Source organism: Cupressus sempervirens, chromosome 11, assembly GCF_028749045.1.
Source record: "Cupressus sempervirens isolate cs-2001-9-10 chromosome 11, ASM2874904v1, whole genome shotgun sequence".
Taxonomy (NCBI): Eukaryota; Viridiplantae; Streptophyta; class Pinopsida; order Cupressales; family Cupressaceae; genus Cupressus; species Cupressus sempervirens.
This window is the reverse complement of record NC_143128.1, coordinates 142,762,653-142,834,741: the sequence shown is the minus strand read 5'-3', so window position 1 is coordinate 142,834,741 and position 72,089 is coordinate 142,762,653. Positions and strand designations below refer to the sequence as shown.

Sequence of the window (72,089 nt, the reverse complement as noted above, 5' to 3'; positions counted from 1 at the left end):
TTCAAAATGAGGATTGATTGAGGGGGAAAGCTCTCTCCCTTTTAAAGATGTATGGACAGTAGAGATCAAGATGAAGATGGTGGATGATCAACGGTGGAATTCAAAACGAGGAGTGATCCATGTGCACACACAAGTCAACCAATAGAATATAAGTTGACTTGTCATATAAGACCAAAGTCACAAAGCCTTTTCTTTTAATTGCAAAATAGAAAAAGGACTTTATGTGTGCACTTTAAGTGGGTTAGAAGAATGGGGTCTTTTATTTAATTAAAAGGGGACATGTTCTTTTAATCAAATAATGAACTTAGGATAGCATAGTCAAACTATAGGTTATAAGCAAATAAATTGATTATTAGCAATTTGGCTTTGGTAAGTGATTAAATTAATTTAGCCAAAATGTTGAAAAGGGAGCTAATAGTCTAGATGACCATTTTTAGGTGATTACAGGCATCACTTATCACTCGGCACTTGATACTTGCTCGGCACCTGAAGTTCACTTGGCATCTATTGGATTTTTGGCTTGGCACATACTATAACTCAACATGTATAGTGTACTCGGCATCAATTTGAAATTGATTAAGTGTGTTGACACTCAATTGTCAAAACCAGTCTGAGACCAACATCATAGTTCCCTATTTCTTGGATTTTCCCTCCAACAACTTCCATAAATCCTTCTGATAAGGATAATATTCTATTTGCATCTTCCATAACTAAAAGTTATGCCCATTAAACTTGTCAACCTTCAGCTTACCCTTGTCTGCCATCGCTCTCACTCAACTGTGAGACTCCCACTCAACTATGAGACTTTCCTGCAGAGGATAACTGAAAAATAACCTTGCTTGGATACCACTTGTTAGGATTAACCTCAGATAGAAATAACAATTACATGAAAATATAAACAATATCATGAAATAATAAATCGCACAGAAGAGAACACAACACACCAAGATTTAACGTGATTCACCCAAACCCTGGGCTACGTCCACCAAACAAGAAGTTCAATATTATTATGATATAGTGATTACAACCTGATTACACTTTGTAATCCCTTACAGCTCAATACCACTACAAGAAGCAATTTTTGCATCACAAATTATAAAAGATACCTAACTCTAAGCACTTTTATACAAGTATCTTTGCCACTTTAGGTTATAATTAATTATTATATGTCGGCCCAAAATCTTGATAAAATAGGGCTTGAAACTCAAAGAATTATGAAGTATGTATAGTAATTTCTTGAACAATCACCACAAACTAATGAAGCTAAGTAAGAAGCATGAAGAAATCCAAAAACTGGAAAATCAACTTCAACAGCCTGAGGAAAGGATAGAAGATATTGATGAAAATATTGGGAAGACTTATGATGAAATAATTCTTATTGAGATGAACAGAGAAAGAATTGCAAAAGGATTCTCACTTCTCCAAGTAAACCTATCTTTGAAGATAACAACCCACATCTTTCAAGAAATTTGTCTATTCAAATTTGAATACATTAGAATTGCATCCTATGGGCTATGCACTCTTCTCAACATATCAAAGGGAGTCAAAGACTCATGGAAAAAGAACTTTGAGAGCCTAAAGACAAGTTTTGATGACTACAATTCACTTCTATCCACTAGAGTAAAGAGCTATACATCCAAGATTTTGACTTGTATATAAATTTTGACACCTTTGTCATTTATGTCAAAAGGGGAGTAATATAAGAAAATTTAATGATGTATGTAGAAAGGGGGAGCAGTAATCATGCAAAGTATTATAGTCAAAGAAGGAGTTAAAACATAATAGGAGATATAAGAAAAGATGGTTATAAAATATGATGATCAACAAACTTTTGAAGTTCAGTAAAAAAAAAAATTAGGCCAAGTTTTTGAAAAAATTTTATTCAACATTTTGGGACTTTGCTAATTTTTCCATATGTTTCCTTCAATATCAAAGGGGGATATTGTTGGAAATTTGGCTAAGTGGATCTGTTGGAGTTGTCATTTATGGCAACATATATCTAGTATTAAGAAGACAAATCTTGAAGATGAAGATTCACAAGTTAAACTTAGAAAATTATCTAAGTAGATCAACTAAGTTATTTGGAAGAGTAGAAACAAGTTTGATGTACACAATTGACAGAGGTATTATTGGCACATGTGCAGTTAGGAATGAATAGTACAAAGTGTCATGATGATGTGTGTAAGTGCATGAATCAGTACGGAAGAAGATATGATAGTTTTACTAGGTGCGATAGTATACAAACAAGAACAAAGCATAATAGAAAATGGGTAATTATGAGTTAAGGAATTAATATTTTTATGAAATAGTTTTCTTGAATAATTAGGGACAACATCCTAGATGTTATACCTAAGAGACAAAGAGTTTATTTTGTATTTTTCCAATAGTGTGAAACCTTGAAGGCCAACTGGACAATGTTTTGTTAATTACAAAGGTATAAAAGGAAACTTTGTAGAAGTTAAGTGTGCTTCCAAGGAAGACAGTGTGAACTTTATGTGATTCAAATTCTAATGTATGATTAGAGGATTACAAGTTATGTGATAACAAGAAAAGGAAAAGATAAGGTATTGAAGATATCAGCATTATAAAGAGGTTTTGTAATTATCTCGTGTTAAAGAACTTTATTGTATATTGCATGTTAGGGCAGTGGGCTCTTCTTGCATACATTTTGTATATGTATATATACCAACTCCTAACAAGGATGAGGCTTCTAATAAGGCCTAAGTCCTCTAACAAGGATTGATACAATATATGCATATAATAGACTCCTAATAGGTAATATCTTCAACCAGATACTTTTGATTAGTGGATCATTTTGTGCGTACCATCCCCATTGGAGTTTTCCCTTGGCCAGGGTTTTCCTAGTTAACAAATAATGGTGTTATGAGTTCTCTTATTGTGTGGTTATGTTTATTATTCAGCATAATTAGTTTGCTTTCATATGTAAGTTATAAAGCAATTTGTAATATTCAGTTTTGGACTAAAGTCTGTAGAATTTTAATTCATCCCCCCCTCTTAGTATTCCCTATTTCTAATAGGAACACCTATGGTGACAAGACATAAATTGTCCAACAATGATGATCTATTGAGGTGAATCAAACATTACATAGGTCAACGTTTATAAAATTGTAATATGGTGTACATAGCAGACCTGACATTGCATTAGCAGTTCGAATTGTTGCTAGATTCTCTACTAATCCTAGAGAAAATCATATGATGCTAGTAAAAATGATACTGAGATACCTAAAAGAAACAGAAGATTGTGGACTATGGTATAAGAAGAGTGAATCAATTGGATTGAAGGTTTGTATAGACACTGACTAGGCAAGAAATATTAATGATAAAAAAATTACAAGTGGAGGAGCTTTATTTTCAGGAAGAAGATTGATTTCAAGGACAACAAAGAAGCAAAAATATATTTCACAATCTACAGTAGAGCCTGAATATGTTGTAGTAGTGAATTGTTCAAACATTGTGTGTATCAAGCAAATGTTAAAAGGTATGAAGGAGGAGATCAATAAACATGTTATTTATTGTGATAACATCAGTGCTATAAACATATCAAAGAATATTGTGATGCACACAAAGACAAAATATTGGGATCAAGTATCGTTACTTGAGAGAGTTGGTACAAAACAAAGAAGTGAGATAAGAATATGTGAACACAAAAGAATAGATAGCTAACATATTCCAAAGGCACTACCTAAGGATGCTTTTGAGTATCTAAGAGGTAAGTTAAGGGTCATACCCCTACTTGAAGATAATTGAGTAGAGATGTTACATTGCATCCAATGTTTTCATCAGACTATCTTACAAATTGATACAAGAGATCACACTCTAGTAGTTGCCTAAAGGTGTAAAAAGGAAGACATTGAACTATGAGTAGGTGAAGTTGCAAGGAGTTATGAAAAAAGATGGTGAAATGACATTTCTATATCAGTCAAAATAGTGACATAAAGATGTATGTGAATGGTTGATGTCTTTGGCATTGTTTTCAAAGAGGGAGATATATGACAATTATCATTCATATATTGAAGAAGATAAAAGGGAGATATGTATGGAAGTTACCATTCCCATTAGTAAGAAGGAAAATGTATATGGAGTGATTGTTTTTAAAGAGAGTGAGAGTTTTTCAAATCAAGAGCATGAGTTAAGGTGTTGTCATCTAAAGATATGATAGGGAAAGAGTATGTGTTGAAATGATAGTGGGAGAATCCTCAGATTGTATGAATGAGAATTAGAATGAAACGAAGAAAGAGAGAAGAAACACAAAGGGAGCTGACTATACAAGATTGAAGATTTTGGATTGCATCGTAACTATTGGTGTTGTCATCAATCTCAAAGAGAGAAATTGTTAGAAACTACAATTAGAATAATTGTTATATTGTCATTGATGTCAAACCTACTCATGGGACATTGTCTAACCTATTCAACTGACATTTGCTAGTAGTGTAGAGTGTCATATATGTTGATTCATGAAGAGGATTTGAAAAGAAGAGATAGCAAGGTGAGCTAGTGATGTTGTTGAGAAAGAGAAGTTAAGTATCATGGAAATAAAATGGGTGCTTGATAAGTTAGTCATTAACAAGAAAATGTGGTGTTTAATCATTACATGAAGTGATGATGATAGTTGAAGTTTATGTATGAGTGAAATGACAAGTGTTGAGTTTAAGCATGATCGAGTATCAGTGTTGGTCGGTAAATGAAGCAAGCGAAGTGGAGGATTAAGGAACTTAAGAAGAAGTCAAACAAATAGTTTAAGTCGAGTGATAGTTATTGTCAAGTAAGTTGATGAAGGAAGGTTAGTAGCAACCAAGCATAGTAATGGTCAAGCAAGCTAGTAGATTCCAAGCAAGATAGAATAGTGTATGTTGAGCTACATAATAATAATCGAGTAGAAGAACATATTGATGTTTGAATGACGAAAAAAGTTACAGTTTGTGAAAGAATTAAATTTGAGACTAACATAGTTGGAATTTTAAATTAGTCAAAGCACGTGGAAGAGGAGGATTGATGAGCTAGTGTATTCAATGCACAACGAGAGTTTGTTATGCAATCAAAAGAAAGGATCTGATCATAAGTTTCTAGAAGGAGAAGAAGAACATAATGATGGAAAGATTCGATGAATCTAACCTAACCCTAAGGTATACAATGGTGTTTAAGTGGAAAAAGATCAAAATTGCTTATTTAAGGAAGCAAAAGATATGTTTTCTAAGGTTGGTTTGTTGTTGATTGATGATCTTAAGGATAAGATGTGAAGAGTAGAGCAGTAGAGGTCAAGTGTGAATGGTTTCGTAAAGTGTGATTGCTTGAAGGGATGCCAAGTAGATCATTGATGGAGATATGAATGAAGGTCAGTCAATGAACTAGCAAATGAGTGAATGGAGATCTGAATTTGCAAATCAGATCATGTAGGAAACAAGGGGTTAAACAATTGCATGAAAAGTTGATTTGTTGATGATATGCTATGTAGATTGAGCAATTTTATGAGATTGATTAAGTTGTTTAAAGCTGTTAAAAAATGAATTGGTACATCTGGACCTGAGGATAGTTGATTCACCCACACCCCCCCCCCCCCCCCCAGTTATTCCAAATCATTCTAACAGAAAGATGGATGAAATAATATGTGATATGTAGATTAAAGTAATATGAAATGACTAAATGCAAGGTTAAATAATGGATGATGTGATGGAGAATAAGTATAATGAGAAGATAGGTAATAAAAATGGGCAATAGGGATGAGATATCTCCCACCAATTTAAAGGGTTGATCTTCTTTAGGAAATAAAGAGAGTATAGGTAGGGATGTTGCATATATGTTTAATATAATAAGAAATATTAATAAAGTTAGGGGATAAAAAAATTAAACATGAGACTAATTATTTTACCGACTTGCATGTCCATCTATGCCAAAGTCTGGTAGCCAACATAACTTTGTAGTTGTGAAACTTGCAACAAGAAACCAAATATTGCAACACCATTGAAGATTTCCATGAAACATTATAGAGCATATTTCTATAGCTGATTCCACTTTCTATATTACCTATAGGTAATAAAAAAAATATTGGTCACCACAACAAATTGAAGCATAGTTATACAAGTGAGCAACATTAGGTGCTAGAATCACTGAAAGAGTAAAACTCCATAGAAGATCATGAGTTTCCCTTAAAATAAGAAGTACATAGGAAGAATGCAAAGGATCGTATTTTTCTCTCTTGATTTTCTTTCTCTTTTTCTCTTTTTTTCCTTTTTTCTTTTTTTTTTTTTGATAATGACAACTGAATTTTGGCATGCTAGTTTTCAATCAGTCACCACTCAATGGCCTTGTGAAAATAGTTTCCATCACTAAGAATGTATTTCAACTATGTCGAAAATTGGCTTTCTAATTGTAGTTGTCTAACAATACCTAAAGGTTTTTATTGTTAGAATTTATTGGTTTTTCTTTTTTTCTTTTTCCTTATGAAAAGCTGCATACAATGACCAAAGAAGATGAAATTTTCATATGGATGTTGAAGTGATACCATCCAAATCTAGGAGTTTGTTAGGAAGATCATCAATGAAAAGCATAGAAGAAACTAAAACATGATGTAGAACTTGAATGATAACCAAAAGTAGAAAACACACCTCATCAAGATTGACCATGAATATTTTCATAGCATGATTAGTAGAAGAATTCCTAATCCCATTCAACTCATGTCACCATATCCAAAAGGTGACTAAAGAAAATTGAAAGACATGTCAAAACACTTAGTTATAAGAATTACTTATGCTAAAGCAATCTCCCAAAAGTATGTCAATGTAGTGAAAAACAAAAGGTAGACTCTCAACTTCTCCAATGTGTATATAGGTACATGGACATGAATCCCCCCTTATTCTAAAGTGCTTTGATCTGTAATATAAATTTCCCTTGGCTCATTGTAGGAACTCCATATGTCTTCAAAATGTCTCTAGATGTGTGTCTTGAGAGGAATCAGCCAAGAGTATGGTACTCTGGTATTCATGACTACACTACATTTTATTACATCCTCCTCCAAGGATGGTGAAATTAATAATTTATGCCCATTAGTGGTGGGAACTTGACATAAAAATAAAAATAAAATATCTTGTAATATCTAAGAGTGTAGAACAACTAAATGTGATCTTCACCATCTAGTTAAAAAGGCTAACAAAATGTAGTTTTGAAGGTTTATGAGGAGAAGCATCATCAATTGGTGTAAAAGTGACAAGTAACCATCATAAGAAACTTGTACTATATTCTCAAGATCAAAAAGCTATAGTAATGTACAATATCATCCATTTAATAACTTTACCATTTTAATTAGAAAAATAAATGATAAATTTAATATATGAATAGCTATTTTAAAAAATAAAGATGAATGATAAGTTCTTGTATAAATATGAATTCAATGCTAGCTTACAGAAGAATGCATGGCTTGAAAAATCTCACACAAGCAATTTTAATGAAAAAATGAATGAAGACATTATTGATAATGAGGCAATGATTTCCTAATTTGAGGAATTAGCCCCCCAACTTAACTGTATACTACAAAAGCATGAAGGCATTAGTATTATCCAAGGAACCAAGAAATGCAATAGTATATTAATCAATACTTGGAGCTTGTATAATGAATGGTCAACTCAAGGCGATGCAGAGAATCAAGAATGAAAAAGATATGCACATTAATACCTTAATCATTGTCAATGAATAGGCATTATTTTGTAGCATATTAATATGGCCATTAATTCATTCAAACTCTTCTAGTGTTGGAGCCTCAAACTAAGTATCAATGGGCCTAAATTAATAAGTGTGTGAGGAATGCGTATTTTAATCAGAGGCCTCCAAACATCTACATAGATGAGTATAAAAATATTAAAAGATAGATCTTGTAATTTTAATTGCTATCTCACATAGTTCTTGAATAATCAATGCATTTAGTTGAGCATTTCCTATTGCATAAGTAGTTTCAACATAGATTAATGAGGTCCATAATGAAATTAAATTCATTCTTAAGAGTTTCCTCATGTGTGTGAATGCCCTTTAACGGTTGTGAGTTATTAAGTAAATAAGAATATTATTGAATATTGAGTAAATTGGCATATCGCTCTTCTAATTCAAGCCAACCGAAATCACACCCTGCGATTATTTCAATTAAATGTAATTCATCAATTTCAAGCACATTACCAAGATGGAAAGTGACCCACAAATTAGCATTATTATATGTAGCTTCAACCACCTTATTAAGAAATGCATTATCAGACATCATGGTTACCTTTGGTAGATATGGAAAAGTAGATGGTATGTAAGATGGATTAAATAATGAAAATAATAAGAATTCGAGTAGATACATGGTTGGTGGGATTAAGTAGGACGGGTACGATGAAGATGGTAATGGTGGAAATTATGATTGTTGTGAGCATGCATTTCTCCATTCACCATTCATAGTAGGTAAAGAAGAATATTGTGAAGAAAAACATTGTTGGACAAATATAAAATGATAAGACATGTTAACATCATCAAGCATACCTTGAGCTTCAAATTTTGATTCATGATGTTGTTCATGAGTTACAAAGGAAACTAGCTCATGTTCATTTTTATTTTAATGAGGCTTGCTAACAATGTATATGTCCTTTTGTGAGTCTTATTTATCAACTTGGCATGTTCTCTTAGATTCCTCCTTGCAACAAGTAAAACAAAGCATTATTAAATCTTCATTTTCAAAATCTCATCGATTATATGTTCCTTTTTAGTCAAATAAATAAGAGTTTTATATACATGTGACAATGGTAATAGAAGGTTAGGATGACCTATGTTGCATTCATTAAATTGAGGGGTTGGGAAAACATCACATTGGTTCGATGCGACTCCCCCACCAATTTCCTTTTTGGGTTTTAAATCTGATATGTTTGGACTATCTTGAAAATGTGACATTTTTCACAATTTTATGGTGTTTCTCAATATTACTACGATTTAATGTCTTAATACATTTCCCCAAAAACAATGCAATATATATATATATATATATATATATATATATATATATATATATATATATATATATATATATAAGCTCATATTTGGACACATGTAGATTCTCTCAATTTGTATCTAAAATCTTTATCTAGGGTTATAGGATGATGAAAGGTATAGACGATGTATGCTCAAGGAATGAAGATAGCAAGTCAAATGTGGATGAATGCGGCTATGAAAAGAACTTGCAACAAAGAAAGTGATTTCAGTGATAGGAATTGCAACTTCCTAGGTACTAAAACTACACAAAACAAATAAAGCAAACAATTAATTTTATTTTTTAAACTTCTCACTAAATCAACAATACCAATCAAACTTTAATAAATTATTACAAACCAAATTCAAATCAGAAAATATTTTATCAATCTAAACTTCTCACCAAATCAATAATACAAATCAAACTTTAACAGCCTATTACAAATCAAACTCAAATCATAAAATACTTTAATCAAAATAAAATTACGAATATATAAATTGTGATACATTTAAATCTTAAAAGATATCATAATAAAATTAGATTAAAAAGAAATAACATACACAAAAGCAATAGATATCACACTACCTTTTTATTAAAAAAATTAAATTAAATTAAGAAAAAATAACACACATCACCGAATTTTCCAAATGAGTGAGCCCTTTTCCCTAGTTTGCATGGTGGATTAAATGAAAGCTTCTTTAGAGAGGAGTGCTCATGCAAATCATAATTTAATTTATTAGAGAAGTAGTACAAAATCAATTACTTCCCTCTATGATATTTGCCTTTATATAATGAAAAGACATATAACAAATTTTAAACTATATTATATTCACAAATATTATTTTGTTGCATTATTTGTGCAATGCTTTTCTTGGCCAAAAATATATTTTTGGAGTCCTATGTTATTTTGTAGCATTTGATTCTATTTTATTGCCACTTCATTTGGAATTATTTGTGACCCATGAGTTGGACTAAAGCTAGCCACAAATATAAGAGTTTATGGTTCCTTAAAAATAGCTACTCTTTTGGCATAAGTCCATCACAAGTTTATTAATTACAACAACAAATAAATATTTATTTCATATAATATGCCTATGAAAACAAATTATTTGTTGTTATAAAAAATATAGTTAATTTTAAGCCCACAAAAATAATTATATCAAAATAGTTTAATGATTCAAAACACTTGTTGTCAAGTTAATTTGTGACCAATAGGAATTTTTGTTCTCTCCACCAACTATATGCTTCAAGTTATTTTCTTGACATAATTGAAGCAGCTATAAGTACAATCTAATCTATATTTCATATATTTTATCCAAAAACTTGTTAGATAACTGAGAGGAGGGTAAATCACTTATCCTCATGCCCTTTTTAACAATTTCAACAACTTATCAACTTAAAAATTCAATAACTTCACTTGGTAATCATATGTAACATTTACATCAATCAACAATTAAATCTTGAAAGTAAATTGTATGTATATACTAACGATTAGAGATAACTAACTTTTAATTGTGAATTTGTCTACCAAGTTTGAATAAGCATAAGATAAATATGAAATAACATGCAAAACATTCATCCACACAATTGACACAATAATTTTTAACTTGAAAACCCAATTAGGGTAAAATCTACCTAGGACTAGTCACCCAAATTATTTCAATCTTATGAAGTGAGCTCACTTAAGAGCCAACCATGTTAAAGTTACATGCACATTTGTTAAGTCTAACACTACTAGGGGATTTTCACCAAAAATCATCTAGACCTTATCACCCTTCAATGAGTGGTTTAATCTAAAGGACTTACAAACATTCAATGGAATGTCACCTTAAAAAAAATTTACAAATAAGATTGTTAAGTCCACTTGGTTAAGAGAATTTCTACTACAATAGTTAGAGAGTAACACAGAAATGATCCAATAAATATACAGCTGCTTTTGCTTGTTCATATCTCCATTTTTCTCAACATTCATCCTAGAGTATTCCTTCTTGGCTAATTCACTCACACTCATCAACTTTGCACTTCCATTGCTAGATTTCACAATTTTGTCCCACTCAATATACTTCTTTACCATTCCACCTTAACAATAACTTAATCAGCATATGTAACCTTCTTGGTCATCCCTTAAATAGATAGGTTTTTGCCACTTAAACAGATCCAACAATATTTTTCTACTTAATCACATTCGTTCTATCATCTTCTAGCTTGGATACATTGAATCTAAACAATCGGAAAACATTTTAACCTTGAACTTTGAACTTTTCCTTGGATCATGAACTTCAAATTAGATCTCAACCATTGATTTGTAACTAACTTGATCCTTGCATTAAATGTGCTAACAAACTTCATCCTTATCTTTGAAACTTCTCGAGTAATCCATATCTTCACTCTATGTCGGCCTTCGATCAATTCTTCTAGAAATTGTTCCTCATTACTGAATTGTGTTCTTCCTTTGCCTTGCTCGGTTAATACTACGCTCGCTTGATTACCAATCACTTGCTTGGTTAATACTAAGCTCGGTTAATACTATTCATACTCAACTTACTTAACATATGTTTGGCAAATACTATGATCACTCGATGAATAGTAGTCCTTCATTTACCGACCAACTTTTTTAGCTTGATGCAACAAACTAATCCCTTATCTCTTTCACAATTCCATTTCTTTTCTTACCAACCAAAATAACTTACTTGTAGGTCTTCTTAACACTTCATCAAATCATGTAAAACAATCAAATCAATATTATCTTGCCAATGACTAACTCATCAAGTGCCCGTTGAGCTTCTCATACTTATCAACACTTCTTCATTCCATCTTCTATCTTTTCTATCTTCTTCTTCAATCAACATCACATCCTTCAAATGATTTGGCTTACATGAATTAGTATAATGTATTGCCTTAGGTTTGACATCAATGACAACATAACAATTGGTCTAACTCTTCCACATTCACTTCATAACTCTGTTATCTGACATTGTTCCTCATCAACATCAATCTTACATATCGACGCTAACAAAATTAAATTAAATATTACATTTATATTAAATCGTATGCAACATAAAATAGTAAAATAGTATATAATGAGATTGAAATGTAATATAAGAATGGGATTGGAAGCATGTGAAAGTGTCTAAAATGTGGGATAAATTGACACATGAATGGCTCTCATCAAGAATTAGTCGTTCTCTTCAAGAGATTGTCTTGGCAAAGGGTGACTTTGTTGATGTGTGATCTTGAAGATGATGTGTACAATCGATTCAATTCTTCTCTTTAGGGAGACGATCCATTTCTTAGGATGAGTTGCAGGTTAGGTCATGAGGAATATATATGAACATCCCTAGTGAAAGATAAATCAAGAGGGGTTTTGGATCCCTCCTCAAGGAGTTTTGAAAATGAACATTGATGGTATTTCGATAGGGATTTCCAAGCATGTTGGTATTGCCGAAGTAGGGTCTGATAACTCTTGTGGCATTCAACTTTCAACTCTCTTTTTTTCTACTTATAAGACATCATACAAATTATTACATGGAGGCTCTAGATATTTTGTATGTTGTATAGCAAAGTTGTGCTCTTGGTCAATAAAGGATTATTTTAGAATTTAATTCTCAAGGGGTGGTAACTATGTTGAACGAGCAACCAATAGATGGTGTTTGTTAGCACTTAGTTTAGGTTATTAGATAAATTCTTAGCTTATGCAACTCTTTGGAATAAATTACTTATATTCACAATCCTACGGAGTGGAACATAGTAAATTGTCTAAGCAAGTGGCCTTTTGATCAAATGGGGATTGGAATATTATGGATAGGGAAGAATTATCTTTGGAATTGTCTCAAATGTTGGATCAGCTAGTCAATAAAGCAATGATTGTGTAGTACTCTCTTCTCTACTATGTAGTTGGTCATTTTTGCTTTGCAATTCTGTGTTTAATAAATTTTTAACCCTTATTAATCGTGGAAATTATTTAAACATTCGCACCTATCTTTCTTTTGTACATGAAGAAAGGCTAGAACATCCTAATTCTAAAGTGAGTGCTAACGTAAAACTTTTACTTCTAAAGCAAACTGCATGCATTCAAGCAAGCAAACAAGGAGTTACCCTCCTTAACCCAGTCTGTATAATCAAGAGACCAATGTATCCTTTCAAAATCCCATCGTGGAGAAAAAGCATGTGCCCAAGTACATGCATATGTCCTATCTTATATAAGTAGGAACTATTTTCTTCATGGATGTATTATTTCCATGCTGATCTCTTGCCTGCACACAAAGCAGAGCTTATGATGTTTTATCACAATTCAGCTACATTGTTTGAGTCAAACTTATGTCCTAATTAGTGATTCACATGAACCCATCTCTTGTGGGCATGAATGGTCCAAATAGCACTTGTTGCATTTGGGTGATGCTAATAGAGGTGAACTATCAAGACTTCTAAGGATGCCACTCATCCCATTACTTCAACTCAAGTACAGTCAACCATGGAGTTTCCTTCAAGATTGAGCCTACTTGCTACTACTTTAGCAAAAGATTTAATCTCTATAGCTCATCCGAAGATAAGAGGTGCTTTTGGACAATGTATCAAATTATGATATTTGTCAAGATTCAACTGCATGATTACTGAGCCTTGTTACACCACCCTAGGGGACAAGGGGATGGGGAAACGAGGGGACAAGTTTTTGGGACAAGGGGATAGAGAGGCCTGAATTTGGGGACAGCAAGGGGACGGCAGCAAGGGGACGGCAGCAAGGGGACAGCAGCAAGGGGACCAAGGGGTTTGTATATATTATACATATGGTACTTAAAATGTTAGTTATGAAAAGATTTATTGCAATATAAGATATAAAGATGTAAAAGAGTAAATATTTGAACATTGCATCGAATTGGAACATCAAATATTGAACATAAATAGTCAAATCAGCAAATAGTTAACACCGGGATGTCCCCCTATCTCCAGCGGAAGTGGTGGAATCTGGTGGCATCACTGGGGACGGGGGAACGGAGTCCCCAAGTCCCCAGTGCATGGGGCAAAAGGGGGGGGGACACATCCCGTGTTACTATGTTACTGAGTCAAACTCAGAAATGTTGCATTGCTGCTCTGGATCTGCTTCAGTATGTTGCTGCTGAAGTGCACCTTTGCTATGAAGAACGAGGATTAAGCAACTAGCTAAAAGCCCTCAAAGACAATGCATTAATCATTTCTTTAAAAAAATCATCTAACAATGTTCACTTTCACACATAAACCAACAAAACTTTGGAAGTTTTGAATTCCTATAATCTCTTTGTTGGTCATAGTTCTTCCTGGATTTCAATGTATACCCAATTACACATCTACCACTTGCTCAATGAATAAAATATAAGTCATGAAATACTAATAAGCTCCTTTTTTTTAGTTCATACATTGCATTAAAATCGTGAGTACAACCAAAAACCCAGATTGGAGAAGGAAGATAGAAATATCATTCTTACAATATCGGATAAGAATCACGGCCAATGAATTAATTACCTCGGTGTCCAATGGAGATGGGCATCCAAAATTTTCTCTATTAGTGGTAATGAGAACATTTGGATATTTGCAATTATAAGATCCCATGAAAACTGCCTTTATTGAATCATACAAAGGAGGAAATATATGTGGTGTACAGCAAAAAATTATACTAAATCATATAATGAGGAATTTTTAGGTGGTAAAGAATAAAACAATGGCCATCATCAAATTATGCTACTGCACTGTTTCTACCAGGTAAACCTATAAACCTGCTGAGACCAACCCATGCAAGGTGACGATTCCTATGACAACATTGTTATGATCCACAACAGGCAAAAATTGTACAGGTGAAGGTGGAGACTCCATCTTTTGCATGGCCTCGACGGCCATAGCATTGGGTCCAATAGATCTGGGGTTTCTGAAAAGTAACAATCCACAAACAGAAATTTCAGTTTAGTTTCAAATAATCACAAATAAATCTATCTCTAGAAATTGAATATGAAATACTGTACAAACCTGTTACACATCTGTCCTACAGTGATCTTGAAAACCCCTTCCCTCACAGATTTGAGGGTCCGACGCAAATCACCATCAGTGAAAGTTCCAAGAAGATGATGCTCGTCATCCACAACAAGAAGGCATCCACATCCTTTACTAGTTAGTTCTACAAGTTGATCCATTATTAGATCATTTTCCTTGCATAAAGGTAGCTCATCTTGCCTCTTCATTACATCCTGCACCTGCAATGCCATACACCCGATAGAATTAGGCCCCGTTAGTTTGGCCTCATTTAAGTGAGAATCTGACCTCAAGCATTCAGGAAAGCGCACATTAGAAAAAAAAAACAGTCTTCTTTCACATGAGCACATAATTACAAGACTGTTCCAGAGAATTGCATTTCCAATATTGGATAATCTGTCTCATTATAGAATTAGGCCATGTTTGTTAGTTTGACCTTAAATAAATGAGAGTCTGGCTTCAAGCATTCAAAAAAGAGCACATTATAAAAAACAGTGTAAAGCAGGCAGTGGGGTACAATGGGATGGGTTTCCGGGACGGGGAAAAAAGGCTTCAATTTCAATTTGGGGATGGCAGTAGGGGGCTAGGGGAGCAAGGGGAAGTCACTGTAATATACTATGTATAATAGTATAAGAACTAATAAATCATAATACCATAAATTTCAAGATAGAAAAATTGCAACATGGCCAATACAGAAGGCAGTATACTAAGTACTTGAACACTAGACACTGACATTGAAGTTTTCATTTTGAACACTGAATAATGAATTGCCAATTAATTTTAAAAAATTCAAATTTAAAAAAGCAACTGTATAAGTAAAATAGTAAATACTAATTAGCAAACTTGTAAATGTCAATCACTAAATACTTGACCAATGAACAGTGGAAAATTGCATATTGAATTACAAATTACAAATTAGAATATTAAAATTATAAAATTGTCGAAACGACGAATGGAAGATTTATATTATATCAAAAATATTTGTATTATAAAGATGATTACAATGAGTAGCACGATCATTGATATCAAAACAAGTACAAAATGTAGTGGAGGGAGGCCTCTAATCATCCCTCTAGGCAAATGCCTCATCACTGGAACTGTTGGACTTAGGTGCATCCCCCAACATCCCAAGGACTTCTGTGTGTCCCCCTACATCCCCACAGCATCTCAGTGGTGGGAAGGAAGTGGCGGGGGATGTGGGAATGCCTAGTCCCCGTCCCAGGGACATCCCCAGCCCAGGTTTGGGAGGGGGTGAGGACGCGACCCCGTGTTACACTGGAAAAAAAAACTTGTCATGCTTCACATGAACACATAATTGCAAGATTGTTCCACAGAATTGCATTCCAATATTAGATAGTCTGTCTGAATGTTCCAGATTTATGATTTATTTGTTCAGGCCACTACATAAACACTAGATGCAACATTTAGTCCCAATTTAAGAAGAAATGCCAAATGGATTTGCAGTCACTTCATAAGATTTCTCATCACCAATAGCTTGCAAAAAGTATGAAATATCTTAACCTTGTTTCCTTGGTCCACTTGGTTGACCAACAAAGCTGTGGATAAAAAGTGGACGGGCTTCTATCTTTTAACAAATTGTTATTCATACAATCCCTTGTAGATCAATTATCCCCTCCTGTTCATGGCGAGGCAGCCCACCCCCTTGTGCTTTCTCCAACTGTTAACTTTTCGATTAAAATTGAACGAAGCATAAACTGACCATATAGAAGCCTCAGTTTAAATTTCTTGGGCTCTTGAAGATCTAGATGAAAATATATCTATTTCCCTTCATTGAAGCATGTTGTTTTTCAAAATTTGCTAATCTTTCTCACTTCGTCAGTTCAAATGAATGGCAATTTTAAGAACACTTTGACAGATACCAGCAAGTTTTACAGGCCTTTGTTCAGGATAGTCTGCTTTGGCAAGGGAGGGCTGAATTGTATTTACAAATGAAACAGTTTCACAGGGTGCTCAGTTATGACTGTTGATTGGAATCATCATTCACAGAAACCAGGAAAAAGTTGACCCACTTCATATATAATAATTTCATTCTAAATAAATTATGCCTCAATACTAATTATGCCATATATTTAACAGAAAATCATGGATCAGAGTAGAAGAAGCTTTCAAATCTTAGCGATAAGTAAACCAGCTATTGAATTACATAGACATCAGTACTATACTAATACTAGAATTAGCTTGACAGGTGGAAATCATTATTGATAATAACTTTCAAAAATAAATTTATATGACCAAATATATTGAATAACACCAATTTTTGGAAAATTTGTTACAAATTACTTGAAATTTGCCGAATCAGAATAAACTCACAGGAAAATATATGATTTCCGAAGATATTCGTTTAATCTGATATATCAACAAAAAAAATTGCCAATTATGTGCACTCAATCTATTCTTTGCAATACCATGAATGAAGAGGAAGCGATTTGACATAAAAATTTACATAAATTATGATGACTCTGTCAATGCAATAGATAATCTTTTCATTCTCCTCAGTTCCTATCAATATAAGTGATCAAATGAAACATGCCAATTAAATTACTAGGATCAATTTTGCCGGTGAGTTAATAGGAATTTTGGTCCAATGGTCTTTCTTTCTAAATTAACCTGCTTTCATGTGTGCCTCTGAGAACATGCACCAACCTCTCATCCATTGGCATCATCCTTGAAGGATAGAGATACCATTGACATTACAAGTACCAAAAATTATATGCACTATTATTCAACTAGTTGATTGCAGTTTGTTATTCAAAAGTTATAATTGTCAACAAAATACATTTCTCTAAATATATATGATCCAAAATTTTCTGTTTTCAGTATCAATTTGAAGCTACGTTGCCGGTTCTCACCCTATACCCTCGAACCAGGTCCAGGTGCAAACCCGGTATAGGTTTGTTAAATGGTCCATGTACAGTCCGCACAAGGTCCATGCAGATGCAAATCATCGCAGATCCATTGTGGGGTTTTCACACCATTGCCCCATTAAAAATGGGGGCCCCCTCCTTTAGCTTTAGCAAGTAGAAGACTGAAGTTGTCATCTTAGGTGGATTTAGTTGGCAACATTTTCAAGTCTCCATGTCAGAAGGCGAGTTTGAGCAATTTTGGCCTGTTAGGAAGTAATATTTGTTCACGGTTTGTGAGAGGGTTTTGATGTTCTTTTGAGGTATTTTCATGGCCTAAGCCCTAGTGGAGGGGTAGAGTTTTAGTCTAAGTGAGAAAGGTTTACATGCTTGGGAGATGGGAGAAGGATTGTGAGCAAATCTGAAAAGTGGTAAAATGTGAACAAATTGATTGATGCAATGTTAAAATGATGAAGAAAAGGAGTAATGGTAATTTTCCTACAGATAACTGCTGCAGTCATGTTTGATGGAAATCCTCTGCCCAGAGGATTCCCACCATGGAATTCCTCTCTTTAGGATTTCTACCCTTCTCCTCGATGACTCAAAATTGATCCAAAACCATGCTAATGCTTGGAAACTTGAAAATGAATAACATGATGGGTGCAAAATGGAAAGATTTGGAAATCTAAGTGGCAAAAGCATGTTTGGTGGAAATCCTCTAACTAGACAATTCCCACCGTGGAAATCCTCTCTTGTTAGGATTCCCACCCTATTAATCCTCCCAAGCTCAAAATTCCACCACCTTCCAAGAAACTCAAATCTGGTCTAAGGCATGAACTCAACATGAACAAAATTGGAGCAAGAAATTGTCAAGGAGAGGTCAAAATGGGATAAGTTTTGCCAATGGCATTTCAAATAGATCATGTTTGGTGGAAATCCTCTGACTAGAAGATTCGCACCACATTAATCCTCTCAAACCAAAATTTCCCCTTTTTTACATTGCACCAAAAATTGACATCAAGCATGTGTTAGAGCTAACGAATGTTGAGTGAAAGTGAGATTGATTGATAACAATGATGTTTTGGAAACTTTTAAGGCAATGAAGTGCTAAGAAAATTTGGTAGAAATCCTCTCTCCAGAGGATTCCCACCTTAGAAATCATATCTTCAAAGGATTCCCACCTTGGAAATCCCAACTCAACGACTCTGCCTTTTTGGAATGGCTAAATTAGGCAAATAAAGTCATTCGAGTGATCACAAGGGAAGTGGGGGCAAGGTCTAAAAAGTAATGGTATGTCTTAAGTAAAAGAGAAGATGCCAAGTCATGGTAAAAATCCTCTGTCCAGAGCATTCCCACCATGTAAATCCTCTCTCAAAGGATTCCCACCACAATAATCCTCCCAACTTGGAATTTCCCCATTCTTTTCCTTGTGCAAAATGAAAGACAAATCAAATGGGCAGATTGGAGATGGTGAGAGAGGAATTTTAACGTCAAGAGATTTAAATTTGGATGAATTTCTTTATCATGCTTGGTAGAAATCCTCTGACCGGAGGGTTCCCACTGTTGAAATCCTCTCACCTTAAGGATTTCGACTCAAGAACTTTGTCTTCCAAGCCTCTAGAAATACCCGAGACATTGGTCATTGCAAGAAGATAGAAAGGCTTAATCTTGAATAAGTTTATTGATGTGATTTTGTTTCCAGAAATCCTTTACGAACTTGATAAAGCTTTCTTTTTTTCCTTGCAAGGCGAAAGATGGAGATCATGTCAAGGATGAGCTTGAGACTTCCAAAGGAGAACCAAGTAGACACCACAAGAAGATAGCTAAAGCTCATGGACTCAAGTGAGAAGGAAAGATTCATGTTCAAGCTACCCACTCGAAAACTCAGATTAAAATCAAGAGAAACATCGAGAAAGGTAGAGGAATCAAAACTCGTGAAAGCATCGTCAAGAGGCTCAAGATAAGGATCAAGTCTACAAGTTTGAGATGCTAATCCAAATTAAGCCATGAAATTGAAGACATCCATATCAATTCCACTAATGCAATCAAGTGTAATCAATTTCACATCAGCTAATGAGGAAAGATTTCAAAGGATGGAGAGAACTCAAAGGATGAAGTCATAGAGGTCATCACACTCATCCTCAAGAGGAATTGATAAGTTTGAGAAGAGTTGATCAAAGTTAGAGATGTTGAGTATCAAGAGATATTTTCTCTTCATCAAATGGTTAAATATATCTCTTCCAATTTAAACATAGTCTATCACACACATGCCAAGTGTCATATTTTCTCATTGGTTGGAAAAATCATTGTAATTTTCTTATTAGCCCATGATGTGATTGTTAGAGAGTAAGTCCACCAAGATAATTGAGAGTGAGTGAATCAATTATGTAATTAAAACAACTCTCAATATCCTTATCGGTTCTGAAACATGTAAATAGTAGATGCAACAACCATAAAAAGATATCACAATAACACCAGATCTATTAACGAGGGAAACCTTTGACCAGAGGGAAAACCCTAGTAGGGATGGTACCCACAAGATGATGTACTAATATAAAAGTTCCTTGTGAAAGGATGGACCTTGTTAGGAGTCAATGAAATATATTCAGTACATATGAGTCCCTATTAGGAAACTTTGAATCCCTGTTAGGTGATTCCAACCCTATTAGGAGTTGAAAAGAAGACAGAAAGACCCACTGTCCAAATAGCTTCAATACTCTACTCCCTGAATAATACAAGTGTACATCAATAACTATTCATTAGCAATTTTTTTTCCAAATACAATTTCTTGTAAGCTCATTGTGTCTCAACTGCAACAATTCCTTCTCTGATCCAAAATATGTTCACATGTAAGCTCACACAATACATAACACAAATATGACCACATGTCACACTTTCATTGCCACATTCTACCACAAGGAAATGACCTTTCCTTTACACCAAGTCCTAGAATAAGTTATTGAGTCGACCTTGAGGCTTTTCCAATTTACAATAATAATATAGGACCAACTTAAGATATTACATTACACATTACAATACAATATTGCATCTTTTTCACAATTACAAACAATATGTCGGCTCGCAGTCTTCACAACTTTTCACTTGTTGATCATCTGATTGTGCGTGATTAACCACAACATCTTCAACATTCTTCAACCTCTGTCCAATCCACTCAACCAAAATCCATCTCTGTTAGGAGATACAATCCAAACAATAAGGACCAGCATGAAGACAACCATGAGAACTCTAGTTTTTATGACAGAAGTTGTATATCTTCACAATGCCACGTGGATAGAGATGAACCAAGTGAAATAATTCAAACATTTCACTTGACGATGATCTTTTCATTAATGGAGATAGTGATTTGGCTGATGGTATTCATAGTGAACCAGGAGATGAAGGTTACTACAACTCACCTATTGTTTTGCCACCAAGTTCTTATGATATGACAGCCGCCTCCTTACTGATCGGTGATTTTATTTTTATGCATACCCCAGTTAATAGTGGCTCCTCCACTTGGTTTGCTATTATATTTTCATATTTGGCTCATCCTTTAGAAGATTGTGAGTTTCAAATTGATCTCATCTTGAGGCGCATATCTTAAGAGATTATTTCCTTCCGGTACAAGGAGACAATGACAACATGAGTATTATTCCTATTCCCAATTCAGATTATAGCAACAAAATGTGATGGTCTTATGAGTTGGACTTCATAAATTTTGGCAATGTTTTTGGTTTTGGTGGGTTGATTTGCTTGTTCAGTTGACTGGTTCAGGATGATGATAGGTTGATAGACACATATTTATACACCCAAGATTGTGATGACGAGTTGATTGAGGATGCAGGAGTTAATAGGATGGTTGTTTTTCATTATGTGTACTATGATGAGCTACTTCACTATCTGAGAAATTGTGATCAGAGTAATGCAACAAGAAGGTGGAGCAGTATTTCTCAAATTGGCATGGGATCTACAGATCTTATTGGTAGATGGGTTGCATTCTTATTTCACAATTGCCAGTAGGAGTTGTAGAGCAGCTTGCACAATGATATGCAATCTTGGTAGTGATTGCTTGAGGGAAAGAAATCTTGAGGAGGGAGGACTGTAACATCCTCTTTTTGGGACATTAGAAATTCTAAAGTTAAATTCATAAAATATTAAATTTGGCTTATGGGGACTTAATGCAAATTTATAAAAAGGGGTCAATTTAACATTGTGTAAAGCAGGGTAAAGGTGACAAAGAAGAAAAAGACGAAAGGACAAGAAAAGGAAGCTTAAGGGTCGTCATTTCGAGCATTAAAAGAAGGAAGCTAACTCATTTTGGATATCTTTGGATATTCTTTTTTCCTTGAGTTTCTCTTGGAGAAATTTGTGAAGTGTCTAGTTTCATGTTCAAAATCTATGGATGGAAACCTTCAAGCTCAACTCACCAAATTGGATGCCAACCCAATTTAGCATTAAAGGTGTATTCACTTATAGTTCACATTAGGTATTATGGGTTCCTTTGTATCTCCAATTTGTTCTAGGATTGGACTTCTATGCATGTTATTGTATTGCTAGTTTACGATGCAATAACAAATTTAAGGTATTTTATAAGAGTATTTTTTGGGTATTTGTTGGTTTTAAATTGCATGAAATTATTTGTTGTACTCAAAAATTGTTTGGGAGGAAATTTGAGTTAAAATATCTAGTAGGATATTACACACCTCGCTTTGTCCTAAGGTGAAATCTTGAGAGTATAACAAGAGATGATAGCTTATGGAAATCTTAGAGTTAATGGATTTCCACAAGGGAAATCCTCTACTCAAAGGATTTCCACCAGTTTCCAAATTTGCTCACAATCCATCTCCCACCTCGCAAGCATGTAAACCTTTCTCACTTAAACTAAAACTCTACCCCTCTTATGAAAATACCTCAAAAGGACATCAAAACCCTCATACAAACCTCAGAAAAATATTACTTCCAAGTACGCCAAAATTGCTCAAACTCACCCTTTGACTTGGAGACTTGAAAATTTTGCTAACTAAAACCACCTTAGGCAACAACTCCTACTCGCTAAAGAAAAAGAGGGGGTCCACATTTTCAATGAGGTGAAGGTGTGAAAACCCCACAACATCTAGCAGCCACCAAAGAAATGTTCCTCAACATTTCAAGGATAAAACTTGTGCAAAATCAAGATCCTTTGATTGACTCCACTTTCACCTATCAAACAACTAGAAAAAGTACTCAAAATAGAAGAAACCATGAATTGGGCTAAGCACCTTCATCCTCGATTACACGTGTGTGCAAATGTAATCATTCCCCGCTCGACAAGAACTAGAAAGCCTCTCAGATCCATTAGACTTAGCTATTTTGATATCCTTACTCCAAAAGCATCCTGGGTAGAACCTCAATACCAGTCAGCATCAAGAGCGTTGACGAGGTTATCACTGTGGTCAACCACAAATATTGCTCAACCTATAGTGACTTCTATTTTACAGCACCTATAGAGATATTCACACACATGGAGCCAAATTACTTCATTTTTTTCACTTTACTTTTTTCTTTTTCTTTTTCCATTTTCTTCTCTTTTCAATCTTTTGTTTGGGGTTGCAAGCACTAACGCTCACAGTAGGTTTGGAAAACCACTGTGGTTTTGAAGCAGGTGTATGTTTTTTACTAATCCCAATTTCATCTTGAGAACTCGCGAAGAACTTGGAGCAATTAAAATGTTGTAAGCGAATGAGTTAGAAATCCAAAACACAACTAAGATCCAATCCAAATTAAGAACCGTTCCTTCAAATGATATTGTTATTAAGCATCCAATCTCCAATTCGAGGAACCTTAGAGAGAGATATCTAGGAAATATACCAAACAAACCACTGGGAAAGTACTAGAGTGTATTGTCTGACACCTTGCCTTGCTCACAAATTTGAATTCATCCAGCTATGCTAACCAAGCAAACAACTAAACTAAAGGAGGTTAGACAACTAAAGGAAACAACTACTAAACTACTTGGATCAAATGACTTAAGGTAAACCTACAAACTGACTCTCTAACCAGACCAAATAACTGACTCAAATAAATCTCAAGCCAACTGAACCAAGGGAATTTACCCTCTTGGCTCCTATGATAACTACTCTAACTAATGAAAAGGAAACCCACCCTAACCCTCTTTAACTAAGTGGTTCAAGACAAACCTACTCTAACTATTTCAAGAATCTCAAAGGGATGGCACTAACCAAATTGATATATACAATTGATCTAATGTAGTTTATCAAGATGTTCAGGAGTAGCAAGGTTTGGGTAACGGTTCTCAGTTTGGCATTTTTATTCTTGTTCCTCGTAAAAAAATTCTAGCCCCATTTTCAAACTTAGGAAAATTATCATGCAAGATCAATACGTGAGGCGATTCATGTGGTCCATGGTCAATCCAAATGCAAGTTTTCTTTCCCAAACCTCCATAATCAAAATAATAACTTTCAAATTTTTCAACATTAGAATCAAGGAAAGAAACAAACAACCTGACATTTCTTGAGAGGCAATTCATGTTGAAATAGTTGTTGATCATTCATAACTTTGAGAGATGGTGTATTCCCCCGCTAGTGTTAGCATCGAACTCATGGGTGGTCAAGGAAGGATTACTCTTGAGATCAAGCCCTTGGAATACTAATTTAGGAGGCTTGTCCTTGTATAACATGAACCACACATCTTTGAGCGCATTGCTAAGTGCATTCTCAAAAATTAAGGATTCCTTGACGAGGTCTCCCTCAAATATCTCCCCAAGTTGTTCAAATGTAATATCCAACTATGACATTTACCCAAATTGTTCTTCATCATCTTCCCTCGTGGCGTTGCATTCAGATTTCTCTTTAGGAACATCTAGCAATTTTCTATGTAGAATCTCATCAAACATAACATCCTCACGACTAAAAGAAAGATCATCCAACATCTTCATGAATTCGTCGAATTCAATCTTGAGTGGTAAAGTTTCAAGAGGTTGGAGCTAGTGCTAAACCATGTCACTTGCAATAACTTTATCATCTTGAAATGTATTTGGCAATGACTCAACTTCTTTAATAATATCCTTTATCCTTTAGCACCTCCCCCCGCCCCCCCCCCACCAAAAAAAAAGGAATTTGGTGGTGATGATGCCTTGCAATGCTCTATCAAATTGTTTTTCATATTTAGATTTGCATGTGGTATCTTGTAATTTCACAATCTAAGCATCTGACTATCTTCCTTTCCAATGGTACGTAAAATCGGTTGCAATTCATCCTCAAGAATTTGACTTCGTAGCATGAGGGAAGGTTCACCAAGGACTACTTCAAACTTGTAGTAATCTTCATCTACTTCTTCATGATGTTGGTATGTCTTCTATGTGTCCTCTTCCTCGGATTGTGTCCTTGAATTTCTTTTCAACACCTTCATTTGACATGATGCATGAAAGTCTTTCCTCTTAATTATCCTTGTCATTATTTTCAGCCATGCTTCCTTGATGCAACAGATTTCTTTCTTCAACATTTGGTTCCCAACTTGAGTAATGACTACTACCTTCATTCATCCAACTTGGAAGCTACAAGAAATCCTCGCCAACCCCCACGGATAACTCCTCATACCAACCCATGTGAAATTTGATCAAGTCGATGGAATCTTGACAAGATGGGCAAGTAAATTCTGAATGTGAAAGGGTATGCACAGTACACCAAGTATTTCCTCCATATCCACTTCTTGGTTTCCCATTGATATCTTCTTTGAATGCAAGGAACTATGCTTCTTAATTGACAAGCACCACAGGCCCATACACTTGTAAAAGAGAAATTCTCCCCCGTAACTCTAGCTCCACCCTCAAAAGGAATATCAAACAATACATCACCTCATGATCTATAGTATCCTACCCTATCTCGATGTTGCAAAGCTGAGACAACCTATATGGATGCAATCGTTTGTTCAAATCAAACCATATCGAAAGAGCATCAACCTGCTTGTCCATTAAGAAACCTTTTACTTTTTGAATTTTCTGACTTTTCACTTTTTTTTTTTGTATTTTTTCAACTTCATGCTTTTTTTTTTAAAAAGTAATTTCAACTTTTGAAGAAATCGGGTCTCAAATATAGCTATAAAGCCCATTCTTGTTGATATATACACAAATGAACTTCGTTTTGCCCTCCCTCTAACAGTTAATTTCATGCAGAATCAAATACCTAATGTTTCGAGATGAAACATCAACTGCTTAATCCTCTCTTGATAAAAGGTCATCTCTCATGCTAAGCTTGCAAAGATAGATCGTGAAATGATTTCGAAGTTCCTTCTATTGCAGGCTTTACTCAGTTCTATGATTTGATATGCTAGTTATCACAAAAGGGCTTACACTATTCATTCAATGGATATCAACTCTTGCACTTCTAAAGATTTCAATTCAAAACTGTGCAAAAAAAATTAAAAAATTCTAATTTTCCAACTTCTACCTCTACTTCTACTGTGAATATAAGGAATCATGGACGACGTGGACTCTACTATGTGTAATGTCACCAACAACTCCACTCACCTAGTGTAAGCTTCTAAGGAACATTTTAATGGTTTTCACAGCAATAATCTCCTCTTCAATCCAATCAAATGGATGCAAAATAAAGATTGAATATCAATTGAAGTTTGCTAAAATGCATATTTCTCTAAGACAGAGAAATATGAGCTGAAAACCCCTAAGAGATGTTATGGTAAAATGCATATTTCTCTAAGAATGAGAAATATGAAGTGAAAGCCCTTTAGAAATGTTCTTATAAAATGCATGTCTCTAAGATAGAGGAATATGAGGTGAAATCCCTTGAGAGATGTTGCTCTTTTTGTTAATGTTTTAGTTAACTATAGGAGAAATCATTATTACTTGTGAACGTTTCATTGTTGGTTCAAGTCTTCAAGATACTTGAAGAGTATTTCGTCTATATTCATGATGAGACTCACGTTGGCATTTATGAAATGTCTTGTGTTCGACATAAAAAGGTAACCGTTTCTATTCAGGAGGCATATGTTTCTATTGAGGCATCCACATCAAATGGAGAGACATTGTTCAAGCCAAGACTAGAGAGTTAGAAATTTGAAGAGTCGCACAAGTTCACATGAAGAGTCCAGTGTTTGGAATGTGGAAAATTTTCCTCAAGAAGAGTCTTGCGGTTGGCATTTGTAGAACCTACTAAGTGATATACCAAGAGTTTCCAATGTGAAAGAAGACACTTCTTGTAATCTATCTATCTATCTATCTATGTGTGTGTGTGTGTCAGCTTGTTCCAGCGGATGTCTATATAACCTTTTCATTGAGAATCATTATTTTTGTTGTTTTTTATACTCAACTTTTAAGCGGTATTATTTTTCTATGGTTTTGTGCATAGTTCAAAATCTTGTTCCCTACCACTTATCAGCGAGGCAAACACAAGTTTTCTTAGCAAATATCAGAGACAAATCAATAACTTCTCGAAAAAATATTCGGAATTTTTAAAATGACTTAAATTTAATTTAAAATGCATATTTCTTGCAGAATTCAATAAGTAGATGCATCTAATGAGTCAGTAATGAGTAAACAAACTAAGCAAGCTGATATATATATATATATATATGCATTAAGTAACAAAATTATATCCTCATGTGGAATGCTGATATAGTCAAAAACTCTGAACTCTAAAGCAAACTCCAAATAGCAAATTGTCTTTGTAAAGCCACTTTCATTTTGCAAGTCCAAAGTCAACTTTCATTTTTGCAAGTCCAAAGTCAACTTTGATCCCTCTCACCAAATTGGTGTGGTAAATGGAAAGAAAACAAGCACAAAGTGGTAATTGAAGACTTTTGGGCCAAATCCGTTGAGATGAATATGAAATTGTCATGCCCAAAATATAGGGCAAAAACACACTAACAATTTTTTTATTATAATGTAATCAAAATTAAATAATCATGTCCTTAAATTTCTTTTACTAACAACAACTATAATGTGAGGACTTATTGAAACATTACTATAACTCAATGAAACATTTCTCCTTTAGAAGGGGCTATCATTTTTATAAAAAAATAACAACCTAGTTCAAATTTTACTTAGGTTTAATTATTGGTGTCATAGTTTAGAAGGAATACATTTGTTTATCAAATTTCTGTAAGGGGAAATCCCTACTTTGTATAGTAAAATATAAATGTTCACACTTAACATGAAGCCATTGTTGCCCAAGTGTCACGAAACTGAGCTCTGATACCAAAATGTCATGCCCAAAATATGGGGCAAAAACAAACTAACAATCCATCCAATATAAATTGTATAAATGATGAAAGAATGGAAAGATTGATCTTAAGTATATTTTGTGTGAATCTCCAATACGAGAACAAGTGCAAATTAAATCTGGAATATAGTCCTTGGATTAAGCTACATTAGATATGGTAAAGTTTCTTAGTGTCCTACCTTAATTAATTAATAGATTTAAGGGATACATTATTCGTTTTGTAAGCCATATAGAACATTGGGAATATAGTTCCTAGGTAATGTTATCCTCTTGCCAAGTATTTCAAAGTATACCCCTATTTAGATAAAATAAATCCACTTTAAAAGTTATCTTTAAAAAAAAGGATATGTTTTCAAAGAGAAAAGAGTAAGAGTTTCAAAAAAAAAATTCAAAATAAGCATCTACAGGATGCTGGTTAATACATGGGAGTTTTTTTCCATTCAAAAGGTAAAAGAAAATCACTTGAAGATTCCTTTAATATCCTTTTTGAACTTACTAACTATTACATATTTAAATAAAAAAGAAAAGAAACAAAAAAAAAAAAAAATTATTATTAAAACAAATATCCTAAATCCTATCCTAGGAGATCCAACTAATAAACTTTTCCTCGTAACTCCTCCATGTCTAGTCCAAATCAAATCAAAGGAAATTTCATCCCATGCATTTATGGATGACGTTACCTCCCCTCTCCAATGGTTGGACGCAGGCAAGTTTAAAGGGAAGGAGGTCAAACTTAATTTTTGAATGAATTTTGCAAAACTCTTACCTCCTTCCTCCATCTTAGGCAATTTTGCAAGGGCTCCATGGGCTGGTTTAAGGTACTACTCGTGCCCCATGTCACTCACATGACAGTTGTATGAGCCAATCAAAATTGGAGGGGCAAAGTATTAAATGATGCAAGTTTGGTTTCAAAAGTCTTGTCTCACAACTTTATCCTTCCCCATGCCAAGCGTATTTATTCCTTGGGAGACTTGGTTGCTGTGTATGGCAGCCCTTGGGCAGCGTGGAAGACATGGGGAAACACCCATGGGCTTGGGTAAAGGATTAGCCTCGGTAATAGTGTTTGTACCAAACAGAATTCAGCTATGTGTTGAATATGTAATCCCACCTTTAAAGACATCTTCACCTCCATTCAAAGCACTCATTATCTCTGACTTGTCCTTTCTCTTGGTCAGCGTGAGAGGATTTGGGAAATGCCAAGCTTTGGGCAGCCTTTGCTGAAAACAGCAAACTCAAGAAAGAAATATTAAAATATAGTTATTTTCAAACCATTAAATCTCCCTTTTAAGGCTCACATAATACTTGCTAGGAAGGAAGAAGGAACATGCTTCCTTGGGCAGCTTTTGTTTGTCTTGGGCAGCATGATCTTCATTTGGGAAAGGCCCACGAGAGCCTAGGTAGACTTAGAAATAGTTCGGTTAGAGGAGGATAAGTGTGGGTTAGGAAGTGTGTTAGTTAGTTAGATAGATTGTTAGTAGTTAGGTGTTATTGAAGTTAGTTTAGAATAAAGTTAGGACTTGTATTTTTATAGTTTTAATGTTAGAACTATAAATTAGTTTTTGGGTTAGTATTACATTTCAAGATTGGTATTATGTTATGATGTTAAGTAAGTGGGTGGTTAGGAGTATGTTAGGTGTTCACGATGTTAAGATAGGATATGTTAAGAGAGGATATGTTAAGAGTTTTTTTGATAGTATGTATTAGTGATTAGATTTTAGTTAGTAAGGTAGAGATAGTTGCAAATTGTTGATGTTAAATTTAGTTTGTTTTAATTTATTAGATAATGTTAATAATTAAAGATAGGATATGCATTAAGTTTAAAGGTTAGGATTTGTATGTTAGATGTCAAATTAGTATAGTTAGTTAACTTGTTTTAATTGTTAGTATTATAATTGTTAGTTTTATATTAATAGTATTCCCTTTGAATAGAGTATATTAATGTTATTAATAAATAAGTCTATGACTTTAAAATGTAATGTTGTCTTTGTTTTATTCAAACTATTTGAAATGTTTAGGCATGGTTGTTCTAAAATTAGGATTATAAATTAGATTGTATTAGATTAATGGATAATAATTATAATTATTTGTTCTATCATGTTTTGAGGTTGCTTTTAAATATAAAACTATTGGGCTAAATAGTTAAGTATTTAATAAGTTTAGCTTGTATAATGGAAAGAGAAGTAGTTGTATATTTATGGTTTCTTAATATGAAATGTGACATTATATTATTCTCAAAATTAATCCATTTATCATTAAAGATGTATTTAAAAATAAGGACAATAGCATTTAGTACATTCACAGATGATAATTAGAACTTGCGTAAACAATGAAACAAATAAAACATTGATATATATGTATATGTATACAAGATCATACCAATTTGGTGAGATTGATAACACAACTTCAGTCGACATATTGTGGTGAATTTGACTTGAGAAATATTATGGGTATGTGCCCTAATTTGTAATTATAGTAAATTGAGGATAAGAAATTTGGTTTTATATTTGCAACTCAGAGTTTAACTCTACTGTCACTAAGGTCCCCACATGTTAAGAGTCTTCAAAAAGAAACTAATATAACAAACAAAAGGATTGATGGAGACTCATTTTAATATCCTCGCATTTGCATTTTGGGGTGAGTTTGGATTGGGACAAAACCCTTAGTACAACAAACCCTAATTATAGGGCAATGTCGACAAAGATAAGTATGTGGTGAGTATGTGAGATCGATCATTGATTGAGTGACATGGTCTTTAGACCAACATCTAAATTCAATTCAAGATCCCTGCAATGTATTTGGAAGACCTAAGATCCTCAGTGACCCTAGTATGGTTGCATTATGTCAGGAATGTAAATTTTGTAAGTAATTGGATTTATTTCCTTATTTGTCTGATTTCAGATATTGGTAGTTCAATGTTCTTTCCTTTTTGCCAAATAGTGTGATGTGGGGCTGTTTAGCCCACTATATTATTGATGATTCCGTTTTTGCCTCTTGGCTATATCTTTATTTCTTGATTAAAATTTTACTATTGTGGCCACTCTTTATTTCTTTGATTTTGAACTTTTGTGGTGGATGTTTCATCCTTGATGTTGAATTTAAATTGTGAGGCATTTTTTTTTTTTAATTGTTGGCAAAGTGACATATGATGGGCCTACCAAAAGGGATTCCTGATGATTAAGTGGATGTTTAACATTAGGGTATGTGGGATTCAGAACATCTTATGATATTATTATTGATAGAAACTCTATAGGCATATTTATATTAGATTAGAAAATTGCTTATATGTGACCTATATGTTTTAAGAAGTGTTTGACCGTGGAAAAATGTAACCATGACAAAGTTATGGAGTAAACTTCACTTTTAGTAATGGTAATCAGGTAAATAGGTTATCATCCCCGTGTATGTATGTGAGTCATTAATCATTCTTTTTATAAAAGTAAATATTGGAACAAGTCTAGACAAGGTTTAGCATAAGATGAACATTTTAATTGTGCGACTTCCAGGAGGAAGTCAAAGGCTAGTGGGGGAGGATGTAAGGTCCCTCCTCGCATGTACTTATTAAATATGTATCTCTATGTTAAAACTATTGTAGGAGATTAGGATGGATATGAAATAATGTTTTATGTTGTGAATGTCCTAATAAAATTAAGAGAAGTTGATACATCCATGTTTTAATACTAAGTGATTCAAGAACTACTACATTATCTTGACTAATTAAACATTAAAATTTCACTAATAATGATACAAGGCATTTTTCACCTGATGATAAGGATGTTGATTTTGATACCTTGATGATTAAGTTTGATGCTTCAAATAGTTCAGTATTATTTAATTGGTGTTGTTATGATGTTTAGGTATATGCATGCCTAACGATGATTATACTAGTACTTAATCTGAATTGATAAATAAGTTATGTTATTTTGATTATGTGATTTCTGATGATTAAATGTGAGTAGAAATGAATTAAATAGATAATTAATTGAAGGATTATGTTCTGAGTTATGTGATTTCCTGATACGTTATATACATCTATGCACGTAATTTCCATGAGCTACTAATGTGTGCAATGAGTGTGCAAGATATTTTAGCCAAGAAATCTAACGGAGAAACAAAACTGAGCCCTATGTACCATTTGTGGAAACCTCATATGTATTTTATTTGTATCGTGAGATGTATGAATGTATCATTTTGTAATCAGTAAATGTTAACGTTTCGTAACAGTATTTTTATAGTATCACTTGACACTCGTGAATTGTTTATGCATTCCAGCATGCTAGTTAGGGTTAACCGAGTAACCTAAAGATCTAAGTCGGACTAAGTTAGTGACCTCCTTGTTAATCAAGTTTTAATGGAGATTAATTACCCCTAATTTGGACTAGTGTTTAATCTTCTTATTGAAAGTTGTTAGTTAGTCCTTTATTTTTCCTAGCATTTGTTAGGTCCCTAATTTATCCTATAGGCCTAAAAACATGGAATCTTAATACCCAAGGAGTATGGGTATGGGTTGGAGGCATTTTCCACCCCCTTAGCCCCTTTTGTTGACTTTTATGGTCACTCAAAAACCCAATTTTTGCTTTATTGCGAAAATTGATAGATTCCATCATGAGTTGAATGACCTTAACTCCACCTTGAGGTTAGCATTAGGCCTAGTTGTGTTAGAAGCCTCTAGAACTTTTGGGCAAGTGGGGGAGTTATTGCCTTTAGAGGTGGTTGAGTTGATGACCTTATTTAGAGGCATTTTTGAAAGGGTTTTGGTTGTTACCCAATCTCTAGTTTTAGAGTGAAGTTTTGGAAGATTGAAGGCAAGGAAGGAAAAGCTCCTCTCAACTTGTTCATTTTACCATAACTTTTTTGTGAAGGTAAGAGTTCTTCATCTCCTTTGTTTATGTTGTTCATGTTGCTCATGTTGTTTCATGCTTGGTTCATGCTTATGTTATTGTGTTGTTCATTGGTATGCTTGTATGTATGTTGGGTATGTTTGGGAAGGATTGAAACATGTTTTCTTGAATGCTTTTCCTTCATGTTTTGCTTGAATTTCAAAGTTTTCTTGTATGGGTGTTTTGGCATTACTCACCCTCGAATAAGGCAGAAGTGGCCAATTTCGAGAAAGGTCTTCAGTTGGACTCCAACAATGTAGAGTCTCTTCTCAGGACAGAGAAGAGGGAAAGAGGGTAAGGTGTTATGGGCCCCTACCTGTCAGCACAAACCACGTTTTGAGTATTGGTATGTAAGAATGGAAGAACGAAAGTTCTTGTTATATTAGCCTCGAAAGGGCATCTGTGGAAGAACGGAAGTTCTTGAGATTTTAGCCCCAATTGGGCATATGTTATGGTGTTGTGTCTGACGTCTCCAGTTGGAAAAGTCCACCTTCTTCCTAGTTTTGGTTCAATGTTGAATCTGTTGTGGAAAACCCGGTATGGGAGTGAATGTCTGATCTTGTCTTCATGTTGTGATTGGTTGTCTCCTGGTCAGTTTTCGTCTTCTCCATGATCACCGTGATGTATTGAAGATATTGAAAAGGATCCCTCATTAAAGGCCAAGAAGAGAATTCAGATTTTTATTGTAACATTATGTAAAAATGTATTTAAACTCTTGTTGAAGTGGCAAAGATGTCGGGTTTTCTTACTGGTTCTTTCCCGACGGAGCCTTGAACCAGGTTGATTAATAGAAGAGAAAGGATTGAGTGATATTCTTGCATTGAGCCTTTTAGTATTTCAATTATTTACATATGTTTATTTGAAAATGGATAAAATGATGATGTTTCACTCTTCTTGTGGCATTTGTATGTTTTGTAATCATATTCGTTTGATTAAAGTTAATTAGATAACATAGTGGTATATATCAATTTATGCAATTTAAGATTAAAATATGTTAAGAAAATTCACATTTGTTTTGTACTTAAATTTCGTAATTATACATGAGTGCGAGTTAGTTAAGTAATTCTATTCGAATACTTATGTATTACATTTAATCCTTTTATCTCTTTAAAAAAAAATTAAATTTAAAAAAAAAAAAAAAAAAATTGTTAGTGTGTTTTTGCCCTATATTTTGGGCATGACAGAAACGAGAAAAAAAATATTTGTAAACTTAATCAGGACATCTGAAATTTTTCTTACACCTGACCAACTATAAGATGATGGAAATTGTACCCATCCATACTATGAAGAAGAGAAAGATGAAGATCTTCCTCCAATAAAATGGTCTACTTCTGAAACTTACAGATTTGACAACATTAATGAAACTAGTTAGCAAGTATTTCAATTGGTGGGTAGATCAGAAAATTCACAACCTGATGGAAAAGAATATTGCCTTACTATTTGATGGGCAACATGGAAGCACATTCTTCCAATGATGATGAAGCAACCCACAGTGCTGAGAAACCTAAAAGCTGAAAGTATAAAAGAAAAGATACAACAAAAACTTCAGCAAGATCAAGAAGAAAGAAGGTTGCAAATGAGAAAAGGAAATCAAAATAGGCTCATTCTTCAGCTTGCACTTCATCCATAAAGGAGATTGATTTCATGAATCAAAGCAAAACATCAATTGCTGAAAACAAACCACAAGTGGAGATGGAAATTCCTCCTCCAATTCATGAACACAATGCAGAACCTATTGAATAGGAAATCCAAGAAGAGAAAAATAGTATGTGCTCGGGAGAAGTTTGCAACTTCTCAGCGAGAAGTTTTAAACTTCACGGCCGAGATTTTGGCGCGAAAACATGTAATTTCTTGCCTGGTGAAACTTCTTGCAAAAAGCTGGTATATTGCCAACTTCTCTGCGCTATTTTGATCTATAGTTCTGTGTATACAGCGGTAAGACCTGTAGAGTATATGATCACAGAAATTTTTGTATATGTTCAGTCTTGTCTTATTGTTCACAATCAGTAGATGATCATCTAGTGCTTATGTAAGGAGGTTCAGATTATTTATAATCTGTTGTTTTATCAGTGATTGTGAGGCTTTGTAATTGCAGGCTTATTGGTTGACTGTGTGAAATTTGAATACATCAATCATAAGCATTGATCTTGCATTTGATTAGTAATCAGAATAAAGGAACTATTTTTGGGTGTGGCTGGGCTTTTCCCTTGACGAGGGTTTTCCCAGGGTAAATGATGGTGTCCTCTTTTCATATGTTTTTCTGAGATTTTGTATATTGCATTATTGAATTCTGATTTGAAACGTTAACACTTTCCACTCATGGAAGTAGCCATGGTGGACATCATGTTGAGAGACTCCATGACAACATCACGTTGAGTGACTCCATGATGAGTGCTTGTGTATATGTTTCTCTCTGCACATGGGAGTAGCCATGGTGGACGTCATGTTGAATGACTCCATGGCGTTATCACATTGAGAGATTTCATAACAAAAGTCTTTTCTACAAATGGGTGGTCATTACAGATGTCATGTTGAGACTCTATAACATGGATATCTAGAAAGATACCTCCCTAGCTAAGAGGGAGTGTTGAAGTTGTAGCTGCAGGACATATCTTTCTGTGTATAATACAATTAAATAAATGATAGATGTAGCCGTCTCTGTTATGTGTTTTTGATACATATTTTGTGGATGTCATTTCAACTAAGACAGCCAACCATATTTCCTTTCAATGTCAGCAGTTATCCTTGTTGCAAAGGGAACTTAAAGACAATGAAGAGTCTTTGTCTTGGTAATGGCAGACTTTTCAGTTGACACAGCAGACTGTTCATTGTCAAGACAACAAAGCATCCACCTCTTCATGTGGGAAGTTATATTCATTCTCTTGGTTGGCATTTTGGCTTCTTTGAGGTTGACGGTGTTGAGACTTCTTTTGTAGGGTAGTTTGAATGTAGTGCTGCACCTTTTGTAGTCTACAAAGATCTTAAAAATGCTATGTTTTATTGTCTTGGAAAAAGGTTTCAATCTGTGAATAAACTTTAAGACAGATATTGTTATTGCATTATTCCAGTTGGTATAATTCTGTGTGTATTGTAAAATCAGACTTCTATTGTTCACCAATAAAGCTGTATTTCTTGTGGCTAGGTTTTTTTTCCATCAAGTTGGAGGATTTCCCAGGGTAATCACTGTGTATTGTGTTACCAATTTTGTGTTTTGTGCTGGGTACTTTATTTCTGGATTAAAATCAACATACTTGTGTAAGTTATCGAACTTGTTTCTATTTGATTAGTTTATTATGTCTTTAAGTTTAATTTTGTGAAGGGTGCATATAAAAGCTTTAGATCCTTAAAAAACTCCATATTTCCTGGCTTTTTCAATTCACCAAGTCTGAGTCTCAATCTAAGTCCAAGTCAGAACTCTAAGTCTATGCCAAGTCCAAGACTTGTAAATACTAAATATGGAAGAGATGATCAACAACTAGGGAATACAAATGGGTTAATTAATATTTGGGAGGAAAGGTGAGGTCAAGCTGATCAATCAACTGCAAATGATAATGAGTGAATGCAGCTTCAGTCAAAGGTTGGAGATGATTGATCAGATAAGAATGCCATCACCATAGGAGAGAAAACAATGGAGCTATCTGGTACATGGAGATGATTCTACAAAGTCTTTACCATTGCAAGTGTGTGATTCCTATTGTAAAGAGAAGTGATTGCCAGGTCAGCACGATGGCATGCATGTGACTGCTACCTAAGCACCCACTAGGGACCACAAACTGCAGTGGTAGCTAACAATTAAAGTGTCCACATTTAAGCCCTTCGCCTCACCAGTTTGCAATTAACAAAAACATCAGAACCCTGTTTAATGTATGATCATGTGCTAACAAGAAGAAATTCTGGAATGGCTTCAATGGAGAGTGCCTAATCAATACTATTTATAGCAAGAAAGTTAAAAAATTCATGTTAGGCCTCACTGGAATCTTAAACACCGTGTGTAATACTGTAGCCAATGTTTATATCAAAGACTCTGTTTTAATAAAGCCCAACAGAAATTTGGTGACAAATGGGGGTTCAAAAAAGAGCACGCAGTGGATCTCAAATATAATTAGAAAGATAGGAGTTCTTTCCAGATCAGACAGCATATGCCGCATTATAAACATTATCAACTTGACCCACCATTGTTTGAATTAACATGCATGTGAGGGGAGAGATAATCAACTGTAGAATACCAAATGATTAATTAAAATTGAGGAAGAAAGGTGGGCACCAAGATTTGATGAACTACAAATGCTGATGGATGAATTCACTTTCAGGAAAAGGAGTGAGATGATCAATGAACTATGATTGCCATCATGATGTGAGACAAAACAGGAACTTCATAATATGTAGTAATGTTTCCACACAATTTTGTACAAGATAATTTGAATCTAAACCTGATTCCAGTATGACTCATAACCAGAAACGTGATTATTCCTAGCCAGTTTGGTAACATAGGATAATTACCAAAAACTACGCAAGGAAAAATAAAATTGTGACCTAAAATGTTCATGTATCTTAATATAAATTTCTAACCTCAAACTACCAGCCATCTAGAAGAAGATGAAACAAGTACAAATACAATTAGAGGACTAAAATGTTAAGCATCTTAATATGAATCTCTACACTAGAACTACAAATAAAGGTTATTTCAACAATTTTAAAACTTGAGACAAAAGGAACTGTACATGCAAGAGAACACATAACAATATCTGGATGTACAAACTAAAACAAACATGGAAGGAGAGCAGCAAGCGGCTGCTAGGTATTTCCATGGACTACAAAAGAAACTCCAGGATTAATTGACTCTTGTCAAGGTACAGACTACAGCTCAAGCATATTATTGTTAAAGTTTGTAGCTGTGATAAAGATCTGTATCTCTTGAAATCTAGACGTGATTACCATTATTGTCATCTTCAGCTGAAAAGGACACTTGAGTTCAATTTGTAATATCAAATGTAAATGACATGTGTCATTCACATGCATTGAGGCATGAATAGTTGAAGAGTCATAATTAATTAATTAGGAGTTATGGAATCTCAAGAGACCTTCGGTTATAATGTGAAGAGTCTCTCCTATTGTTATATGTTCACATCAAGCAAAGGATATTGTAAACTTGAACTTTGATTATCAATAAAGATATATTTTTGTTGTGTGGCTGGGTTTTCCCCTTCATTCTAGAAGGGTTTTTCCAGGATATTTCTAGTGTTCCTTATTTCACTTTTGTCTTTTTCTTATTGCTAGTTATCTTTATGGAGTTTTGGGCTGTAGATTTAACATGGTATCTTACAAAAAAATTGTTGCTGGCTGAGATTGCCCAAAATAGGTTGGAATCCAATCCTTTTTGGGCATTTTTTGCCCAAAATCATAAGATTTCAAACCTTCCACTTTAAGTCAAATTTGTTGATGGCAACTTAAAATCATTGAAACTTAGCAAATCGGATGGAAAGTCACTGGAAGGAGTGAGAATTTTGGAATTTTTCTGGACTTCAAAATTTTATGTTGCTGGCAGGGAATGCCCAAAACAGGTCAGAATCCAGACCCTTTTTGGGCGTTTCTGCCCAAACTTCCCAGATTTCCAACCTCCCATTCTAGCTTTAATCATTAGTGCCTTTAAGATCTGCCTTCAAATTTGGCATATTTGGTGATAAAATAACTTGGAGAAAGAAAATTTTGGTGGCTTGAGGACTTTGGAAAAATTTCAAGTTGGGCTGGAATTGCTCAATACAGGTTGGAATCAAATCATTTTTGGGTACTTTTGCCCAAAAGTCTGATTTTTTAAATCTCTCATTTGAGCAATTCTTTGACTAAGGCCAAGAAACATTTAGTATTTTTCAAATCTGATCGAAATGACTTGAACAATGAAGCTTTTAAAGGGTTTGTGGATAGATTTTTTCTGATTATGGCTGTGATTGCCGAAAACAGGTTGGAATCCCAACCTTTTTTGGGCATTAATGCCCAAGATCCCAAGATTTACAACATCTCATTTTGTCTCCAATTGGAGGCATGGATCGAATTGATGCAAATGAGTGAGGTTTAGAGAGAAAACTTGATCAAAGATCAGGTATAGGGCAGATTGAAGATTGACTTGAAAGCATTGCCCAAGAAGGCTTGGAATGCAACCCTCCTTGTGAAATTTTTGCCCTAAATCATCCAATTCTGGACATCCTAAATTGTTCCAAATTCAGTCACTAGCTGCGTTTTTTATTCCAAATTCGAAATTGGGGGTGATTTGAGTTGAAGGGAGGTCTGATTGGTGAAGTATTGAAGGGCAGATCAAAGTTCAGTTTAATGGGATTGCCAAAGAAGGATCGGAATCTGACCCTCCTTGGGCATGTTTGCCCAAAATGTTGCAATTTCCGACACCTTAAGATCAGGCTAAATTCACTCTAAAATGCAAAATTTTTGTTTAATAGACCAATTCAGAGAGGGGTGATTCTATGTCTTGAACAAAGGCATTGCTCAAGAGAGGGCGGATTCTGCCATCTCTTGTGCATTTTTGCCCAAAATATTGTGATTTCTGCCAAGCAATGGCAGCACTCTAAGTCGGCCTTAGCAGAGGTATCCAAATGAAATTCAATCCTAGCACGCACTAGTCAGCCTTGATGCCAAGTTCGAAATTTCAAATCAAACAAAGGTTAGTCGACCCTTTTGGCGGGAAATACATTATTTCAAATCAAATTAATTGTAATCTCAAGGCAGGACGGCCTGTCTGGGGTAACATGCCTATTCACCTTTGAATTGTCTATAAAAAAGAATCAAAATCATTTCACTTTCACATGAGTTCAGAACAGTTTCCTATCTCTTCTCTTAGACAGCGAATTATGAAGGAATTGGCTGTGAAATTTAACCATACTGGGCGGCAAATTACCTCTGATTCCCAGTGATCTTTCCTCTATGTTTGGCAGCGAACTTGATCCTAAAACTGCAGGCCCCAAACCCAGCAAACTTCACCTAAACTGGGCAGAAAATTAAGGGAGGTGAGAAGTTCAAAATTTGAGGCCGTACTGTTGTAAAGAAACAACTAGCATTTCCAGATTTTTTATTTATTTTTGTTTGCCTCAAAATTCTAATGTAAAATTTAAATTAGAGTGCTGGAGTTTGTCATTTTTATCTGACAAATGGAATGACTAGTATTTCATAAAACAGAAATCAGGATTGCACTATGTAAACTCAAGTCACAAGAATTCAATTGAAACTAAATTCTTATCCAAGTTAGTGAATTAAAATTGGCAAAGGAAAGGGTAGTTTGCTATGAAACAAGGGAGGTCCGTTATAAAAAGGGGGCTTTTATTGTGATATTAATGCAACTGTTTGATGAAAATATTCAACTTTCATTTCATCATTAATTCATCTCTTCTCTCTTGTTTTGGCAAGGTGACTTGTTGGCGAGGTTGCAAGAGGCATGCTACAAGAAGAGAGGCTCTAGCTTCAAGACTCCAAGCGAGAAGATCAAGGCAGTGACTATGTGGCCACAAATTTCTTCAATGATACCAAGGGGACACTTAGTTTATTTCCCCAAAAAGATGTTTACACAACATTGTAAAGTTATCTAAATTTGTGTCTGGATAGCCACTACCAAAGATCAAGTTCCGGTCCGGTTTACAACTGCAAGAATCCAATCATCCAATTGCAAATCCAAATCAAGCCCAACTACATGAGATCTATATTTTCACAACTATAATCAAGTTTGGTCAAGTTTACATAGGTGAATTTAATTCAAGCCATGAGAAAATTTGAGAAGATGGAAGCAATTTGAAAACATGAACCATCTCAATCATCCACGGGAAATTGATAGTTTCCAAAGAGCAAATCAAAGTTAGGAAGGTTGAGACTCAAGATTGTCTTCACCCAAGCGTTGCTTTCTAACAATCAAGCAAGAAACATTTGCAGTTTTAACAGACACCAACAAGTCAAGATTCAGAGCACAAGACATTAAATAGATCTACAAGATGATAATGAATTGGCGATTGGTTGTCTTCTCCAATCAGTAAATTCCAATCTAAAGCACAGTTGATCACAACAAGACAAGTGTTCTATTTTCTCACCGGTTGTAAAAATCATTGTAATTTTTTTATTGGCCTATGATTTGGTGCCATCATGTAATTGATTGTAAAATTGGCAACCCTGGTTAGGGTTTGTAGGGCAAATCTCAGCCCTCAATCTTCAATTAGTCTTGGCCCTTCACTGAATCTGAACAACTATAAAAGGCCAAGGTCTTCTCATTTGTAAGGGGTGGGAAGGTTAGAAAGTTAGTAGTGATAGAGTTGGGAGATAGTGTGATGTCCCCAATTTAGCAAGTTCTCGTAGGTTGGGTTTGTCAGCTCATCATTGCAACCCTCATGAGCTGACGTTTGATTTTGAGGGTCCTTGTTGCGAATTTGCTATTTTTGGACTTACTATTTTTAGTAAGTCACTTTTGGTGGGTTACTATTTTTAGTGGGGCAATTCTAGTTGGGGTGGTTGCTTCTCTCTCAATCTCGAAATGGATTAGGACCCTGAGGTTTATTTCAGAGAGTTGGCTCAGTTACGACAAACAGCTAGTTTTGAGGCAGTTATCAGTGAATTCCAGAGTGTCGGTGATGGTATATAACATATCAAAGAGCACGAGGGTTATGCTCTTCATTGAGGGTCTTGTTGAGCCACTCAAGGGTTGGGTTGAGTCATTAGATCCGCCCTCACTTCAGGAGGCCAATGAGAAGGCTCAGAACTTAGAGGCTTCTACACCCAGGGGCAAATTTGCCTCGAAGCCTTCTATTTCATCTTATGACCACGCAGCTCCCAGGAGAGAGGAGAAACCTAAGACTAAGCAACCTGTGGCAGCTCATTTGGATTAGGATACGATTAATGATTTGAGGAGGAAGAAGTTGTGTTTCTCCTGCAGGGGTCCCTGTGATGTTGGCCATGACTGTCTTATGAAGCCTTAGGGAAAAAATAGGATGATGGGGTGCTTTTATGATGACAAGGACAATGTTGATTCTCCAAGGCAGCTAGCTGATTATGAGCAAGATGAGCACAGGGTTGTTGATGATGAGGTTGAGATGGATGATTCCAACGTCAAGGTAGCTTATCTTTCTAGCATGAGACAAGAGGAGGCGTTCTGAATGCATGGGTTCATAGCCAGACGGTGTGTGATTGCATTATTTGATACCGGAGCTACTCATAATTTTATAAATGCACGTTTGGTGACTAGGGGGTATATGCAGATAGAGGATTTTGAGGGTTTATGTGTTCAGGTGGCTGATGGTTACACTTTGAGGTGTAAAAAGATCATCTTAGATCTTCCAGTGAGGCTTAACCCATATGCTTTCACCGCAGATTTTTATGTGGTAGACATGGGGGTGACAGATATTGTTTTGGGCATGGCATGGTTACATACTCTTAAGGATATCTACTTGAGCACGGAAAGGATGGAGATGAGATTCATCAAGGGTGGATAGCTACAGGTCCTCAAGGCTATCTGTAATGAAGAGCTTAAGCAGATATCACTCTGGCACATACAACATCTGGTACGTCATGAGGATGTTATAGATTGGACAGTTGAGTTTAGGATCATGCCTACCTCGAAGAGTACTAAGGAGCCAAATTATCCCCCACAAATCCAATAGTTGAGAACTAAACACTCTAAAGTGTTTAGTGATTTACCTCCTGGTAGACCCCCAGATAGAAAGATTGAGCATATCATAGAGTTGGAGGAGGGCACTAAGCCAATCATGATCACACCTTATCGACATCCGAAGTAACTGAAAGATGAGATTGAGAAGACCATACAAGAGCTACTTGACATTGGACATATAACGCCTAGTAAGTCCCCATTTGCTTCTTCGGTTGTTATGGTAAAGAAGAAGGATGGTAACCTACATATGTGTGTAGATTAGATTACCAGATGTTGAATAAAAAAACAATTAAGAATAGGTATTTGATTCAATGGATTGATGAGCTTATTGATGAAATGCATGGGACAAAGTATTTTTCGAAGATTGACATGAGATCTGGATACCATCAGGTTTGAGTTAGAAAGCAAGATATAGAGAAGACTACATTCAGATGTCATTGTGGACATTTTAAGTTTCTAGTCATGCAGTTTGGCTTGACAAATGCTCCTACTACTTTTTAGTCTACTATGAACAGGGTGTTTCAGAGTCAGCTCTGGAGATTTGTATTGGTATTCTTTGACGACATCCTGATTTATAGCAAGACTTGGGATGATAATGTTTCTCATTTGGATATAGTTTTGGATTTATTGGATCGGGCTTCCTTGTATGCCAAGGAGTCTTAGTGTGGTCTTGGCATGACAGAGTTACATTACATCAGTGCTAACGGAGTTCGCATGGATCCAAATAAGATTTGAGCTATTGTAGCATGGTCCACACTTCAAAACCTGACACAATTGAGGGGGTCCATAGGTCTTTGTGCTTTTTAACATAGATTTGTGGCAGTATTCTGCCAACATGCAGCTCCCCATACAAATCTGACCCGTAAGTGTGCTTTTCAGTGGAGTGCTTAGGCACAAGAGTGTTTTGAGAGGTTTAATACCATCATGACTTTGTGACAAGTTTTAGCTTTACCAGATTTTTCTCAGCCCTTTGATTTATACTATGATGCTTTTGGAGAGGGTATCAGTGCAGTTTTATCCCAGGATCGATATCCCACAGCCTTTGAGAGTAGGAAGTTGCGGCGACCAAAGAGATCATTCAATGTTTACAATAAGGAGATGCTAGCCATCATGCATGCTTTGGCCAAGTTCAGGCAATATTTAGTGGGCAGCAAGTTTTGCATTAAGATTTATCATAATAGCTTGAGACATTTTCTTGGACAAAGGGACTTGAACAAGAGGCAGCAAAAATTGGTCATCAAGTTACAGTCATATGATTTTGATATCTCTTATATCAAGGGGACTCAAAATGTTGTTGCAGATGCTCTTCCAAGGAGGCGTCATCTATGTTTAGTTACTAAGATTTCAGATGACTGGAGACACTTGATTATGGCTGAGTATGCCAGGGATCAGTGGGCTTCAAGTCTTTTGGATGGCAGTATTGAAGATGGTAGTTATTCACTTGCAGATGAGTTGATTATCTATAAGGGGAGGATATATTTGATTCCAGGGTCAGGTGCGCATGAGATTATCCTGCCAGCATTTCATGATTCTCCTATGGCTGGTCATCCAAGGTTCTTCAAGACATATAGACAGGTTTAGGAGAAATTCATTTGGAAGGGGTTGAAGAGTAATGTTCAGTGATATGTTCAAGAGTGTTATGTTTGTCCGCAGACAAATAAGAGCACACTTATCTTGTGGTTTTGTTGCAGTCACTCCCTATTCCTAAGAGGAAGTGGGAGAGTATTTGCATGGACTTAATTATGGACTTGCCTAAAGCCCAAGGTCAAGACTACATTTATGTGGTAGTGGATAGGCTTACGAAGTATGCTCAACTTCTTTCCTATTACTACTACCTATTCAATTGTGCAGCTAGCTAGGTTGTTTTTCAAGGAGATATTCAAGGTGCATGATCTACCCAGGACCATAGTGAGTGACCGTGACAGCAAATTTATGAGTCATTTTTAAATTATGTGGGACTGAGTTGATTCCTAGTACTAGTTATCACCCATAGATAGTCGATCAGAGTGAGATTGTGAACAAATGGGTTGAGGGTTATCTACGAAACTATGTTTCTTCTCAGCATAGGGCTTGGGTGAAGTGGATTTATCTATGTGAGTATTGTAAGTAAGTAAGTAAGTGGATTTTATAGTCCACGACACTATGCCATAGTTTTTGGATTTACATATGGTGACAGTGATATGGGACTACCTCGTACTCTTTTTCGAGAGGCGCTTGGCGCTACAAACGAGGCATACATACCCTACCCCCCAGTGGGATTTGAACTTGTGACCTCTCTTTCAAGAGTACAAGTTCACTAACCACTAACCACTCAGGTGTCACCTTTCAGGGCTTTATATAAGTATGATCCACCCAGCTTTATGCATTTGCTATGCAGTGATAACAGAGTGCCGAGTGTAGGGGATTTCTTACAAGATAGTCAAGATGTTGTGAGATCTTTGAGGGACAATATATAGAGAGCACAGAATCAACAGAAGCAGTATGCTGATCAACAAAGGACAACTTGTACTTTTCAGGTGGGTGACATGGTTTACTTGATGTTGCAGTGTTATCGACAGTCTTCTATTAAGAAGAGTGGATCAAAGAAACTTAAGTCGCATTGTTATGGTCCTTTCTGTATTGTGAGACGTGTTGGGGAGGTGGCATATGAGTTAGATTTGCCTAAGGATGGCAAGGATCATAATGTGTTTCATGTTACAGGCCTTCATAAGGCTTTGGGTAGACATGTGGTGCCATCTCGCATGTTGCCTCCCTTAGATGATGAAGGGAGACTTGAGTTGATTCCGAAGGCGATTCTTGATACTAGAGTGAGACAATTATGGAGGACTATCCTAGAGTTTATGGTTAAGTGGCGGGACTTACCGGATGAGGATGCTACCAAAGAGCCCAAGGATATTCTTCAACAACCTAGATTGAAATTGCTTGGGGACAAGCAATCTTGGGGAGGGAGAACTTTAATGTCCCCAATTTAGCAAGTTCATGTAGGTTGAGTTTGTCAACTCATCATTGCGACCCTCGTGAGTTGACATTTGGTTTTGGGGGTCCTTGTTGCAGATTTGCTATTTTTGGACTTACTATATTTAGTAAATCACTTTTAGCCGATTACTGTTTTTAGTAGGGCAGTTCTGGTTGGGGTGGTTGCCTAGCAATTTTGCTCTCGATCTCCAGATTGATTAGTTGGTGAAGTTGTATTTATTTCCATTTTAATGAGAATTAATGAATATTTAAAGAACTTTAATTATTATTGTGCTTTATATTATAAAGTAATTGGACTTTATATTGTAAAGCCATCTCTAAGTGAAAAGTGTGATGGTGAAGTTAAATGGCACAAAAAAGCATTGTAAATATGACTTCATTTTGGAGAATTGATCGTCTTGAATAATATATCTTTTATGATTATCTAGCTGAGGGTTTATGAGGAATTCTGAGAAATCTAGCTGAGGGTTTATGAGGAATTCTGAGAAATCTAGCTGAGGGTTTATGAGGAATTCTGAGAATTCTGAAGTTTGGTGTCTGCAAATTATGCTGAGGTATATAATTTACAATTCTCTCTTATTGTAAATGTTGTGATTAAGGACATAGGATCATTGTTTCTGGCATTCAAAATTGGTGAAGGGTTCCATTATAATTTATATTATTTGAAAACTCTAGAATTATCTAGAGGGTGTGATTTCTGCAATTAATGATCAGTGAGTTCCTGGTGAGGGTGTTTTTGGTGTGGAAGAAGGAAAGCGTTCCAACTCCCAGCATATACAATTGCAGATTGACAGGCTCCTAGCATATATTTTGACCCACGGCTACATTATCAGCCCAGCAATTAACATTTCTGGGTCTGTGTTTCATAACCTGAGGCCTGCGTTTGAGATCAGATCAGCATTTCATTGTCTAGAAGGGGCGGCAACCAATTTGGAGGTTGGCATTGGCAAATAAGAGGGTCTCCGATTTTGTTTGGTGTTGATTCTTTCATTCCCAAGCTAGGGAAAATTATGATCAGCTTGGATTGCACTTGGTTATGCTCTGCAATAAGGTTCTAATCTCCTACTGTAAATGCTGTGAATAAGGAGATAGGATCACTGTTTCTGGCATTCAAAATTGGTGAAGGGTTCCATTATATTATTTGCAAATTCTGGAAATTATCTAGAGGGTGCGATTTCTGCAACTAATGGTGAGTTCCTGGTAATCCACATGGGGGCCTGAGGGTGTTTTTGGTGTGGAAGAAGCAAGGTGTCTCAACTGCCAGCATATACAATTGCAGATTGAGAAGCTCCTGGCATATAGTTTGACCCACAGCTATATTATCAGCCTAACGATTAACATTTCTGGGCCTGCATTTCATTACCTAAGGCCTGCATTTGAGATCAGATCAGCATCTCATTGTCTAGAAGGGATGGCAACCAATTTGGAGGTTGGCACTGGCAAATAGGAGGGTCTGTGATTTTATTTGGTGTTGATTCTTTCATTTCCAAGCTAGGGAGAATTATGATCAGCTTGGACGACACTTGGTTATGCTCTGCAATAAGGTTCTAATCTAGGTTTGTAAATTTTCCTTTTATGCTGATTTAGCAATTTGGTTCTATTTGGAACTGGAAATCCATTCTGTGAGCCTTTATTTATTTTCAGTTATTTATATATGCAATTCTGTTATATCAAAAAAAGAAAACATATTATCCAAAACTACCAAAAAATACCAAATTACAAAAAAATCAGTTTGTTCTTCAGCATTCCAGTTAGAAGCAAGTTTGGGTCATTATAGATAGTGAGCTATAAGAATAGTAATAGATTAGGCTAGCTAAGGGAGAGACTGAATCAAATTGTTGCTATGATGCCTTTGACTAAAGTAATGAATAATTCATTGTTTTTGTTAATATTTGGTAGCTTTAGTTGGATAAAATATAATGACAAATAACTATCTCATATATTTAATAAATGAATATATATATTATATCTCACACTTATAAATATATATAATATATATTTGCACTATAGTTTATCCAACTAAAGCTACCAAATAGTAACACTCCCTCTTAGCTTAGAGAGGATAAACAAGATTCATACACAATATGAATAACATATTACCTCAACGTATCTAATGGTTTCTAGAATGTCAACTCATATGACATCTGATCGATGCTACAAACATCAACACTCCCTCTTAGCTAGGGAAGATAAATGGTATAATCATATTACGTATCTTGTGATCACATAACACATGATATGTAGTGTCATATAACATATGATACCTAGTTTTACATATCGCCTAACTCGTGATATGAGGAATCACTTAACACATGATACACAGTTTCACATATCACACCTAACTCATGATATGAGGAATCACTTAACATGTGATACCAAGTTTTACGTATCACCTAACTCGTGATATGAGGAATCACTTAACATGTGATACCAGTTTTACATATCACCTAACTCATGATATGAGGAATCACTTAACATGTGATACCCAATTTTACATATCACCTAACTTGTGATATGAGGAATCACCTAACACGTGATACCCAATTTTAGATATCATCTCAATATGATATCAGAGATATGGTTTGACCAAGAATATCAAGTCTCATGATATTCGCCTTAACTCAAAATTGATCAAAGGTAATGTGCACTTACCATAGGAACATTCACAATCTAGAAGGTCATGGTCTGTTTAAGGAACTGAATCCACCATGCTAGAAATCATCTATCATGATTTCTTTCAGCCATTACACGATGTCTATCGTGATAGAAGATTAAGTTATTGTAAGATTGTCATCTTCCAATAACATCAACAAATACAAGTGATAATCATTTTGAAAGCATCACTTCCTCATGATTTACACAGGGCCCATAAGGCATTAAAATGATATCATTAGTATAATAACCAATTAAATCAAGTTTATCTCATAAGTATTTTACCTTCAATAGTGAAACTCCCTCTCAATCACTGTGATTGAGATTTCACATGATGACTGAACTCATCTGCTCCCTCTGAAGCTGGAATCTGAAATCTTTCGAGGTCTAAATGTCGATGAACTCAAGCTTCAGAGGGAGCAGATGGGTTTAGTCATTGTGTGAAATCTCAATCACAGTGATTGAGAGGGAGTTTCACTATTGAAGGTAAAACACTTATGAGATAAACTTGATTTAATTGGTTATTATACTAATGATATCGTTTTAATGCCTTATGGGCCCTGTGTAAATCATGAGGAAGTGATGCTTTCAAAATGATTATCACTTGTATTTGTTGATGTTATTGGAAGATGACAATCTTACAATAACTTAATCTTCTATCATGATAGACATCGTGTAATGGCTGAAAGAAATCATGATAGATGATTTCTAGCATGGTGGATTCAATTCCTTAAACAGACCATGACCTTCTAGATTGTGAATGTTCCTATGGTAAGTGCATATTACCTTTGAACAATTTTGAGTTATGGCGAATATCATGAGACTTGATATTCTTGGTCAAACCATATCTCTGATATCATATTGAGATGATATCTTAAATTGGGTATCATGTGTTAGGTGATTCCTCATATCAGTGGTTAGGTGATATGTAAAACTGGGTATCACATGTTAAGTGATTCCTCATATCTCGAGTTAGGTGATATGTAAAATTGCGTATCACATGTTAAGTGATTTCTCATATCATGAGTTAGGTGATATGTAAAATTGGTATCACATGTTAAGTGATTCCTCATATCACGAGTTAGGTGATATGTAAAACTTGATATCACATGTTAAGTGATTCCTCATATCACGAGTTAGGTGATATATAAAACTTGATATCACATGTTAAGTGATTCCTCATATCACGAGTGAGGTGATATGTAAAACTGTGTATCATGTGTTAAGTGATTCCTCATATCACGAGTTAGGCGATATGTAAAACTAGGTATCATATGTTATTGACACTTGATATCATGTGTTATGTGATCACAAGATATGTAATATGATTATACCATTTATCTTCCCTAGCTAAGAGGGAGTGTTGATGTTTGTAGCATCGATCAGATGTCATATGAGTTGGTATTCTAGAAACCATTAACTACGTTGAGGTAATATGTTATTCAAATTGTGTATGAATCTTGTTCATCCTCTCTAAGCTAAGAGGGAGTGTTAATATTTGGTAGCTTTAGTTGGATAAACTATAGTGCAAATATATATTATATATATTTATAAGTGTGAGATATTATATATATATATATATATATATATATATATATATATATATATATATATATATATATATATAAATTTATTATATATATGAGATATTTATTTGTCATTATATTAATTACATTCTAGTGAATAGACATGTCTCATGAAGAGACATGTCTATCCATACTTCATCATATATTAGAGAGATGGCTAGCATTTGGAAAGAACATACCGAATATAACGGCAGTGCTATTACATTTGCAACAGATCTGAGAAACACTAACAGTTTTTCATGGTAGATTATTTGATCTTGCTTTGAAACAGCATTACACGACTCGACAAATCTGGCAAAACTCGGCAAGTCCCGAGGTGAGGTGGGAAAAATGAGGTAAATTGCCTCTGGACTTGGACTCGGCCGAGTCTTGACCCAGTCTTGGCTGACTCGCCAAGGCAGCTGTCTCGACTGACTCATCAAGTCCTACTAGTCAGACTCTGCCATTAGCCAACGAAAAATAATAAGTTTTCCAGCTCAAGGGCACGAGGATTTATACAAATATAACATTTAAGTAAATTTTATTTCTTATACTTTAAGTTATATTTGTATAAATACTGCCAAGATGTTTGAGATAGATTTCAGCTTCATAGGAGTTAAAATGTAGATTCTAGATTTTGGGGGTTTTCAAAAAATTCTAGGCTTAGCCAAATTTCAGGATTCAGCATGCCTTTAACAGTGTTATCTCGCACAACTTGTCTTGGCTATTTGAGGTTAAATTGAAGTTGAAAGTTGATGATCCTATCTTCAATGATGAAGACTTGGAGTGGGTTGATTAGGCGGATCGAGAGGCAAAGGTAGTGGCGATGACAGTGGAAGAAGCTAGAGCATGAGGAGAGCCAGTGCAGGGTGGCCAAGAGTGATGGATCCGACTCTGATTATGAGGATTATGAGGATGATCATAATGAGCATGTCACTAAGGTTCAAATTCACACACAGGGAGAGATGATGACTCTAGAGTCTTCCATGACCTATCTTAGGCATAGTCATTGGAGGACATAGGCTACTATGAGCCTATATTTTGATATATACTTTGAACTTTTGATTCAATGGATTACATATTCCACGAATATTAAAAACATTTAACAGTGACACTATATTTCTATTATGTTATTCAGTTTAACTTTACGTAATTTCTTTCAAAAAATCACATTTATACTTATGTGATCTATGAAAAGTTGTTGATGTGTGCAAAGTAGCTTCTATTTATCTCAACTATTGTGTGTTTGATGTTAATTGGTTAAATGATGCATGAAAAAAAAAAACTCATTTATAATCTTTGAATTTCATGGGTTTTTTTAATTGCTAAGTCCATGCCAAGTACTTGTCGAGTCTAGCTGCCAAGTCCAAGTCCGATCCCAATTTGGGTTTGATGAGTCTGACCGAGTTCGAGGCTTGTAACACTGCTTTGAAATGTTACATGGTTTCCTCAATCTTTCACTTGGAGTATATTTCTTTTCATGTTGAAGTAGTTTAGATCAATAAAAGTTATTGTGGATGTTTATTTGCTTGACTCAAGCAAATCCGAGCCACTAACCTCTTGCTGATGGTAGGTGCCTTGTGTGGTAAGCCAATGATTGAAAGTACTTAGTTTTAATTGATATTGAATCTTTGGTTTGTATCCATTTGATGAAATTGGAGAGAAGATGTTGATTTGAAAATCATTCGAGTGTTCTTTAGAAGCTTGCACTATGTGGGTGGAATCTTTGATTAAGATGCATCTAGTAGACTCCAAATCATCTATAATTCTTTGCTTTCCTAGTTAAAAATACAAGTAGCAATAGAAGTTAAGTTTGAGTCGAAGTAAGAATTGGAAAAACAAATTATATTTTCATTGCACATTGTGAAGCCAAATCTTTAGAGGTGCAAGAGTAGATATCCATTGAATGAATAGCAAATCCCCTAAGTGATTACCAACAAATCAAATTATTTCACTGTGCTAGTATCTACGAGTAAAGGAACCTTGAAGTCGTTTCATGATCCTAATTTGCAAGCATAGCATGAGAGATGACCTTATATCAAAGAGAAGATAGAATGTTTAGTGTTTCACTCTGAAATATCAAGTGTTTGATTTTGCATGTTGTAGTGGAACAAAACTCATATCAGCAAGTACACTAGCTAAGGAAGAGACTAGATCAAATTGTTGTTATTATGCTATCAAAGTTATAGATAATTCAATGTTGGTTTTTCAAGATGAATTATTTAAGTTGCTTTGAAGTGTCGCATGGTTTCCTCAATCTTTTAGTTGGAGTAGATTTATTTTCTTGTTATTGTAGTTTAGTTGAATGGAAGCAATTGTGGATGTCTGCTTGATTGACTCAACATATCCGGGCCACTAGCCTCTTGCTACTTGTAAGAGTGCCTTGTGTGATAAGTCGATGATTAGAAGCACTTAACTTCAATTGATATTCAAACTGTTGTTTGCATCCATTTGATGGGAGTGAAGAGGAGATATTGACGTGAAAACCATTTGAGTGTTCCTTAGAAGCTTGCACTAAATGGGTGGAATCATTGATTAAGATGCATCTAGTAGAGTCTAAGTCATCCAAGATTCCTTGCATTCATAGTTTGGAGTAGAAGCAATATAAGTTGAAGTTGGTAAACAGAAACTATATTTTCTTTGTGTGTTGTGAAGCTAAATCTTTAGTGGTACAAGTAGTTGATATCCATCGAATGAATAGCGTAAGTCCCCAAAGTGATTACCAACAAATCAAATTATTTCACTGACTGAAAATCCATGGTTAATGGAACCTTGAGGTCATTTCATGATCTTACTTGGCAAGCTTAGCATAAGAGATGACCTTATATCAGGAAAGGATTGAATGTTTAGTGCTAAACTTCAAAACAAGGAGTGTTTCATTCTGCATGTTGTAGTGGAACAAAACTAAAGTCAATAGAAAGAAAGAGTTGTAGACCACAATTGACTTTTGTACAATTATACAATATTTTATAATTTTGAATTTTGAACCATTGAGAGCCATATATATTTGAATTGTGACAAATTGATGATCAAAAATTTACTTTTGTTTTCTATAAATTCAGTTTTTTCTGTGTATCCTAAAAATTTCAGTTTATCAACCGAGTTCCAAGTCCACTTCAAAATTTTGAGCTACCAAGTTTGTTTTTCCCAAATTCAAGTTCCAAACTATAAAGAAACCATTAGTTGAGCTGGGAGAGAAATACTATTGCCCACAGGTGAACATAGTCAAGAAGTATGTGCCAAAATTTAATATTTGCCAGCAAGCCATGTTAGAAGTTACAATACAAGGTTGTATCAGCCTATCCCAAAGATGCCATGGAAGGACATGAGAATAGATTTTGTATTGAATTTGCCCAGAACCAATAAAGGTGATTCCATCTTTCTTGATGTTGATATATTTTCTAAAACAGTACAATTATGACATGCAAGAAGGTGAATGATGCACCAATATAGCTAATCTGTTCTTCAAAAAGACAGATAGACTACATGGACTGCCCATTTCAAAATGGTACAGTTTACACCATGCAAGAAGGCTAATCATACACCAATATAGCTATTTTGTTCTTCAAAGAGACTGATAAAGTACCTGACTAGCAACTTTACCAAATAGGGATTCCAAGATTGTGGGCTATTTTTGGCAGACATTGTGGAAAATTTGGGACCAAAGTTGCAGTTCAGCCGAGTATACCATCATCCACAAACTGATGATTAAGCAAATGCTTGCATTGGGAATATTAAAAGATGTTTGGTTGGAAACTAACAAGATCAATGGGAATTGATCCCAGCACACTCTTAGCTTGCATAGAATAATTCAATGTGTAGATCCATAGCAAAGGCACCATTTCATATTGGCCATGCATACACCCCATGGGGTGTAACTAAGTTGAAATAATAGCCTGAATTGAATAATAAAGAGTTAAAGCGGAACACCTTGCCACTCACATGCTTAGTTTGAGCAAGCAAGTAGACAAACAGCTGCAACAAAATAACCACAAAAACAAAGATGAGACTATTGAAACAAGTGCGAAATTTCCACAGGGGCTCTTAAACAAGCTAAAAAGGAAAAACAAAGGTCCATTAGGTTCCTAAGGAAGTTTTCCAACAAAGCCCACAAATTAGAACTGCAAGCAAAGCGAATTAGTCATTAGCCCAATCTTAATGTCCCTGGTCTCTGTGATTCTGAGGGCGACAAGTTGAGAATGATCTAGAAAAGGAAAAATCGGCCATAAATTATAAAGCTTGGATTCCAGAGAAAAATCAAGACAAAATCAACTCTACCTCAGTTTCTAAAGACTCTGCATGAGCTGTGCAAGAGCAATACCAAGAACACCTAGTCGAGTGGAAGAAAGCTTAAAAAAATACATTGATGAGTCCAGCCAAGATTGATCAATAAGGGAGACCACTGTCGGAACTGAGAAAATCTTGAGCAGAATGCTCAGTCTTATACACCTGAACTGTCTAATGCAGGAGCATCTGAGCTGTCCAGTCAGCCCTGCAATTTTGTCATTCCTTTGTTGTGTTGAATCAGGCATCTGGTTAGCTACTGTTGCCACTTAGGGATCGGGACAAATGGAGTTATTAGCAATGGTTTTTATCGATCATCTATCAAGATCCTTAGGGAATGTGGATCGGCCGTTAAAGAAATTGGAACCAACGTGAGATATGAGAATAGGGAGGGTAAAAGGAATCATAACAAACAAAAGTGGTGTATGGATAATGGGCAGCAGCAGGTAGAGATTATTTCAAGGAAATCATCTTATTCAAGAGGGAAAAATGAAAATTAAAACAGAGTAATAGTCCCGGAAGGCACACAAAAATAAAGTAAATGAATAGACTCTCGACACTACATTTTCAATGTAAATAGGCAAAAAATTCCTCACAAGAAGTATTGCAAACATAACAGTGAAGACACAAAACAAAGAAACCCTTTTTCATGGAAATTATTGTGGAAAGTTTACCTAATCACTAGATCTGGACATGTAGACACTCATATCTATAATCGTAGCTCTCACTGTTATTTTCAGAACTGTTTAGATCAATGTTGTTCATATTTATATTCTGACACTCGAATATATACATCAAACTGAGAGAGATCGGGGTTCGAATTCTCCGGTCACTTTAATTGGTTTCAAGCATTCCACCTATCTTTTATTCCCATTCTCCTCTCCACTAAACCAGCGAGCTTTATATAGATAAATAAAGAGAGACGGACAGACAGAGACACGGAGAAATACAAAAGAAAATGGAACAAAAGATCTTACCCTAAAGATTAGCCTCTTCCCGATCCGACCGGCAGGATGATTGAGAGCATACTGTTCTCTTGTCATATTCTTAGCTTGCATCAAAGCAATGGCCACCGTGTCTCCAAAAAGCATCTGTGTGGCTGTTGAAGTAACAGGGGCCAGATCAAATGGACATAGCTCTCTCTCCAATGGCAGATATACATGCATATCACATGCATTACCCAGCTGAGAGTTTTTAAGATTTGTAATTCCCACTAAGTATGCACCTTTAGCTCTGGCACATGGAACAAGCCTTAGAAGCTCCTCTGTTGTACCACTCTTGCTAAACAGAACAAGTATATCATTGGAACCCACAATTCCAATATCACCATGGAGTGCATCTGTGGGTGACAGGAACACGGCTTTTGTACCTGTTGAAACAAATGTCTGACTTATCTTCTGTGCCACAAACCCGCTTTTGCCCACCCCTGTGAAGAATATGACTCCCTTGGCATCCATCAGAACTTGCGCAAAGGCCTGTACTTCGGAATACTCAACATGAGAGAAGAAATAATTAAGGTATTTTCTTTGCTCCTCAAATAGCTGCTGCATATGAGGTATACCAAATGCAATATGGTTTCCATTGCCATTGGCGCCCTTACTGTTTCCACTGGCATACACAATGTCTTTCTTGGCAATACTGATGTTCTCATTGGCATTAATGTAGTTTGAGGTTGAGATGTCAAACGACTCGGGCAATGCCCCCATTGCTGCAGATCTGAGATTTAAGTGACTATGTATGGGCGTTCTAGTACCAGGCTCAATTGCAGATATATGATATGAGAATTGCTATGAATTAATCGAAGGCAGCTGGTAGACACTACTCTAATCGCTTGCTGTGAAATGATCCCTCAATGGTAATTCGAAAAATCAATGCACTAGGTCTCTGCAACCTACAATGAATTCATGCTTTTAGTGAAACGCGGTTGCAGATCTGTGATGTAAATGCTGCTGCAGAGGGAATATGAACCATAAAAGGAATCGGTACACTCAATTTCAACAAATGGGTTGACGTTAAAATTAAATTTAAATGAAAAACAGGAAATTACAAGACATGGTTAAATTTGAACTGAAAGAATTCTGGCAGCAGCGATCTAATTTAAAAAGATAAAATTGATCTGATTCAAATAGTTCAAAATGATTCGACTGATCCATCAAATCAGATTTATCATAAACACCAATTCTTATTTAAGCGACACATAATCAGCATCAATTGATGTACGGACTCCCTCTACTTTTCACAGGGAAAGCACGAGACACGGTTATATAATTACCAGGGTTTGTTCTTTATTTTAAAAAAGTATAATAAATATTCTCTTAAATATCAGTAAAGTGTTATGAGGGATGACATTATGATTTGTTATTGTTGCTATCATATATTTGTTGATATGATACTAAGTGTATTGAATTTTGTTGAATCTGATTCGATTGTGTATTAAAGTATGTGATTTTTTAAAATAATAATAAAATTATGTAGTTGGCTTATTGTTATTTTCATATGGTTGAGATTTAATGTAATTGTTTCAATTTTATTATTGAATGAACATTTGTTATAATGCTTACAAAATCAAATAGTTTATAGGATTATGGGATAGTCAACAAACAATGAACCAAAGTCTGAAATACTAAAGGTTGAAACATTGTGCTTGCTAAATCTATTTATCCTTTGCATCTTGGATCTTCTACCATGTATCGTGATCTGGAAATATACAACCCTTGTTATCTTTTCTTCTTCAAATAGATTAGTAAACGTGTTCACAGTTACTATATCAATGTAATTGATTCAAATATTCTTGCAAGTTGAAACACTCCATGATGTAATGTCATTATGTCACTGACACTTTTTGATGCAATAGAATACTCTTCTATATGTCCATTCTTCTTTAGGTATCATCCATCTTCCATTTGAACATCTAAGTTGATGTGAAGTGGTTCTTACCTCAACAATCAAGCTTTTAGTTTCCATTTCATTTCTATTCTTATATAGTTCTTTTATTCTTGAAATGTTTGATGTTGTAATCCTTATTCCTCCCAAGTTGTCATGCCCATGTGCTTTCTTTGAATTTTCCTTGTACATACTTTTTCAATTCCATATTGTTATTTGGGTGCTCTCTTGTACTATACCCCACTTATCCATCCATTTATTGTTTTGTTTCATCTATGTGCTCTTCATTCTATCTAATTTATCTTGTGTTGTCATTTTTTGCCAATAATGTAGCTTCATGTTCTCTAATATTCTTAAATAACATAGTAACTAGAACATAGTCAATGTTGTAAGGAAATTCAGCAACAAGGAATATAATTGTTTCCACATAACCCATCCTAGATCTAAAATAAATACGGAATTTAAATCCACATACAAGAGAATAGACAACATACCCACAAAAATGTGACACGAGATATAACTTGGGAAACCCTCATTAAGGGAAAAACCCAGCTTCCAAAAGCATCCATCACCATGTATTATTTAGCAAAAATACCATTGCAATACAATCGTGGAAGCCTTCAAAGCCATAGCCACAACCGAGCAATCCATGTGAACAAGCATGAATCCACACATCCCATGTCATGCTTCCAACCTTCACAAATGCTCCCTTGGCTAACCTGTCAAGCCTTGTCCCGCTCGACTCTTGCCTTTTGTCTTCTCCTTGTCACACCAACAACTACCTTTGTGGCTATTTATATAGTAGCAAGTCCCACAAAACCACCAAGTGGTATTACATAAATCATGTGCTACCTAACTGTGATGTCCCCCTATTAGTATATAATTTAAATAATAAATAAATATTTTATAGAAAATAATATTAATAATGATATCAAAATAATAATATTTTTATAAAGTAATATTACATTCTAATTATATAATAATATCATATAATGTTATAATAATAATAATCTAATCTAATATAGCAATGTCTTATATTATAATCTAATAATATAGGTGATATATTATTAAATTAAAAATGCAACTATGAGTGAGCAATATTTAGAGATGTTTATTACTCCTAATCATGAGTCAAATTCCAAAGCCACAGTAAATAATTGAACCTAGTTGTTGTTCTATTCTTGCCTAATGATTATTGATCATTAACATGAATAAATAAATAAACAATAGGTTATGTAAACATATATTAATTAATTGTATCATGATATATAAATTATAATATATTTATAATATTAACTAAGTAACTAATAAATCATATCATATTGCCTTATTACATATTACTTATTATTGACCTAAAGTAAAGAATAATAATAAAGATAATTTATGTATTATGTTGAATCTATTAATCAAAGGCAAATGACATAATGGATACAATCTAGATAATATTAAGTGAAGCCAAAAGTATGTTAATCCAATGAGTGTAGACATTATTGTCATGCTCAGTATGGATTCCTAAATACCCCCATAATATTAACAATGATTGCCATCAAATGGATACATGATGTCTATGTCGATGACAATCAATGATGGTTGGAGAATTCATAAAAGGGATGTAAGGAAACTTGGCAATAAAGAATATAACTGTTTCCACAATACCCATAATAGATCTGAAATAAATACGGAATTAAAATCCACATGCAAGAGAATAGACAACATACCCACAAAATTGTGACACAAGATATACTGTGGGAAACCCTCATTGAGGGAAAAAAACCCAGCCTCCAAAAGCATCCATCACCATGTATTATTCAGCAAAAACACCATTGCAATACAACCATGGAAGCCTTCATGGCCATAGCCACAATCGAGCAAACTATGTGAACAAGCATAAATCCACACATCCCATGTCATGCTTCCAACCTTCACAAATGCTCCCTTGGCTAACCTGTCAAGCCTTGTCCTGCTTGACTCTTGCCCTTCTCACTCTTTTTCTACAACAACTACCCTTGTGGCTGCTTATATAGTAGCAAGTCTCACAAAACCACCAAGTGGTATTACATAAATCATGTGCTAAAACCATGTGTCGCCTAACCCACTGACCCCACATTTAATTCTTTTTCCCAATATTAAATAATTACATGAAATATTTTCACAATGTTACAATACAACTCATCAAGAATATTCTATGGAAATCTTTACATGTTGCACGTCCATCTAGGTGGAATATTACATGATAAAATAAAATATAACAATATTATGCAATGTGTGCAACACCCATTATCTCAACAATCTCCCACTTGTTGTATACATTGCATAGGGTCAATCCGTAGCCACATAAATGAACAAGGGAACAATCCCTCCCAGCACATCCACAATCATGGATCAAAATACACCAAGTGTTTCATCCTGGTACCTACAACAAAATCAAAGTATCCAGCATCTAAAATATGAATGGTGGCACCTCATATTATGCCACTACCACTGGACATACATAGAAGCCATCCAAAGAGAAAGCCACCCAACCTGTCGCATTAGAAGATCATAAAATCCTGTACCAACTAAAATGCTAAGCACAAAAAAAAACTGATCAAAAAGTAATCACATGTATCCGTAGTTGTCAAAATATATCCATAGCTGAAATAGCACCCACAGCAAGTGTCAAACCCATCCAACTATCCATACCTCAAAGGTATAACAAGTGAATCTCATATCACCGACATATCCAATCTGTAACCTGCAATCACAAGCCTCAAGAGCAATACCTGCCACATATATACCAAGAAGATCCCACTGCAAAAGATAATGTCAAATATATAACCAATCCACTCACAACATCTCAAAGAAGTGAATCCATGTAGTATCAAGGACATCCACAATACATAAACTGATAACCTGCAAAAATAATTCTCCTAACAAGTCTCCAATAGTCTCCCAAATTCTCCACAACCAATAGAGGAAAGAGATAAAAGAAAAACCATGTCATCTCTCACATGACATACATAAGCATAAACCAGTGATCACAATCTCCAACCAATCTCAAATCCAATTTAAGCAAAACTGAACATCCAAGAAGATAACCAAGACTAGAGCAACCATGCAAATCATAACCTGTATCATGTCCTTCTACACACACCTCTAGATGTAAATTGTACAAGTATGATCTCCTCCATAAAACCCCAACAAGAAGCTTTAACAACACCCAAACCATACCATATAACTAATCATGGGTGTAAGCCTCTCACAAGAAGATCAAACTCATAAAACCATTCTTAAACCAAGGAATATGCCCAATATAAAACCATCTCCCAAACTCAACCAACATAACAAGATATGCACATGGAGATAACCAATGCTAAACCATCTCTCAAATGAACCCTCCAGAACTAACTCATGTACCATTTATCAAGATCCATATCCATGAAAGATAAACATAAATATAATGCAACTGAGAGAAACAATGGGATATACCTCTCAAGTAGCAAATCGCCGAGTAGACCAAGAGTGGGGAATGAGAATGCTCATCAAGATACCCAAGTCTCCAACCAAGACTCATCTAAAAACAATCTCCTCTCAAGTCCATATCAGGTGACTGCCCCTTGGACTTCCTGCTGAAACCATCAACCATCCCAACAAATACTTCTCTAATCCAAGAGAAATCAGCATCACCACCGTCTCTAAGTATCCATGAGCACTTATAACCAATCAATCCATGCCAACTCCAAATGCAACATAGCAATATCATGAAGTATCCAGCTTATGATCAATGTACTCAATACCAAGAAACTAAATCAAGATCAATGTCAAAGTTCCAACCATGGCCTCAGAAACATAAACATGACAACATGATCTAACCATCTCAACCAAAGAGATAACATGCTCCACATGAACATACTATAACATGTCACAACTCTAAATGTGTATCAAGAGTATACCATGACATAATAATGAAACCATCATCATACCAAGGATAACATGCCAAATAAAAGCATAAACCACACCTTTGCCAAGAACCCTGTGAGTCCTCAAGATGCAACCATCTCCATACACCATGAAAAAAAAACCATCTCCACATACCAGGAAGAACCACCTCCACACACCATGAAGATAACCAAGAACTCCATGAGTCCTCAAAATCTAACCATCTTCACACACCATGAAGATAACAAGTGCACCATACAAATGTCAAAGACGTTTTTACAGCAATAGGATCTAAGAGAAACCTCCAACATTTGCAAACACTCAGTAAATATATCAATGCCAAGAACTCCCACTCAACTATGGTACCGAGTCACCGATGGCATCATAAAATTCATCTTCTATATGAAGATCCAAACCAAACCAAGAACTAATCCTGCATTGTCACTTCATCACTATCACAAGCTCCCACTAAACCATGTATCCAAGCTATCGATGACATCATGATGAAAAAAAAATCCATCCACTAACCATGGGAATCAACCAAAGCATCAAACCATCAAAGAACTCAAAGTGCACATCATGAGCTCCTCAAAAGAAACCAAATAACCATGATCCTCAACCAAGAAGATATACCACCATAACTAAATCAGAAATCCTAGCTAATGAACATCAAGGATGTACCTTTATATCCAATCATGTCATGCCAAAATCTATGACACTGTGATCACATCCATGAAACAAGCATCTATCTCTTAGAGTGTCCAACTTGTCAGCATAAAATAGTCAACCACAATCCTCCACCATGACTGTACCTAGTAACAACATCTAATCTTTTCTATATGAAGATAAAATCATAAAATCATGTGACTTAGGGCATAGACAACCCAAATCCAAGCCTCCAATCTGAATATGCATCAATAATGAAAGATCAATGGGCAAAGACAACCCATAACCAAGCTATAAATGCAACCTGTAAGTATAGACCGCTTACAACACTGCACAACTTGTAGATCTAACAAATCATCATACATATCCAAACCAAACACTGATAACTATATCATCATGAGACCAATCTGAAATATGAATTGAGTATACAATGACATTAAATCTTAAATCTCCAATGCCATAAACTCACAATGTTACCATAGTCAAAATATATTTATAAATTGTTCAGATCAATATATCACTAAATAAATCATGCCAAACCTACACCAAATCTAAACCAATGTGTAGAACTCTCCAAGAGCTTTTCGTTGACTACTCGAAGTCCAAAATTTGACTTTGTATGCCCAAGTTATGCCCTAATCCGTGCTCAAAATAAATAACATCTGCCTTTAGGGCTCTTAAAACTTAAAAAAATATCAAAAACATAGAACCAAACCTACACCATGTTATAATGCTCTGAATTAGCTTTCCAACACCTGTAAGAACTATGAAATCTGATATTCTGAGAGAAAGTTATGGCCATTTTACTAAGACAGTCTTTTTACCATTTTCATTGCGATTTTTCATTAAAAAAAATAAATTATTTTTTTGTGACGAAAATTCCAACAGGATTAAATTTGACGGCCATCATGGGCTGAAACCAAATAATTCTTTTATTTCCTCTTAACATGGCCAAACTAGGGCATATTATGTATCAAAATTTATGGAAATGTTGACTCGGATCCAATGGTGAAGTTTGTTTTTACCTAGGAGTTCATTTTTGCAAGCTCCCCCCAAAACCCTCATTTAAACGAAACATCTAAAAAATCCTTTCGTCCAAAAAATTTCACATGCCCAAATCTACCAACATCCCATCATAACAACAAATCCAAAACCCTCATATCTACAATAAATCATTCATATATCTTGCCATTTCTTTTATCCTCTCATGCATTCCCATGGATTCAATCTAGGGTTATAAACAATAAAACCTAGCTCTGATACCACTTGTAAGGAAACTTGGCAATAAAGAATATAACCATTTCCACATAACCCATAATAGATCTGAAATAAATATGAAATTAAAATCCACATGCAAGAGAATAGACAACATACCCACAAAATTGTGACACAAGATATACCTTGGGAAACCCTCATTGAGGGAAAAAAATTCAGCCTCCAAAAGCATCCATCACCATGTATTATTCAGCAAAAACACCATTGCAATACAACCATGGAAGTCTTCATGGCCATAGCCACAACCGAGAAAACTATGTGACCAAGCATGAATCCACAAATCTCATGACATGCTTCCAACCTTCACAAATGCTCCCTTGGCTAACCTATCAAGCCTTGTCCCGCCCGACTCTTGCCTTTCTCACTTTTTTTCTACAACAACTACCCTTGTGGCTACTTATATAGTAGCAAGTCTCACAAAATCACCAAGTGGTATTACATAAACCATGTGTTAAAACCATGTGCCACCTAACCCACTGACCCCATATTTAATATTGGACATTTAATTCTTTTCCCCAATATTAAATAATTACATGAAATATTTTCACAATGTTACAATACAACTCATCAAGAATATTCCATGAAAATCTTTACATGTTGCACGTCCATCTAGGTGAAACATTACATGATAAAATAAAATAATAAAATATAACAATATTATGCAATGTGTGCAACACCCATTATCTCAACAAGGGAGACTAAGGCATCAGTTAACTACAACCATTATATTATAATAATGTCATAAGAATAGTTATATCGTATATAATCAAGGTGATAAAAATTAGGAAATATTACATATTCAATATGCCTCATATTTATTAATGTTCTAGATATAATGACAAAATAATGCATAGTCATCTATCATGTCGCTTCTTAGGATAATGATAAAGTGGTTTAGGAAATACTATCTCTATCCCAAATAGGAAACCCAATAATAATTAGTTAATGTGTGATTATAAAGGTTGAGTACAACACAACCAATTGGCATGATTTCACAAAAGAGTCGCAACTCTTAATAAGAAAGGTATATTGGATATATAAGGGAATAAAAAATAGGGAGATGAACAATTTAGAAACCATTGATGAACCAATCATAATTTTCATTGTAAATTGGCAACTTCAACCCGACTGAACAATAAGCAAGGGAATGACAAATAGAAGGGAAAAATATGGCAACAGGATACAAATAAAAGAAAAAAATCAAAATAAACAAATTACCCCCTAAAAGGGTTCATTACAAATGATATCAGAGCATGATTGTGCCATCCTGTGAAGAAAATAATATATCCACATAGAAGAAAAGGAAAAAGAAGAAATCTGCTACGAATACGATGTGGGCAGGGAAAGGTCAATGAAGAGCATTTAATATTAACAATTGCAAATTGATGGAATTGAGAAAACTACCTGCGTTCTACCAAGGCCACGAGAACACTAGCTATTTAGACATTAGTCTGACTGGGACTAACGTGCAGACTAGTAGTGAGATATTCGCGTTGCTTATTGAAGACAAGGAGAACCATACAGTCAATTGAGGAAATGAACAATCTAATAAAAGATATGTGATGCAAGCTGATAAAGCCATTCAAACCTAAACCGAAAAGAACTGCATGGTATTTTGTAAAGTCAATCACACCATAGCCAGTTGCTGAAACAACTAAGAAACACAAATAATGAAAAACTAAGTAGCACTGGAGGAACCTATATGGACTATTGCAAAAACCCAAAATTATAGGGTGGCAAATGCTCCTCCTATACCCAGTGGTTTTGACCCTATGTCTAGCTCCTATTTGGTTTCGAGGAGAAGGAAATGCTTGATGACAAGGAAGGATTCTGAAGCACTTTACCGACTTTTTCATTGGTGTGCATTGGTCTATAATTTTTACTCTACTCATTGGTCTGTGGGTTGTTTAAGTTCTTCGTATCTGCTGACTGGTCCAACCAATTTGGGAAAATCACTTGTCGTATCGACTGAGGGAATAGTGTTTGTTCCCCTACATTTCATTTTGATGATCGAGGAAGACATGTGGGAAGTTCTTCCTCAGATGCCAAGACAAAGTACATTGTCTCCACCTGTTTCGATTGCAAAAATGGCTTATCTCATTAAACATTATGTGAAGCTAGCTAGAATATTTTGTTCCAATGCAAGGGAATGGACGAGGAATCACAGTAATGTCATGAATGAGGAAGTCGCGAGGATGTTGGGAATCTAACTAATTCTCTTACGGAACTTTGTAGAAGAAATAATTGGAAGAGAATTTTTTGGGATGAAGGTGTTTTCTTCATACCTAATCAGTTTTACATGTTTGATTCTAATGCACCGATTGCAGAGAGGTGGATTGATATCCAAACACCCAAAAAGTTGAGACCAGGGAGCTTACACAGTGTGACAACTATTGAAATTTAAGAGGATAATACGTGGGAATAAAGGTGCAACCACGATAGCTTTGACTCGATTGTCCTTTGAACTTAGTCTACTCATATCCACAATTCCCGCCCAGCAAAAGGAAGAAAAAGCTTTGTGTGAAACCCTAAAATTGTAAGTAATACGATCAAAGGTTGAATAATTAGAAATTAATAATTTTGAATGTATCATAAGACCAAAGGAAGACTAAACATCACAAACAAAATGAGCATTCAAGAAAACAAAAAAATGAACAATATACATTCATCATTTGATATGGTACTTTACAATCAATATTGATATCAAAGAGAACAATTAACTACAAGCATGATATCGAGTATTAACAAAGGATAAGAAGGTTAAACATTGAGAAATCAATATTTCTATAGTTTGGAAAGATTAAATGTAAAGTCAATAATACAGAGGTTTACAAACATCATCGTGAAACTTCTTAATCGTGAGATTGGTAAGAGGTTGACATTGAGAAATAATCACGATTACCTTAAATTTTGCAACTTTCAGTTGCAGAAAGAGTTTGATACAAATCAAGCATTCCAGATTGTATAGATTGTTATGGCTGGTAGTATTATATTTGCTTTGGCTGCAGCAGATGTTTGTGCTGCAATTCATAGACAAACACATAGAAGGCTTTGCTACTCAAATTTAGATCCACATGAAATAATTGAGAGGCTCTACTATAATAAAGAAAATAATTCTCTCATCACAAAATTTTCTCATGATTTTGACAGATTCTCAAAGCAGTGCAGATCAACCCAACTTGATTACATTAGAAGTACTCAACCAGAAGTTGGATTACCTTGCTTTGACCCGAATTTTCTTGGTAATTTAGTCATATTTAATGGGAAATCCATAACTTGTGATGAAATTCATACTTACAAGGTGTTTGATTTGAAGAACTATACACTCTTGTACTCCATATCTGATGGACAAATTGAAGGACTGATGATCACTTCTGGTATAATACTTTAATATAAAAATAAGTTTTACCCGAAGAAATCTTCCTTTGCATATCTTATCTATAGAAGATGGCACCCTCATGAAATATTTTCATCACACATTAGTACCCAATAAAAGCCTAGGTTTTGTTGAGGTAGTTCATGAAAAGATTCTCATGAAACAAGTGAATCAATGCTTGCAAATGATTGATGTTTGAGACAATTGAACTAGGAAAGACAAGGAGCACATAAAATTAGTAGATAGAAGTACATGAGGTACATATATTTTTATAAGGGTTATTGAAATTTATCATTACTATTATTTCTAACATTATATGAACCTAAATATAATAGAGTTAATGATAAATAAGAAAGTTATGTTTAATATTACCGATAGAACTATTATATTATCATTAAATGATGAATAATAAATTATTCAATTAGGTAGATAACTAACTATGGGTGTAATGTTTCCTTTTTGAATCAGAATTTCATAATCATAGTTAGTTATATGATAAGGAAATAAAATGTTGGAAAGATATGTATTAAAGTGTATATCTCAATTAGATTATTACATATATTATTGGAATTATTTATTGTGCAAAATTATTTATTCTTGAGTATGATATAAATCTTTCTCTTATTTCCTGTTTTTCTACGAGCACTTGCTTTGATCTTTTCTTTCAAGTATGTCTTGTAGAAAAGGGGATATTAATATCAGATTCAAAGGGAGTTTGACACTTCCAAGGTAAAGGAACCTAAAATTTCATTAGAGTCAAGAAAGAGAAATACACAAAGGAAAATCATTAGTACAAAAGTATTTCGGTACATCTCCATGATTGACCTACTCTCCCAAAGTGCTTAATTCACATAGAAGTGGGGAACTATTTAGCCAAGGTGGTTGAATCTATAAGGATCCTTAAGGTAGTTAAGAGTAAATAATGGATAAATATCCTATAATCACCACTTCAACACATAAGGGTAATGAGGTAAGATATATATTTTTTGTGCATATATTGCTATGAAATGGTTGATAGTGTCTTTCTTATTACTGACACATTTGTTATTGTGAAGAATATTGAATAGTCTATCAATGATTCTAGTTACAAAGAAATGAAATCAGAATATATGAAAAAATGAAATATAAATAAATGTTGATTTAAGGAAAACATAGTAATTAGAATACATTTCAATTATAGTACAAAGAGTCTATCTCTCATCCAAAATTACGTAATCTTAGATAGGGAGTTGGTAGAGGGAAAGGCGGAGTAATTTCGAGCACTTGTCAGAATCACTTGGAGCTTGTTTCACGCACCCTCTACACCATCATTCTACCATCAAGATGATCGTAACAAGGAGAGAGAAAGTTGTTTGTGTACTATAAGAATAAATCTTTCAAATGAACTAAGTAAATTAAATTTAATACTCATCTTCTCATCCACATTATGATATCTTGAGATAGGGAGTTGGTGGAGTGAAAGGCGGAGTAATTTCGAGCACTTGTCAGAACTGCTTAGAGCTTGTTTTATGCACCCTCTGCACCATCATTCTACCATCTCGAGATGGTCATAACCAGGAGAGAGAAGATGATCTGGTTAAAAGATTAAAAAGGAATCATCACAAAACTCATATTTCTTTGGAACTATTATATGCTAATAATTATTTGTGTTTGTAGGATCCGTGATCAAAAGGTGTATTGGGAAGTATATTTTAAATCTTTCCCTTTACTCTACTTCATTGTGAAAACTAAATCATAGAGAATCAACAAAGAATATATGATATGTCTGCATCGTGTTTACTTTTTATTTTCAACTATTTGCACCGTGTTTACTTCGTGTCTTTAACTATCTGCATCGTGTATACTTCGTGTTTTCATGCATTCATGTGTCTACTTCATGCTTGCTTCGTGTATTTTTGCATCAAAATTTATATTCAATATATGCTTATATTTTCTTACATCATAAGGATATTAACATTACATGAAGATAGTCTTATAAGTTGTCTTTACTTGAGGACAAGCAAATTTGAGGGGGGAGGACTGTGATGTCCCCATATTAGTATATAATTTAAATAATAAATAAATGTTTTATAGAAAGTAATATTACATTCTAATTATATAATAATATCATATAATGTTATAATAATAATCTAATATAATATAGCAATGTCCTATATTATAATCTAATAATATAGTTGATATATTATTAAATTAAAAATGCAACTATGAGTGAGCAATATTTAGAGATGTTTATTACTCCTAATCATGAGTCAAATTCCAAAGCCACAGTAAATAATTGACCCTGGTTGTTGTTCTATTCTTGCCTAATGATTATTGATCATTAACATGAATAAATAAATAAACAATAGGTTATGTAAACATATATTAATTAATTGTATCATGATATACAAATTATAGTATATTTATAATATTAACTAAGTAACTAATAAATCATATCATATTGCCTTATTACATATTACTTATTATTGACAAGCTAAAGTAAAGAATAATAATAGAGACAATTTATGTATTATGTTGACTCTATTAATCAAAGGCAAATGACATAATGGATACAATCTAGATAATATCAAGTGAAGCCAAGAGTATGTTAATCCAATGAGTGTAGACATTATTGTCATGCTCAATATGGATTCCTAAATACCCCCATAATATTAACAACGATTGCCATCAAATGGATACATGATGTTTATGTCGATGACAATCAATGATGGTTGGAGAATTCATAAAAGGGAGACAAAGGCATCAGTAAACTACAGCCATTATATTATAATAATGTCATAAGAATAGTTATATTGTATATAATCGAGGCAATAGAAATTAGGAAATATTACATATTCAATATGCCTCATATTTATTAATGTTCTAGATATAATGACAAAATAATGCATAGTCATCTATCACGTCGCTTCTTAGGATAATGATAAAGTGGTTTAGGAAATACTAACTCTATCCCAAATAGGAAACCCAATAATAATTAGTTAGTGTGTGATTATAAAGGTTGAGTACAACACAACCAATTGGCATGATTTCACCAAAGAGTCACAACTCTTAATAAGAAAGGTATATTGGATATATAAGGGAATAAAAAATAGGGAGATGAACAGTTTAGAAACCATTGATGAACCAATCATAATTTTCATTGTAAACTGGCAACTTCAACCCGACTGAACAATAAGCAAGGGAATGACAAATAGAAGGGAAAAATATGGCAACAAGATACAAATAAAAAAAAAATCAAAATAAACAAATGACCCCCTAAAAGGGTTCATTACACTAACCCACTGACCCCACATTTAATATTGGGCATTTAATTCTTTTCCCCAATATTAAATAATTACATCAAATATTATCACAATGTTATAATACAACTCATCAAATATATCCCATAGAAATCTTTACATGTTGCACGTTCATCTAGGTACTCCTAGATACAACATTACATAATAAAATAAAATATAACAATACTATGCAATGTATGCAACACCCATTATCTCAACAATCTCCCACTTGTTGTATACATTGCATAGGGTCAATCCGTAGCCACATAAATTAACAAGGGAACAATTCCTCCCAATACATCCACCATCATGGATCAAAGTATACCAAGTGCTCCATCCTGGTACTCACAACAAAATCAAAGCATCCAACATCTCAAACATGAATGATGCAACCTCCTATTATGCCACTACCACTAGGCATACATAGAAGGCATCCAAAGAGAAAGCCGCCCAATCTATCACATTAGAAGATCATAAAATCATGTACCAACTAAAATGCCAAGCACCAAAACTTGATCCAAAGGCAATCACATGTATATGTAGTTGTCAAAATATCCATAGCTAAAATAGCACTCGTAGCAAGTGCCAAACCCATCCAACTATCCATACCTCCAAAGGTATACCAAGTGAATCTCACATCATCAACATCTCAAAGAAGGGAATCCATGTAGTCTCAAGGACATCCGCAACACATAAACTGATATCCTACAAGAAAAACTCTCATAACAAGTCTCCAACAGTCTCCCAAGCTCTCCACAACCAACAGAGGAAAGAGATAATGGAATAACCATTTCATCTCTCACATGATACACATGAGCAAAAACTAGTGAACACAATCTCTAACCAATCTCAAATCCAATGTAAGTGAAATCGAACATCCAAGAAGATAACCAAGACCAAAGAGAAACCATACAAATCATAACCTATATCATGTCCTTCTACACACACCTCTAGATATAAACTGTGCAAGTATGATCTCCTCCATAAAATCCCAACCAAAAAGCCACAACAACACTCAAACCATACCAAATAACTAATCATAGATGTAAGCCTCTCACAAGAAGATCAAACTCATAAACCATTCCTAATCCAAGGAATACGCCCAATATAAAACCATCTCCCAAACTCTACCAGAATAATAACATATGCAAATGGAGATAACCAATGCTAAACCATCTCTCAAATGAACCCTCCAGAACTAAATTTTGTACCATAGCTCAAGATCCATATTCATGAAAGACAAGCATAAACACAATGCAACTGAGAGAAACAATGGGCTATACCTCTCATGTAGCAAACCGCCGAGTAGACCAAGAGTAGGGAATGAGAATGTCCATCAAGATATCCAAGTCTCCAACCAAAACTCATCTAAGAACAATCTCCTCTCAAGTCCATATCAGGTGAATGGTCCTTGAACTTCCTGTTGAAACCATCAACTATCTCAACAAATAATTTTCTAATCCAAGAGAAATCAACATCACCACTGTCTCTAAGTATCCATGAGCACTGTAACCAATCAATCCATGTCAACTCCAAATGCAACATAGCAATATCATGAAGTATTCAACTTATGATCAATGTACTCAATACCCAGAAACTAAACCAAGATCAATGTCAAAGTTGCAACTATGGTCTCAGGAACATAAATATGACAACATGATATAACCATCTCAACCAAAGAGATAACATGTTCCATGTGAACATACTATAACATGTCACAACTCAAAATGTGTATCAAGAGTATACCATGAAATCATCCTCACACCAAGGATAACATGCCAAATAAAAGCAAAAACCACACCTTTACCAAGAACCCTAGAAGTCCTCAAGATGCAACCAACTCCACACACCATGAAGAAAACTATCTCCATGTACCATGAAGAAAATTATCTCCACATACCATGAAGAACCATTTCCACACACCATGAAGATAACAAGTACACCATGCAAATGTCAAAGATGCTTCTACAACAACAGAATCTAAGACAAACCTCCAACATCTGCAACCACTCCATAAATATATCAATGTCAACAACTCCCACTCAACCGTGGTACCAAGTCACTTATGGCATCATAAAATCCATCTCCTTTATGAAGATCCTCTAGTTCTACACTCTTAATCAAACTGTCAGTACCAAGTGAAACCAAGATCTCTAAATCAAGAAGATGCAAACCAAACCAGGAACTAATCATGCATTGTCATCGCTTGTAAGGAAACTTGAAAACAAGGAATATAACCATTTCCACATAACCCATCATAGATCTAAAATAAATACATAATTTAAATCCACATGCAAGATAATAGACAACATACCCACAAAAATTTGACACAAGATATACCCTGGAAAATCCTTATTGAGGGAAAAACCTGGCCTCCAAAAGCATCCATCACCATGTATTATTCAACAAAAATACCATTGCAAAACAACCATGGAAGCCTTCAAAGCCATATCCACAACCGAGCAATCCATGTGAACAAGCATGAATCCACACATCCCATGCCATGCTTCCAACCTTCACAAATGCTCCCTTGGCTAACCTATCAAGCCTTGTCCCACTCGACTCTTGTCTTTTGTCTTCTCCTTGTCACACC

General features: G+C 34.8%; 1 protein-coding gene across 1 annotated transcript; it reads right to left on the bottom strand.

The window, feature by feature from the left end:
- Positions 1-14,363: 14,363 nt before the first annotated feature.
- Positions 14,364-56,358, bottom strand: SETH3 (Sugar isomerase (SIS) family protein). The gene is made up of 3 exons (XM_089809895.1): positions 55,078-56,358; positions 14,999-15,222; positions 14,364-14,900 (listed from the first exon to the last, which is right to left on the bottom strand). The coding sequence occupies exons 1-3, from the start codon at positions 55,804-55,806 to the stop codon at positions 14,744-14,746; spliced, it is 1,110 nt and encodes a 369-aa protein (XP_089666021.1). The 5' UTR covers positions 55,807-56,358; the 3' UTR covers positions 14,364-14,743.
- Positions 56,359-72,089: the final 15,731 nt, after the last annotated feature.

Bases quoted from the DNA above. Each gene is read 5' to 3' on its own strand.
- SETH3 (XM_089809895.1), bottom strand. From the start codon at position 55,806: ATGGGGGCATTGCCCGAGTCGTTTGACATCTCAACCTCAAACTACATT. The intron at 15,223-55,077 runs GTAAGATCTTTT...ATGGCATTGCAG, and splicing joins GGAAGAGGCTAATCTTTAGG to GTGCAGGATGTAATGAAGAG. The intron at 14,901-14,998 runs GTTTGTACAGTA...GTTACTTTTCAG, and splicing joins GTAGGACAGATGTGTAACAG to AAACCCCAGATCTATTGGAC.